The 72,089-nt window shown below is 31.0% G+C and overlaps 1 protein-coding gene across 1 annotated transcript; it reads left to right on the top strand.

Moving 5' to 3' along the window:
* Positions 1 to 17,005: 17,005 nt before the first annotated feature.
* On the top strand, positions 17,006 to 49,354 carry LOC139497625 (E3 ubiquitin-protein ligase TRIM71-like). Its single transcript, XM_071285856.1, has 3 exons — positions 17,006 to 17,801; positions 21,905 to 21,973; positions 49,105 to 49,354. The coding sequence occupies exons 1-3, from the start codon at positions 17,035 to 17,037 to the stop codon at positions 49,352 to 49,354; spliced, it is 1,086 nt and encodes a 361-aa protein (XP_071141957.1). The 5' UTR covers positions 17,006 to 17,034.
* The last annotated feature ends 22,735 nt before the right edge of the window (positions 49,355 to 72,089 follow it).

Below are 72,089 nucleotides of genomic sequence, written 5' to 3'. Positions count from 1 at the left end.
CACATTAAATCGAGCCATGATGTCAACAACCCTCATTCCGGCATCAACCGTTTCAAGACCTTTCTGACTGTCATTTTCGGGGTGGCCTGGTTGACGTCCCAAGCAAATTTTTCAACGGTGTTTGTGTTTTTCTTACCAATGGTGTGTTTCTGAACGTTAGTGAAAAAGAATTTTTTAATATCGTTTTAAAATAACAGGTACAGAAGGTAAAACATCATTGACACGTGCAAAGCTGAAATGGCGCGAAATCAATCAGCAGGAAAAAAGTACGACTGTTACAGGTAAAACTAAGGATTATATCAATGATGTTTAAATATTTTTTTTCCAAAATCAACAAAAAAAAAATTATAAAAAAAAAGTGTTGCTAAACCTTTTTGGCTCAGTATATATACGGAAAAACAAGGTGGATATTTAATCATCGGCTCTCGTGAAGTTTTCCTGTAGGTTAAAAGAAGGGGACAGTATACCTCTAAGTAATAAAACTTTAAGATTTGTATTCTTTAAATTGTATAACGTCTTAGTCTGGCTTTCTCTTCAATTTTTAGATTATATTCAGAATCACGTTTTTATGCCAGATCTTTTATCATTTGTTAAATCAAAGACATGTAGTAGATGTATTTTTTTTAGACCAAAAAAACGATCATACGGTATTCCACATGTACGGTGAATTAAATTATTGACAAGCATACCACATCTTCTTATATTCATTCGTTATTTGATGAAGATCTTCAACAAGCCTTAAAGGGATAATTCGCGATTTTTCACTTTAAATAAATGATTTTGAAAATGAACTTATTGATAACTATACACTTTTTAATTTTAACCTCGCCACATTATTTATGTATGCGCCTGTCCCAAGTCAGGAGCCTGCAATTCAGTAGTTGTCGTTTGTTTATGTTTTACATATTTATTTTTCATTCATTTTTTTTTTGTTATATAAATAAGGCGGTTCGTTTTCTTGTTTGAATTGTTTTTACATTGTCATATCAGGGCCTTTTATAGCTGACCATGCGGTATGGGCATTACTCATTGTTGAAGGCCGTACGGTGATCTATATTTGTTAATGTCTCTGTCATTTTGGTCTCTTGTGGACTGTTGTCTAATTGGAAATCATACCACATCTTCTTTTTTATATTCCTGTCCTTTTAAAATGCCCATTATAGACATATAATAATACATTAGGCTTAACATTTCAATTTATAAATATCAAATAGCGAAAAAATTATATATTTATTCAATAACGACAATGTTGCTGCAATAGATGCCAAAAACATCAACAATATTTTATTGAAAAGAAACGGCATTTTATTTCACTTGTTCTTAAATAAAAAGATGTTTCATTTCATTTGTTATATACGGACACTGTAAATTTTGAATGTAAATGAGTAAAAATTTGTTTATATTTATATATTGTGTCTTATACGCGTCTCATTTATCTTTTTAAAGATTGATGCACACAATGCAAATGTTTAAATGTTTTGTTTAGTATGTGATTCTCATTTTATGTTTGTATGTGGTGAGACTTTAAAAAATAATAATAATGATAAAATATTGAATCTAAAAATATTCAGAAACTATTAACTTTTCTTAAATTTATACTTGAGTCAGAAAATTAAAACCAGCAGTGTCAAACATGTTTAACACTCAGCGGGCATTCGATATCATTGCCTTACTATATAGCACTAATCGCAATATGTATACATGTACATATATTTTGGGCATCTTATCAGTAATCTCTCTATTGAAGATGTTGAAATACATGTATTATAATTATTCGCTTATTAGGCAAATTCATATTCTACAAAGATATTTTCAATCATTTTAGTTTTGATAAATACCATTACAAATAACTTATTTTGTCTAGTTTCCTGTGTGAGGATATTTGATTGATAAAATTCAATAAACAATTTAAGGTTGTCGGGTAAATGTGGATTACGGATTAAGATGTTAGATGTCAAACTTGAATTAACAAACTAAGGTGAATTTAACCCGAATATGTAGTTTCTCTTCAACAGTGTTTTAATTCCAATTTCCTTATTTTCATTTAAACTTAATTAATTAGAATGAAAGAAAGATTCGAAACTAAAGATAGTCACAATTAAAAATATGTTTTTTGAAAAAAAGACAAAAACCGCCAGATCATATATGATTTAAATCCAGGGTCCGTATATGCATCTTCTGACTTCAGACTCAGACTTCTCTTGAACTGAATCTTAATGTGAGTATTGTTATGCGTTTACTTTTCTACATTGGCTAGATGTATAGGGGGAGGTTGAGATCATAAACATGTTTGCGCCTGTTCCAAGTCAGGAGTCTCTGGCCTTTGTTAGTCTTGTATTATTTTAATTTTGGTTTCTTGTGTACAATTTGGAAATTAGTATGGCGTTCATTATTACTGGACTATATATATATATATATATATATAATATATATTTGTTAAGAAGCCAACTGAAGGACGCCTCCGGGTGCGGGAATTTCTCGCTACATTGAAGACCTGTTGGTGACCTTCTGCTCAGTGTTGGTTTTTTTCTTTGGTCGGGTTGTTGTCTCTTTGACACATTCCTCATTTTCCATTTTCAATTTTACAATGGTACGTAAATTAAGATTTTATTCGAAAAGACGGATTTTTCTACATGTTCTACATGTACCAAAAAAAATGTACAACTATTGAATATTGTAAATGTTTAATGATGATACATGTCCAGATCTAGATCGAACTGCTTTGCTTCGTCGAAAGTACGAATATAGAAAAATCACAGATTTATATTACAACTAGAAAGTCCTCGAACAGTTGAAGAAATCATCAGAATTTGTTTATTGTTAGTTATTTTGTACATGTATAACTATAATGCGAACCCGAAGTTGTGAAATCGCAACTAAGCGTACTTTGGAAAAGCGACGGTTCTATGAAAACCTATTGTCAAGTTCAAGTTCTGTTTCGTCATCATTGTAATATATGTCACTGAACGTTAAAATTCAATCCTTTATTTCGTCTTCGTCTTCGTCAAATAGTGCTGTTGGTTTCTTTTTATTATTATTACATACTAGTATACATGAATACACCACAAGTTATTCCTATGTAATCTCATTTAGATATTTAGTAGTTTAAACATATTTTATTGTTCTAAACAAATGGATTAGAAATTTAGTGCATGCAAAGTAAATTTTAAAGATGACAATGATTGCAGTATCTGTGTGAATCTACTTCTCAATCACGCTTCATAAAGATATTACAGAATATTCAAGATTTACAACTTTTCGTGAATATGATTGCCAATGGAATAAACCATGCAGCAGATTTCAAAATAACCATATTAATTTGTGTCCGAATTATAACAACTGAAACTGTAATTCTGCTGTAGTGCACCTTTAGAACTTGTATTTCAGATAATTTGACCACGTGACAAGAAATTATACAATAAACATTGGTCACGCACGATAGGTTCTGATGTAAGACACGTACCGTTACAATACCCAGTTTACACGCATCAGCGCACACAGGTTTCTCGACTGGGGCAGTTGATTGGAGGAAAGTTACCAAAAACCACGCCTACCTTTACCTATTATCCAATCAAACGCCTTTGACATAAACATAAATAATACATGAGTAATATTACAGAGATTTTGAAAAAAGTTGAGACTCTAAATTCTAACTTAAAATTATAAATTTATGCTCGTAATGCATTTTCGCAATTTACAATAAATGTTATACATACTTTCACCTATCTAGTGAGGGAAAAATAGAAATTAAAAAAAATTGCAATTTACAACTATTTCGAATTATAGTGCACAGCAAGGACGTATATTTGTTTTCCGTCCTTGTGCACAGTTTGTGATAAATGGGTGTCAAAATGTCTTAAACAGAAACCCAAAGACCAGTTTCAAGAAAAATTCTTTGCTTTTATGCAGAATCGCATAAAACATAATGCTGTCATATTTTCAAAAAGAATTATCAATTAGAAAACTCCTTTTTACATTTCTAAATTCATATATTACGCAGATATAGATGTGGTACATGTAGTTGCCGATTGAGTCCAGAAGGTTTCAGGATTTACACAGAGAAGACAGAATATGTCGTCTCTGTGACACAAACAACATTGATGATGAGTACCATTACATTATGAATTGTAGATCATATAAACTATAGAAAAAGAAGGAAATGTTTAAGGAACTACTGTTAGTCAAACCCTTATATCTTTAAAGCTGATCAACAGTTAAACTCATCAAATATTGTAATATTAGAAAAACTATGTAAAAGTTATAAATGTGAAAGTCAGTCCTCCAAGCTAATTTAATTGTATCGTTTACACATGCATGTACTAATTTTACCTTATAGTTATGTGTATGTATGTTCTTGATAACTAGTAATTGAAGTTTTATGAGAAATAAAGTATTCGTATTCCTTTAAACATGTAAACCATAAATTGCAGTACACGAAGACAGCCTACGGGTAAAGTACAAGTGAATATATCACAAAAAGATTATATTTAATCCTCATCCGTACGCGTCCTTGTAAATGCCGAAAACTCTGGATTTTCTTTGAAAATTACCTGAGAGGTTATAAAAGATCTAGAAAAGACCAAAAATGAATTGAAATAAAAGATTTTTGTGTAGACGAGTTACAACATTGCATAAGCATGATTAGGAAATTTGAACAAAAAAAGTTCGTGCTCATCTTTGTAGTGGCGAAAAACACGCATATCGAGTTACGTAGACGAAAAAGAATAATTACATTCATAATAATTATGATGTAAATTCACGAAATTAAAAGGTTATAATTAGAAAACAATCTAAAACACGATTCGTCATTCCCCATGTATAATTATAGATTAAAACAAAATTATAATTTTAATTCTGAAATTCAAAAGGCATGTTTCTGATACGTGACAGTTCAGCGAACACTATTACATAAAATGCACGATGATATTGACCGAAAACAAAGGTGAAAGATTCAAATTGTAAAATCATTCGCTGAACGGTAGAATTTCTATCAATCATTCAACGATATAAAAAGACTTTTGAGTGTAAAAGTATGATAGAAATACTTTTAATTTATTGAAATGCCTGTTATATTGTTTCAGTCATTGGTTACTAGTGCATGATTGTCAGTCCATTTCGATATTTCATAGCACTTTTACAAATTCTGAAAAAAAAAAGAAAAGAAAAAACTAATATTCCCATGGGAAAAATATATCTTCCCATGAGAAGAAAATTGTCCCGAAAAGTGTTCAACTCCCACAAAAGGGAATCTAACCAACTAAGAAATGCATAATCATCTGTAGATTGATTTTTATATATGAAACGATGTGTATTGATTTTACTTGGTTCAATGTTCAGTGGCAAGTATTTTATATATGCGCAGGTCCTGAGACAGATAATCAAATTATCAGATTGCGGGATGACGGACAGGAAGACTCAAAACGTAACAGTGTGAACTAGCTGTCAGAAACTTAAGAACTCTCAGATTCTTTCATCGTTGAAGACCCTCTAGCGACTATAAAGATGAACAGGAATAAAAACGCTGACCATTGATAATTTGTATTTTTGTTAAGCTCTGACTTTGTGTTCGATTAGGTCCCGTGTATGTTTACCCCATATTCCTTTATTTTCTATAAAGGCGTCTGTCTTGACAGTAAGTTGACACGACTTAATCATGTTAATACTAGTTAAACCGTTAAATGTAAGACACCAGATGGAAATACTCAAAAAGGAGAGCCAGTTTGGTTCTCTTTAATGTTAGAGTTCAAATCTTCATGAAGAAACGACTATATGTTTTCTGTATTCAGCATAGAATAATATCTTCTAAACTATATTTTTTCGCACAATGTCTGGATATTGGTGGACATGCATTATTGCGAAACCAGACATTTACAAATGAAAATTAACACTTAGACTATAGACATTTAGTAGGGAAGTAAATGAACAAAAGACAAGTAATTCAGAAACATAAAATTGAGAATGGAAATAGGGAATGCATGGATCACGCAAAATTAAGCAGGGGCGACATCTGAGTAATGGGAGTTTGCTTCTTGCAAGACATTCGCCGTGAAAACAATTTGATATGAAGACAAGCCTTTGTACTGTGACTTTGTTTTAAAATTTCAAACATGAGGCTGTTACGGCCCTGGTCAATGTTTTTAAGCAATACATAGTTTCCTTTCATTTTGTTGTTGGCTTTCTGAAATAAATGTTTACATATTATAGACTATCATGATCCTTTTTTTTCAATTTCAGTTAAACACTATGTCTGATTTGCTTTTTCAGAAACTTTAGCATGTTTAAATGTCTTTTTCTTTTTCTTCATCTTTTTGAAACCCTAGTTTTGTATTACCACTGACCAGTTCAGTAAAAAAACAGCTGCTTCATGTTTGTATAAATGTGTTTGTAACCTTTCTAACATGCTATTATTTTCCGTTATTGTTTATTCCGTGTCTATAGATAGTCTTGATCGGAGAGTCAAGATTTATTTTGTCTGTTGGTTGCTTGGCTAGCGTAAGCTAATCGATTTACCTCACATTTTGAAGTTGGATGGAAATTGTTTTTAAATAAATGCCGTACCTTTGTACTTTGGTTTCCTGTCGGTTTTTTCTCAATTTTAAATTGGGAAGTTTTATCATTTGTTTTGCATGATTATTAATTTTGACTTGCAAATGAACAATTAATAAATCTAGTCCCATGTGTGCTAGCGAAATGTCTTTAGTGTAATCTCGGAGTGTAATTTTTATTTCAACTTTTACGTTTGCTTCAGCACAACCTAAAACACGAAAACTTTCATTTTCTTGTAAGAATGAGATTCGTTACTTCAAACAAAAATCGCTTTTATCTTTTTTTTTTTTTTTTTTGCAGTAAAAGACCGGTTTCTTAAAAAAAACTTTCATACAATCGACTAAACGAAGTATAAGCTTCGGGAAGGTCAAGGATTATAACATATTTTTCGTAATTTTGCAAAAATCGAAAATTTACGGTAATTAATGGTCGAATTGAAGCTTAATACCTACCAAAAAATCTCAATGAGCGAAAAGACTTTCATTTTAGTCATCTCTGGTGTATTTATGATGGCTTGGTTTGAAGCGAGAACAGACGAACTATGCTTACTAGTGTTGCATAAAAAAACATGAGGATATGGTTTGTCCTTTATGAATCTATATTGCAAATTTGACTCATCATATAAGGATAATATTTGTCTCATAGAAAAATCGGTAGTTTTAACCGATAATTTATTTTTCGATTTTTATCGGATATAGTAGTTATTTGGAAAAATACAAACCGTATAATTAATTATTAAAGTTTCGTATGCATCATAAATCAACCGGCTCCGGCAACTTTTGACTTTTTCTAATATCAATAGTAATGATTTTCAGCGGAGAAAAAGATAGATATTTTGGTCGTGGTTGAAAGAATCGTAAAAGTGTTATTTTTCTAAATTCTGTTTGTTTAATCGGACAAAGTAGAGTCTTAATTTGATTTTTTTTGCCGAACTGGACTCTATATTGTGTATTGAATTGAAAGTTTGCAAACGTTCCGACCAATGAAATTCATTTTAATATGTAACGCGAACTTCAACGAGAGCACCTAGATGAAATATTTTATCTATACTACAATCAGTTTTAACTTAGAAATTTCCGCTCAAATATATAGGAAATAAAATTATATGAAAACAACAATGCAGAATGTTTCTTATCCATTTTTTTTTTGACAATGTTTATGTTCATTTCAATTTGGTAAGTAGACTTATATTTAATGCCCAAAACGTAAATATATGTTTTCTTTTAAAACATTAAAAAACGTGAGAGTATGCCGATAAATAGCCAGTCTAGGTCGTTAAACTTAAATCAACTTACCCATCGTTATCGCAGACTAAAATTTATCTCATATATATATGTTCATTTATGACAAGTACGTCAGGGTGCATGACAGCACAATAATCTTTTTACAGAATCGTAAGAACAATATTTTTGTTTGATATTTGCTTCTCTTCCACAATTAACGCCCGATTTGGCCAGTGACCGGTATTACAATTTAACACAGTTTTAAAAGTTCAGTGGGCTGCTACTTCATTTATAATTTTGGGTATGACTTTCTGTTTATCATATTCAACATACGTCAACATTGTCTTCATCAATTTTATTATTCAATTCATCAAAACCTTGTTTTTCATTACAAGCTTTTCCGTATATCAATATACGGCAAGAGAATGAATATTTGTTGCTTACCGGAAATATAAGATACATCGATTTAAATTATGTACACAATAAATAATTGCTGTGTAGTTTCCATGTCTACATTTGATTTACGAGTACAATATAGTAAACATAAAAAGAGAAAAGAGAAACGGTAAATATACAGGAATACATAAAGTTTCGTAAATAGTTGCAAAGGACCACATGTTACTTACATGCCATGAGGTTTCATAGCATTCAGTAATTTTTGAAACGCACATATATATGTGCGATAAAGATCTAGTGCATTTGAGCAAATTAAATTTATGTTATCCATCTAACTATTTTATTTTCAACAGATTCCCTAGTTTGACATTTTTAAACCACGCGTGCATATATATTTTAATGTTTTTATTTAAATGCCTTATATATGAAAATGTCACGTGTATTATACGTTCGTTTAATTAAATTGTGGAGCATGTGACTTAATAAGACTACGCATTTAAAGTTTGAAACAAAAAACGATAGATACATCGAGGTCGTTTTGCTTGGGTGATTTACCTGTAAAAAGCTCGGGTCTCATCCATGTTTAAATCGAATTAATGGATGTTTGAAATAGTTTAACGGGGGCGTGGCCTATTAGTTTAACGCAACTAACCAGCAACTTGATTTCAATTGATTCACCGCAGAGAAATCTATTTGACTGGCGTTAAAATGAATTGATATGAATTGATATGAATTAAATATAATTTTTAATTTTTGTCAATCTTTATCAATAAACGATCAATCTCATTTAAATAGCGTTAACACGTTTTTGTCCGTTCAAGTTAAATTCGGGTTACTAGTGAGGAAATCTGAGTGAAAAGATTTTGGAATCAGTAGTATATAAATGTGTTTGTTGATTTTCTAATCAACGATTGTTAAAGATAGAATCATGACCAAACAGGTCTAGGTAAAACAACATTCTATGTGAACTTTTCTTGATTGTGTTGAAAGCACAGGATTAAATACTAAGGATCTGTACAGATAAAATCAATAAGGTAAACCATGACAACCCGTTATTAAATGAATGAAAATGTAAGCAGGAAAACATTTTCAACAATTAGATGAATGTGAGTGGAAGAACTGCGTGAACCACAAAAATACATTACAATTCTGCACGCTGTCTCCTTTCATTTGAATGTCTTACGAATCTAGATTTGTTCGCTTTGTTGTCTTGTTATGACATAAGTTATAACATCTAACCGAAAAGATTTATTTATTTTAATTTAATTGTTTTCCAATCTTAATTTTCAAAAATGAAGATCCCATAAATTTTGTCGACCCTTTTCTTCATGTTAACTTTACATATTGCTCTCAAACCCTTCCTAACAGGTGTTAGACTCTCGAAAAGTAAAGTTCGACAGCAAATCAACAAATAAGTCAAGGTACAGGTATAAAAGCAAACGATAGCTGAACTGGTACAAACGTTTCTATATTAACTGATCAATTTACAATCTGGACTGTCTGAAAAAGACAGTCCTTTATACTTCTAAAAACGTGACTTAAATTTACAAGAATGTTGTTTGTTTCTACTTTCGACAGGATCTAACTTTTAGAAGGCCGAAAGCGATATTATATTAAAAAATTCGAAAAAGTGGACACTACTTTCTCCTCAATAGCTTAAGCCTTTTAATACTTCTACAAACGTGACTTAACTGACCACTAAACGATGACAAAAGTTATAAACGGTGGACATTACTTTTGCTTCAAATGCTTAAGTCTTTAAATTTTCTATAGATATGACTCAACTGACCAACCATAGCTAAGCATTGAAGTTCATTTAATACAAAGCAATAAATGTGAATTAACTGACCACCTGCCAAAAGTATAGGTTTTCTTAAAGCCAAAACATGTATGTACTAAGTCACGTTGTAACAATTATAAATCTTCAAGTTTAACTTTAATACACATAATACCTTACTGTCCATTTGTATATATGTCCTTTTGTATATAAAATTATATTGAATATTAAAGTTATTATATAAGCACTGCGTACTGTTACATTCCTCCCAATGTACAGGAAATATAGTTCTATATTTCACTAAATGTAGCTAAATATAACTTAAATAGTCAATACGGCTTCTCAATTAAAAGTAACATTTAAGGGTTCATCTTTCTACTTAGTTTCACACGGTATTGTTATGCGGAATTTAACTGAAGTGAACAGTTATTAAAATGTTCCAATTGTTTTATGTTGTCCAATAATTACAACAACTGTCGTCTACTATATAAAACTGACTCGACACATAAAAGTCTTGTCCTAAGATCAATGTCACGAAGAGTCCATGGTCATTTCATTGTACCATTAAAGAGTGGTAAAAATTGTCCACACACATTTGTAAATACACAGTTCATGATATAGATGATTAAACGTCCAATATGTATATATGGATTATATATCAAGGTCTCCTAAATCCCTTCTGGTCAGTACTATTCTGTAGTCTGCTTTCTTCCTTAAACGTTAGTATGGTTAGGCAGGCAGTGAAAGCAACTGAATAAACCCAGATTACTTTCATTAGTCGAAATTTGAATTTAACATAAACCAATGCAATGGGTAAGAATGATGTATGACAGGTTACTTTGTCGACTTTTACATTTCAACAGCAACATGTACAAATCTGATTTCAATAATTATACATTCTAGTATTAGCAAAAAGTATCTATATCCGTTTGAACCTATTTTGGGGTCATTTATGATATGACTGTGTCATTAATATGTCTGAATTAATATACTCGATGAAATATTGCAGTTTTACGTATATTGTAAAATAAAGGAAATATTATTGTATAAAAGGAAAACAAGAATACAAGAAAGCTGGTTGCATTATTATCTATTATATAACCTGGTTGATTGTTATGTGTAAATGATGCTACCTGAGTATTCAGAAAAGTCATATTAGTTTCCAAACTTACTATTCTCAAATCGAGGTCATCGGTTAACCGTTTAATAGCTGTATCTGAAATATTAAAATTGTTATTATTAACACGTGTAATGTGAACAAGAATTCCAATCGAAAGTATCTATAAGAATATATATAACTTATTTCTTGATAATGAAATGAATAACAAAAGGTATAATCCTAAAGCCGTTTAAAAATTTCACATTTGCACTAGTATTCATATAAATTATACATAAGGTTATAATACTTAAAAAAACATTGGACCTACAATGAAAGAAAAGTTGTTTTCGGCATTAAATTTTAAAAGACTGTTCATGCAAATATGTCATACTTGTGAATATCTACATGGATGCTAACCATTTTGTGTTTTCTTTCGGTATTCTTGTTCAACCGATGTGATTTGGACAACAGTTATGATATCCAATTTATTTTGGTTAGTTATTTTCGAGAGGGCAATAATATCCTGATGCGTCACCGTATTACTATATTCGAGTTGGTTTACTCTGTTTGTTGTTGCCTGTACTTGCTGTTTTAAATTTCCTATGTTACCAACTGATTGGTTTTGACTCAGGATTGCAACGTCTTGTGATAGTTTCTGCTTTTCATCCTTCAACAAAGTAGAATTCATTTCTAAATCTTTGAATTTGCTTTCTAAATCTCCCAAATTGTTTTGACATATACAGTATTGACTTTTAACTGCAAAGCCAAAATATCTGTTGTATGCTTCGAAATGTCCTTCTGTTCAAGAGATTGTACTTTCTGTTGTAAAGTACTCACTACCTGCTCTAACATATGAAGTGATTGCCTTTCCTCCATTAGCAAACCGATGACGGCACTATAATGTTGTCAGTTATAACGCTAAGATAGTTGTCGTCGTAGTGCTGTCAATCAATAATCCATTTATGAGATCAGAAAGTACGCATTGGGAGAGGACAAACAGAGTTTTTAGATTATGATTCATCTTCGTTATTAAAACCACAAATAATTGAACACAAAGATATGTGTACCGACGTGTATACGTGTACTATCTACTTGTCCTATCTGTCTTCAGGTTGGTTCTCTCTTTTCTATGTCAAATTAAACTGTACAAGTTTTAGTGTAGAGGACTTTTTAGATATATTCTGTCAGTGCATTATCACGGTTTTATTATATATACAATGGGACTTTGGTTGATAAAGTATAACGTTTTTTTCCATAATTTCTTTATGAACTTTCCTCTTTTTCATATACCTTCGAGTTCGGTATTACTGTTTATACTTTTTCACTTTATCTTTCAAAGTTAAATATATGTATGTTTCTCTTTGAATTGCAAAATATTGCAATATTCATTAGCACTAACAGCAGCTGTGAGTTCATTTTTTTATTTATGTTTTTTTGTTGTAATGATGGTGTGAATGAAAGTAAAAGCATAAAAGTCGTGAAATGAGAATATTTTTCAAATATATATATATTTAATAGTATAAAAAATATTGACACCTCATTTTTGTGGCATAACATCGTGGCCACAAGTTAATTGTTTTCTGTTTAGTGTTAAATTTATATTAAGATCCATTTTGTTACATCTTGTGATCATTTTTTTGGGGCAATCGCCAATGGCAGTCAGCAGGGTTAAAGAACATCAGTTGTTCGACCTGTGAGTCAAATGCGTTTTGTTTAAATATACTTTTTCACTTTTTTGGTCTTTTGGAAAATGTTGTTTGTGCTGTAGTTAGTCCCTTCTACAAGGAAATTTGTTTTACATGCACACGTATACAAATTGCGGTTTTTATCCAACGCAATCATAGGTTTGAACGTAGTTTTCAATTTAGACTCGTTTGTATATTTAATAGTTATACATCTGGGGTTTTTTTTAGGTTTTTTTTTATCCAGTTTCGTGTTTTATGATCCTAGCAAAGTAAGTATGAATACCAATTGAAAATGTAAGATAATTTAATGTTTTCAATTTGATGCGTATTGATTTTTAATTTAACATAGCATGTGAATTTTACACACGACATACTCCAGACACAGGTCACTTAATCATGTGATTCGCATGTCGACATCAATGTTTCGATTGTGTCATAATCGAATACAACCAATGACAAGATATTACTTTCATGATAATAGTATGCACATGGTTTGGCTTCTGTACCTCAAATCTTAATGTTTTATATAGTGGTTTGTGGACTGCCGTTTTGCAGTTTTGCCTGTTTGTCTTTTCTTTTAAGCGTTATATTGTCTAACTTTCCTTCGTATGGTGACACCTAGGGTATATTCATCTTTTTGCAACACTCAAAAGAACTGACATAGGAAGGAACACAGGCGGAGACGATTTTTTACTTATATTTCATTTTATTTCGAAACTTGTTGTCACTTCCAAACCGAAATGTATTGTACAAAGACGACTCTATTTTGATAAAGTAAATTTAAAGGTTATTAAAAAAAAAATACAAGATTGGAGCGATATGGTTTTATGGAAACTAAGTAAACAAGTTTAAAAAGCTAGATACATTGAATTTTATGTCTGTCATATCTATGTCTTGATTAAGTTTCATCTGATGCATCTGGGGAACTTTTGGAGCTGTGATATAGAAACACACCTTTTCAAGAATAAATATTTATTCAAGGTGAAAAACGTGATAAATTTAGATAATAAATAAAGACAGCATTGAAAAAAATAAACCGTAGGGCTTAGATGTAATACCACTAAATCATTGTACGTCACAGCTCGTTGTATACGATAATCGGTCGAAAAAAATGTTTCCTTGAATTGACAGTTGTAGGTAATTAATCCTACAATTTATTGCAGTGAAATAGTTCTGGGTCATAAACATATGTCTTGGGTATTTCAAAGCACTATTATTTTTATATTTGGGTTTTCTATAGAAAATTTTGGAAACTAAATCTTATACATAGGTTAAATAAGAGGGAAATTTGATTGGTTCACTTCCAGTGATGGTTATTGTCTTATAAGCAATGTAATGTTATTTGAATTGTGTTTCTTTAGTACTGGACAGGATAAAACTTTACTCATGCCAAGTACTTCTTTATTTGAAGCAAGGATAAATTCTGCACAAGTGTTTTAAAAGTGCAATTATATCAAAGACTAATAGAAGAAATTCAATGGTGTTATTACACCTAATTTAAGCTAATGTGATTGCTTCATAGTGACACACAAAAAAAGGCATTGAGAGGTCAACAATATTCAGCAATAGTTAAGTATAAATATAATGTGTCATAACTCTAAATCACTTAGAGTCCAGAAAAATTAGAAATTATTTGAATATAAGGCATGAAAGATTTGTACGTGTTTTAATTTTAATTTTTATTTTTATTTACATGATTTACAGGCAGAAATTAGAATTTGCCGCGGGGAATTGCGGCTTTGGTGTTTAATTTTTAATACACCGGTGATGTAAATCTTTTGTTCAAACTCTCCCTTATTTTTCAGTAATTCAGATTTTCTTGGCACAGTGGGAACGTGAATTACTTGTCTTTTCACGTATAAGTTCGAAGGCGTATGAATCTTTTGGGTAGGAAATTTATTGTGTTAAATGATGAGTGTATAATTATCATTTTAAGACTTGCTTTACTTTATTGAACGTCAATATTTTTCTTAGTGAAATGATGGATCCGGACATCGATAATGGCGTTGAGCGAACTGCGGAGATGAAATTAGAAAATCACAGAATGATTCATTGTCACAAATGATAGGAAGCTTTTCAAATAAACTACATACATTTTATCATCACAAAGAAGATCAGACTTACAATTGAACAGATAACAGAATCAGCTTAAGGTGAATGGTGACTAGAAGTTTGAAAGAAAGTCTTGAGTGGACCAATACAAATTCAACCGTAAACTTACCGTAGCTTTCAAAGAAGCTGACACTTGTTTGGAGCCTAGAGATTCACCTGCTGCTTTTGTCAAGCAGAAAATATCAGAAGGTTACATAACTTATGCACGTTGATAAGGATTTTAAATTATTTACTTTCTTTAAAAAAATAATAGGATTTGGAATATATAAATTCATTTGACGTATGCATAAGTTAAACGTAAAAGATGGGTGTCTTGATTATCATCGATCGTAAGTGGCTTTGAAGTTATTTCATGTTATATGGAGGAACAGGAGTTGTTTGCAACATAAGACCTTTCAATATAAATAATAGTTGATATGATATTATATGTATATTGGTATGTAAAAATTGACATTCCTTATCATAATACGAAGGAAGTTGTGTTTTGCACTGCTTTGTGCAACTTGAAGCCAATGTTGAAAACAACCCTTTGTTAAACAATGGTAAAATAACCAAAATACCAAATCTGTAGAAAATTCAAAACGTAGCGACTTTAACCAAAATGGCATAATCAAAAGCCCAAACTCATCAAACGAACTGTCGTTTTCCTTGTTGTAGGCATTGTTTATTTTGAAAATGGTGGACTTTTTGTATTTTCTGTCAATATTTATTTGTAACAATATTAAATGAGTTCTAAGAGTACTGTCGTTGAAGAGTTGCCACCGTCAATTTTGATTTGACGATCGCAAATCTCCGTTTTACTGTCTCCTCTAAACTGCATTTGCGACCGTCAAATCTACAATTGACGGTAGCAACTCTTCAACTACAGTACTGTAATCCTTAAATAGAACTCATTGAATATTGTTACAAATATATATATATATATATACTATTATTCCGATTCTAATGCATTATAAAAAGAAAAAATACGATGAAACTTGAAAAAATGTCTAAATTTGACAAATAGAAAAAAATCCGCGAAACTTCATGAATGATTTTGGCACAAAGACGTCATGGCTAAACGTGACGTCATACAAATGAAAACTTACAAACTCGAGGTTATTACGTTACCTGTACGCTTCAAATTCGGATAAAATTACATTAAAACGGCGAATTCGAGGTAGGTGTTGTTTTATTTTCGATTATATAGTAGTAAACGAACATTTGTTGATTCAATCAATTCAAAATGGCAGGTCCCTCCTTAGTTATGCCTGGTCAACTGTGGATTTGACGGCATCTTTTAGCCAATGAAAACAATTGTTACATCCAAATTGCATTAGAATCTTGCATATGACATTGGTTAAAAAAAACTGATATTGAAGGCCTGTGATTCCTATCGGGATTTCTGTGGTAGAGGATTTTAAGGTTCCACAAATTCTTTTGAAACAGCGGATGTTAATGGTGAATATACAATGTTAGGAAAATAGAAACTTTTGTGTATGAGGCTGAAAAATTGGAAAAAGGGCGAGGTTCTACGGAGCCCTTCCCCAGTTTTGCGCTGAGTAAAAAAAAAATATTCTGACATTTACATTATATTGTTTTTATGCTGCAATTTGAATTAATAAATTGATAACGTTTTAAATCGTACTACAAATGTCAAACTTATTTTTATTCCTTAATGGACCTCTGATTGTGGAGAAATGTGTTCCATGATGAAATTGACTTTATACAAAATATAGCTTTGTTATTATTTTTAGGAAATACACGTTACTTCAATATAGATGCAGTATAAAAACATTTTTGATTGATTTTAGATTGATTAACGCCCAGTGATAACTATTGCATGCCTATGCAAGACGATGATCTTAACAATCAGTTTGACATGTAGATTGGACGACAAGGATTAAGGATGTGATCTTTGGATTGCAACAAGACACAACGATATGACTCGAGATATTTCATTGCATACGGTTTACTTTTTTTTTATTAATCGTCACTAAAATGTCGTAGGAAGACGACACGCGAGCTTGGTATCCCATATTTTATTCCTACTCAATTTGATGGGTGTATTTACTTCGGGGTATACAAGTGTAAATTGTAAGTAACTCGTGTTACCTGTTGTGATAATGTATGTATTTGAACAAGTATTTGATAAGATAAAATTGTATGTCATGTGATAAATCACCTATCAGTCTTGTGATTTTATATCAGTACAACATGGCTCAGGCTGCGTCTAAAACATGTGAAATTTGTGTGAGTGCCCCTGGATCACAATACTGCTTAGAATGTGAACAATATTATTGTGAAAACTGTAAGTCGCTGCATAAAAGACAGAAGTTATCGACAAACCACCAGTTTCAACACGCCTCCGAACTTATTCCGGAAGGTAAATCTAGATGTAGCCAACACAAAGAAGAATCCAACCTAATGTGTAATACATGCAATGTACCGGTATGTACAAGTTGTGTGACAGGAAATCACAATGGTCATAAATTTTCTAAATTGGTCGATGTAATTGCTCAATTACGAGGGGATAACGAAAAGCAAATTCGGGACAAGACCAATGAAGCAAATCAAAATATAACAAAAATTGAGGTTAGCTTGAAATCGTTTGATAATGATGTAGAATCTGTCATAAAAGCTATCACCGATCAAAGCAACAATATTAAACGCATGGTTGATAAATCTGTTTCTAAGATGATTGCCTTAGTTAAAGAACAATCAACGAAGGAGAAAGATAAACTTATGAAGATTTTATCTGCTGCTAAATCCACACTTGTTGTTGGACAGAACTTAGATAGAAGAAGACTGGATCTAGATAAAGCCAGACCGGATGAAACTATGGTACAACAGATTAATAAGATGAAAGAAGAGATCAACAAACTACATATAGACTCTCTTCCCGAGTTTCCAAAGATATCCTTCGATAGTAAAGCAGTTACTGAGGATGACATCAGGCAACTAATCGGTTCATATACTTTAAGGTAAATATAAAAATTGATGTTATCTGCTTTTCGAAAACCCCGAATAACCGAAAAAAAAATCTTAATGTTTATTCATAGTGTCAAATTATTTAAAAAAATTATTTCAAGCTTTAAGTAAAAGACTGGAATGTCTTGGTTCTGAGATCTCCAATCAACAAGTCATTCTTAATATTGACAGTATGAACTATTTATCTAAAGGCAGTCACCTATAAAAATTATTACTATGAATACTTAACCGAAATATCTTTCTAAAACAAATCAACAAAGGATTATTTTTTCGATTTCAATTGTTTTCTTTATGACCTTTAATTGCCTTCTAAAATTATCAGGTGTTTTTACTTCGCATCGAAACGGACTCAAGCGTTATCAAGAGTAAAACTATTTTTGATGTCATGACAACTCTTCATTAAGGTCTTTCCTTTTACTAAAGGGAAAGACCTTACTGTATTTCTTCTGATTATTAAGGTCTTTCCTTTTACTAAAGGGAAAGACCTTACTGTATTTCTTCTGATTATTATTATTATTATTCTTTTTGTTCCGCCAAACTTTGACGAAGTTAGCCTCCGTAACCGTAAGACGTGTCGCTTTCATGTTCACACTTTGTATCGGTGTCATGAATACCTATCCGGAACTCACCCTGTGAGTCGAAATATTTTGTCGGTTCGGAGTAATCCCTCCGAAACCCAAAAACCTTGTTATCGTTCCAACACCGTAACCGTAATAGGTAGAAAAAAAACAAAGGGTGAAATTTGTTCAGGACCAGACCCTGGTTCTTCGTTACATTTGGATCGAAAAGATTCAACGACTCATTGGTAGGGTTATGCCCCTATGAAAATTAACCGGTGTCGGTTGACCACCAAAACTCAGAAACCGTAAGTCGTAGAGACCTAGGATCTTCACCAATCATCATCAATTTATGTATCTTTGAAAAATACCTCAAGGTCAAATTTGTATGTTGACCTTGACCTTTGACCTAACACCTTGTTATGGGATAATCTCAGAAACCATTATACTTACAGAAGTTTTAAATAGTGGAAAATGTTTGGGTCATTACGGCACAACTTTGTTACATTTTGACCGAAGAGATTTGACCTTTTTTTAAGGGGCATAACACCTGTTTTAGGTTTCTGGAAAGACAAAATCATCTTTTACTATATAACCAAAGGTCCTAGACCCATGGGGTCTTCGGCAATGACATTGGGGACAAATGACCTTGACAAAGGTCAAAAGGTCAAAGGTCAAGGTCATGTCCCATAAAGCGAATTTGGTGTTTTTAACCTTATTTAAAGGTTTTTCAGTGTGTTTTAAAGCTTTTCAATACATTCTACGTCTATTTGAACATGTATTTTACATTACAAAAGGAAAGACCTCTCAATTGTTCAAGAACAATTGACAGTTTAATTATTATTAAGGTCTTTCCTTTTACTAAAGGGAAAGACCTTACTGTATTTCTTCTGATTATTATTATTATTATTCTTCTTGTTCCGCCAAACTTTGACAAAATTTCCCTCCGTAACCGTAAGACGTGTCGCTTTCATGTTCACACTTTGTATCGGTGTCATGAATACCTATCCGGAACTCACCCTGTGAGTCGAAATATTTTGTCGGTTCGGAGTAATCCCTCCGAAACCCAAAAACCTTGTTATCGTTCCAACACCGTAACCGTAATAGGTAGAAAAAAAATGAAGGGTGAAATTTGTTCAGGACCAGAGCCCGGTTCTTCGTTACATTTGGATCGAAAAGATTCAACGACTCATTGGTAGGGTTATGCCCCTATGAAAATTAACCGGTGTCGGTTGGCCACCAAAACTCAGAAACCGTAAGTCGTAGACACATAGGATCTTCACCAATCATCATCATTTCATGTATCTTTAAAAAATACCTCAAGGTCAAATTTGTATGTTGACCTTGACCTTTGACCTAACACCTTGTTATGGGATAATCTCAGAAACCATTATACTTACAGAAGTTTTAAATGGTGGAAAATGTTTGGGTCATTATGGCGCAACTTTGTTACATTTTGACCAAAGAGATTTGACCTTTCTATAAGGGGCATAACCCCTGTTTTAGGTTTTTGAAAAGACAAAATCAGCTTTTACTATATAACCAAAGGTCCTAGACCCTTGGGGTCTTCAGTAATGGCATTGGGGACCAATGACCTTGACAAAGGTCAAAAGGTCAAAGGTCAAGGTCATGTCCCAGATAGCGAATTTAGTGTTTTTAACCTTATTTAAACGATTTTTAGTGTGTTTTCGAGCTTTTTAAGGTTGACCTTGACCTTTTCAATACATTCTACGTCTGTTGGAACATGTATTTTACATTAAAAAAGGAAAGACCTCTCAATTGTTCAAGAACAATTGACAGTTTAATTATTATTCTTTTTGTTCCGCCAAACTTTGACGAAGTTAGCCTCCGTAACCGTAAGACGTGTCGCTTTCATGTTCACACTTTGTATCGGTGTCATGAATACCTATCCGGAACTCACCCTGTGAGTCGAAATATTTTGTCGGTTCGGAGTAATCCCTCCGAAACCCAAAAACCTTGTTATCGTTCCAACACCGTAACCGTAATAGGTAGAAAAAAAACAAAGGGTGAAATTTGTTCAGGACCAGACCCTGGTTCTTCGTTACATTTGGATCGAAAAGATTCAACGACTCATTGGTAGGGTTATGCCCCTATGAAAATTAACCGGTGTCGGTTGACCACCAAAACTCAGAAACCGTAAGTCGTAGACACCTAGGATCTTCACCAATCATCATCAATTTATGTATCTTTGAAAAATATCTCAAGGTCAAATTTGTATGTTGACCTTGACCTTTGACCTAACACCTTGTTATGGGATAATCTCAGAAACCATTATACTTACAGAAGTTTTAAATAGTGGAAAATGTTTGGGTCATTACGGCACAACTTTGTTACATTTTGACCGAAGAGATTTGACCTTTTTTTAAGGGGCATAAAACCTGTTTTAGGTTTCTGGAAAGACAAAATCATCTTTTACTATATAACCAAAGGTCCTAGACCCATGGGGTCTTCGGCAATGACATTGGGGACTAATGACCTTGACAAAGGTCAAAAGGTCAAAGGTCAAGGTCATGTCCCATATAGCGAATTTGGTGTTTTTAACCTTATTTAAAGGTTTTTCAGTGTGTTTTAAAGCTTTTCAATACATTCTACGTCTATTTGAACATGTATTTTACATTACAAAAGGAAAGACCTCTCAATTGTTCAAGAACAATTGACAGTTTAATTTTTTTTATTTTTCGTCCTTATTTTCTGTAATATAGTCTTATTTCTTTCGTCAACATTTTTTTAAGCTGTATTTCACCATCAAAATATTAACCCTTCTTCAAAGCGTCATCTCAAAGAAATATCAGGCTTTATTTCGTCAGTTGCGCATTTCGTACGCACAAGTAACCGTGGTTTCAAAACTGTTGGAGATTGAAATCAATCAAGTATACTTGCTATTAAAAATGAAGGACAAATCTGTCCAAAGACATCTGTGAACAGAAGTAGAAAATCAAATATGTTTCTAATATGTGTAGATCTCAGTATAGACAAAAGTCTATAATAAAATTGAAGACAAAGTTTGACTTCTCGCAGGTCATTTCATTACCACAATAATTCATTATTGACTATAAAATGTGAAAAAATAAAATAATACACCTATTACTTATATATCCACTCATATATCATATCAACTCATAGTTTTGTAAAGTTTACATCAATATTCTACTTTCATTGATAATAAAAGTCATACATAAGTCCATATCTCTTTTTTTAATATTTAGATAAAGAATCAATTGTGAGGAAAAAAAAACCTGAACATATTACTATCATATCCAGCATCTATCATAATAATTATAGTTTTCTAATTTTTTCTTCATTATAATTTAATTGGTAAAAAAAATCATACATAAATCTGTATCTTTTTCTAAAATAAGCAGTTTGTCTATGTATTGAAAAGAATATAATTGTTAAAAGAAATATAATTAACATAGTTCATATAGTTCATATACATTCAAACAGAACATCACAAAATGAAGTTTTTAAAGGCATTTATAGTCATTTTGAAAATGGTGAAACAATCTTTTTCATTTTAGTAGATGTTCACCAGTCAAAGACAAAGAATATCAACAACTAGGATGGCTATTTAGATGTTCAAGCTGTGGGTAAGTTCTGAAAGAAAATTTACTTTGTCAATAACTTTGTATACGGTCCAAACACTTTATATACATAAAGTCTTAACAAATTAAGCAATACTTGAATGAAACTGATATCAAACACAATAGACAGGAAATATCTTGTAAGATATATATAACTGTAGTCAATTACATCATAATGTCTTGCATTAATGTACAGGAATCTGTTTTTGATATAATGTGTTTATTTATTGAGTGACTGTTTGCAAATACATGTAGTTTAAACAAATTAATGTCGGTGCATTTTTTAAAGCCGTTTCATTTTATGTCGTGGCAAACTTGTAGACTTTGTAATGTTATTGAAGAGACGATTCTGAATTGCATGTACTCGCCTTGTTTTTGTCCCACAGAAAATTAATTGCTTTTTTAATTGTGTTGGTTTACAGTATTAGCTATATTCTCAATATAAGCGATTGATCAGACATTTGTGTCGCTTAAGTTGGATAGCGTGTTTTAATTTAAATCCATAGAGTTTAATAATTTGTCAAAATGTATTTTTTATCTTTTTTTCTCAAAAAAATATATATATTTAAAACTGTTTTGCACGCTACAGGTTGAGCAAAGTTTTGTATAGGTGTAATACCACCCAATAATTGTATGTCACATCCGGTTGTATACGAAAGTAGGTCGAAAAAAATATTCCCTTGAATTTGACAGTTGTAAGTTATAAATCCTACATTTTCATGATTTTATTGCAGTAAAAACATTTCTGTGTCATAAACATATGTCTTGGGTATTTCAAAACACCATTATATTTTATTTGGGAATTCTATAGAAAATTTTGCAATTATGAGGTTACATGGTGACTAAACCTTGTACACAAATGAACTAAGGGGAGAAATTTGATTGGTTAACTTCCAATGATGGTTATTTTCTTATATGCAATGAAATGTTATGTGAAATATTTTCTATAGTACTGGACAGGATAAAACTTTACTCATGCCAAGTATTTCTTTATTTGAAACAAAGATACATTCTGCACATTTTTTTGAAAATAGCATATTTAACAAAGACTAATAAGGGAAAATCAATGGTGGTATTACACCTAATATGAGAAGCTGTACATGCAACTTTGACCTTGCAAGTATATCATGTGTTAAAATTTCTTGCTATTTAAGTGAAATATTACAAAAATGAAATATTTGAGTGGATTGAGTCTCCAAACCACATTTTATGAGAAAATTGTCTTTAAATAGGACTCTACCCTGAATATTCAGTTGACAGAACAAGCCATACTATTTTTTTCAATTTTTTTTTTTTTTGGGGGGGGGGAGATTTTTCTCCTTATTTCTTATATTCTGCTATGGTAGAATATTATCCTATGAAATACTTAAATAAATATAAAGTTATAAGTACATGAAATTATTTTTAATGCTGTTGCGAAAAATTATTCACTAAAAGAGAAGCCTTTTATTTTCCTCTCTGGAACGCGGTGTCAATTTAATTTTTACGTAAGGACTTATTGAAACCTCCTTAGAGACAGTAAACTTTTGCATGGATTGTTCAGTCTGCTAAAATGCTTCAATTACTCATTTCTAATAACATTTCTACCATAAATGAGTGAAAGTTACCCTATTATTTTTATTTATTGGCCTGAAAAGTTGAAATTTTGAGGAAATGAGAGGTAAAAATAGACCGAAAGAAAGCTTATAAAGAAGACAAAGAGGTCCATTAGTGGTATTTATCTTCCTAAATTCATCTTGTGTATCATATTCAACTGTTTGTAAACAGATAAGGCAGATATTTGATCATTTATTGGTCCACACTCTATTCTATCTTGATGCGGCTTGGTTTGGATTCGTCGACGAAATTTTGCTCGAATAGCTGTAGATGTCGTCTTTCAATATACAATGATAATTTATACTAAATTTTTTACAAACTATTGCACTGATTATGACAAAACTTGACAGAAATGCTTGAAATAACCAGTATTACAAAGGAAAAAAGTCACATTCAGTTTATTGACCAATAATGTCTTCTTTAGGTGTAATACCACAAAAGCATAGTACGTCTCATCCGGTTGTATCCGAAAGTAGGTTGAAAAATATATTCCATTGAATTTGACAGTTGTAGGTTATAAATCCTACATTTTATTGCAGTAAAAACATTTCTGTGTCATAAACATATGTCGTGGGTATTTCAAAACACCATAATTTTTTATTTGTGATTTCTATATAAAATTTTGTAATCTTGAGGTTACATGGTGACTAAACCTTGTACACAGATGAAATAAGGAGAGAAATTTGATTGGTAAACTTCCAATGATGGTTATTTTCTTATATGCAATGAAATGTTATGTGAAATATTTTCTATAGTACTGGACAGGATAAAACTTTACTCATGCCAAGTATTTCTTTATTTGAAACAAAGATAAATTCTGCAGATATTTTTGAAAAAAGCAAATTTAACAAAGACTAATGGGGGAAAATTAATGGTAGTATTACAACTATAGATTATACACGGAAACTCTAATCTTTTGTGATAAAAAGAAAACTTACATTATAAAATTTAAAGATAAAATGCGAGAATATAGGTCTTATAGAATGCTTTTAGATTAAAAAAAATGGATCACCGGACTTGTTTTCTTCCTTCAATTTTCAATAGTAAATTCATATTGCTATATTTATAAATTAACTGTTTATAAAAATCACTTCATTTGAGTTATCTGCCTTCATGTAGAAATAAATAAGAATCAAGCAAAAGGATTGCGTTTTTTTTTTTTAAGAAAATGCATCCGGAAAAATGATAAAGCCCATAATTTTCTATATGAACAATAAGAAAAGTCCAACACATGAATTACATACTACTCTCAAAATTTGCAAATTTTATTCGATGCACGTTTTTTGTATTTATTTAGTTGTTAGCGGTTTTGAGCTGGCTGTCATTAACAGCGAGTACTCTCAGATCCTTACTTATTGTCTTTTTGTTGTTGGGATATACAAGTACCCGGTCACTTATGAGATTATTTACAACCACTGGGTCGATGTCACTGCTAGTGGAGATTTATTTCCCCGAGGGTATCACAAGCCCAGTAGTCAGCACAAAAAGTGCTGACATGAATTATCATTGATATTGCTATATTTATAAATTAACTGTTTCCAAAAAAATTTTTAAAATACTAAGGCTTTTCTACCTCAGAAATAGATTACCTTAGGTGTATTTGGCGTCACTTTTAGGAATTTTGGATCTCAATGCTCTTCAACTTTGTACTTTATTTGGCTTTTTTTTTTAATTTTTTTATTCGAGCGTCACTGATGAGTGTTTTGTAGACAAAACGCGCGTCTGGCGTATATATAAAATTAAATCCTGGTATCTATGATGAGTTTATTTACAACCACTGGGTCGATGCCACTGCTGTTGGAGATTTATTTCCCCGAGGGTATCACAAGCCCAGTAGTCATCACTTTTTGTGCTGACATGAATTATCATTGATATTGTTATATTTATAAATTAATTGTTTACCAAATTTTGAATTTTTTGAAATACTAAGGCTTTTCTACCTCAGGCATAGATTACCTTAGGTGTATTTTGCGTCACTTTTAGGAATTTTGATTTTCAATGCTCTAAAACTTCGTACTTTATTTGGCTTTTTTTTTTTTTTTACTTTTTTTATTCGAGCGTCACTGATGAGTCTTTTGTAGACGAAAAGCGCGTCTGGCGTATATATATAATTTACTCCTGGTATCTATGATGAGTTTATTTACAACCACTTGGTCGATGCCACTGCTGGTGGAGATTTATTTCCCCGAGGGTATCACAAGCCCAGTAGTCAGCACTTTTTGTGCTGACATGAATTATCATTGATATTGTTATATTTATAAATTAACTGTTTACAAAATTTTGAATTTTTTTAAATACTTATGCTTTTCTTCCTCAGGCATATATTACCTTAGGTGTGTTTGGCGTCACTTTTAGGAATTTTGGATCTCAATGCTCTTCAACTTCGTACTTTATTTGGCTTTTTTTTCTTACTTTGTTGGATTGGAGCGTCCCTGATGAGTCTTTTGTAGACGGAACGCGCGTCTGGCGTATATATAAAATTTAGTCCTGGTATCTATGATGAGTTTATTCACGTCACTCTATGTTTTTGTTAGATGTATTTCTATTTGTATCCATCTGATGAGGTAAGCCTTTTTCAACTGATTTTTTATGGTTTGATCATGTGTTGTACTGTAACACTACTGTCCCAGGTCTGGTATTTAACCAAAGAATTCAGTGTTTGTTATTGTCCGGATTTTCAAGAGCGGCTAAGAAATCATCTGAGTTTTTAAACAAATGGTCCGGGTTTTTTTACACAAAAATTTGAATAAAAAAAAGGTATTCTAGACTTACAATAAATCATCAAAACCATATTACAAAATGAAGCTTTATCAATTTAATGCAAATTTTCTGTTCTACAACTACTTTCTAGTGTTCATTTAGAAATTACTTGATCCTTTAAAAAAACAGTGTTTAGAACATAGTGCAGAGAACTCATGTTCATTTTAACTTCATTTCATGCTACTTTTGATTTTGAAAATATAATTTAAATAAAATTGCATATATAATCAATATAGAAATGAATATTTCATTAGCCTATACACTAGTAGCACGATTTCAGTCTGAAACGGTCCTTTTGGTCTGATCATATCTTAATTGACTGGATTTACCGCTAGAGGAAAACGTCAAGACTTGTAAGATCGTTAAGTCTCCGTTCTGATCGATAGTCTCATTAGGTAAATTAGTCCGTTAAGGCATGTCAAGATAAACCAGACTGAATCTTCTAGCGAGCTGTTTAGATCCGTTACGACCGTGTCAGACCAAAACAGACCATGGATAGAAAATTACGTCAAGATGTTGTCAGACCGTGTCCAGTCGTGTTCAGCTTTTGATAACTTGGACACAAAACGAGTGAAACTTTACCATTGTTTATCAGGGGTTGCTCCCCTTTTAAGAATAAAATAAAAACTAGAAAGAAGACGGTTTATGTTAACTGAAAGTCTACCACTTCCCCGTAATCATGTTAATTAAATTTAAAAAAAATATTCAATTTGAATTCTTACTTCTTCCTATTTAATTATTTAACATTTTTTTTATATATTTTAAAAAGTAGCTCAAAGTCATACTGCTGCACAAACCGCCGCCAATTGACTAAAAAAATTCAACAGATTGCCGAAAAAACATTTATATATTGAATATAAGCACCTGAACCTTTATATTTAATGGTTAACAAGTGATTGCAATACATGTTTATGCAATTACAGACTGTCGTACGTGGTGAAAAATTTGTCATTTTGACACAACAGATAATTTTTACACCCTTATTAAATAATTACGGATGTCGGCCGTGAACGCTTGAAAACATGATCTTAATATGTTTAATTAAATTTAAGATGTAACATTTTTAAATATTGTAAATGAATGCATTCTCATTTAACTTTTTATGTTACCTATATAAATTGCATTTTAGTAAATTTGAGGCAGGGAAAAATATATATATAACTATGTCTTTTATCGTGTTCCGTTTATTGTCATGACATTGTCCGTTCATTTTTGCCAGACTCATGCGTTTAACTTTCCATCTTTATTTTTTAATGTGTCTTTAATTCGAGAGCCTTTTTAAAAAAATATTACATACCAGAAGACTTTGTTAAAAAATGAAGTTTGAATATTATAGCAGAAAAAAGGCTTATGAATTCATTCAACATATTTGAAATAGGTTTGATAAATTATCCGGCAAGATAATGTTTATACGTCAGTGTACCTGAAGTACATTTAAAGACAAGGTTATATATATTACATGAATACAGCATAATTTAGCTGGTTTAATTTAAATTACTATCCATTAGGGACTTTTCCCGACGATAATTAATCAAATCTGACAAGTTTTATTAAAAACAGAAAATAATTCTACGCCCGAAAACGATTTAACGTTACCGTACCCTCTTTACTTTTGTTGCATTCATGTCGCATGTCGGCAGTGTCAGCGCTTCAAATGGCAAACTTATGTTAAACAAAATCGTTGACATGGTAGAAGGAAACTACAGTACAATATAAGCTGAGCTGGAAATTACAATTGGTGAGTAGAAATGAATAATATTTTAAAACATGCCTATCAGACATGACAAGAATCATTGATCCGGCCAAGAGTTTGAAGGAAAAATGTTTACATTTGTTACATTTGTGCATACAGATATGAATCGACCTTCTAATACACCACACTCTTGCACAGTAACCTGTTCAAAGGCAAAGTAAGAATTTGGGCTTTTTTTTTAAAATTGTTCCTGTGATTTGAACCCCCTTTTTTTTGGAAGATCAATGCATGATTTGAAAAGGTACATATAAACTATGGTTTAAATCCCCCTTTTAAAAAGGGCTGGATCCACACCTGTTTATTGCCTAACATGTGGGGTATTCACAATGGTTTGGTTGTCGGGGATGGCCTATTACAAGACCTCGAGTAACCCTACATATTCATATGTATTGTATGTTAATGTATTGATAACTGTCACGTCCTAAATTTGCATGAAATATTTGTCACTGGATTTTTTATAACCAATAACCAACCAATATTCACATGTTACGATGATGATGTACCTATTTATATAGCCACTGGTGGGTGATGTACAATAATTATAATTTATCACATATTTGTTATGAATACCTTCAAGGCTTGGGTTTGCATATGCAATAACCTGAAAATTGCCTGGGGCAAAAAAAAAGAGTATTTGAGATATTGTGCCCTGATATTTTATAGTAATAAGGCATTGAAAATGAATATTAATTAGATGGTTCGTTTCATCGTGTAGTTACTAAGTAAGGATTCATATTGAACAAGTGTTGTGGAGGTTGCATCTTTTCCTAAAATGAATAAAATATCTATAAATATTATATCATGTTATAGTGGAGGAACGACACACTGCACATGGCACGCAGATGTTATTTATATTATCAATCCAAAGAACTATTAATCAAATTAATGTGGCCTAAACAATTTATTTTCATGTGAACTCTGTCAGTTTTTATATAATTTTTGCCCTTTGAGCATGATTAGTCAAAATTCATTTATGCCTTTTTCTTGCTTTTGGTCTTGGGCTGCTGTCTCTCTATTTTATTTGTATTTATTTTTATATACACCTGTTTAATATTCAGTATGTTGGGGAAACAAATACAAAAAATCTTTCGGTAAGGCAGGCGTATAATATCTTTTTATGATTCTTTTATGTAAATCTGGTCTAAACTTGAGTATTTTATGAATTTCAAAAGATATTGTATTACAGAATACAGGTTAGTTGTCACAAAATGGACTTAGTTAACTAAATTTTGTCTCAGAATTTGGTTTAAAAAAATGTATAAACCAACTTCAAAATGAAAAGATATTTTAAACTGAACCTGAATTCATGACCATGTAAATGTGATATTATATGACATGTTATAGCTATAGGTAATAATCAGGATGTTTAACACTGAAATGGTAATTATCAGGACTTCTTAAATACATGCTATACGTGTAATAAAGAGCTCAAGACACAACAGTTTATTGCCTTGAGGAGTGAATTTTAAAATGTTGTGGGTATTGAAGATGATTGTATATGTTCACAATTTTTAAATGTCCTCTTCAAATTTTGGATAAATCAATAATTTAATTTCATTAAAAATTACGAAAAATATGAAATACCAGGATATAATTTTATTCTAGAATTTTGGTTACATATATATTAAAAATACAGGTTTTTAAAGTTATGTGTAATTTAGATTTATCAACATGAAAATGGGTAAATACTTTATATAGAATAAAGAAAAAGTGTAGTCAGGGGTCAAGGTTTAGTATACTACTTAATATATATCCAGTTTCTTAAAATTCTAACGGTTTAAATCAGTTTATTCATTTACGATACAAAATTCTTTCATATATATATGCACTTTACAAAAGGAAAGTCTACAGGGTATTCATAGCAACAGTGAATTTCATTTTTTTTTTCTTTTTTTTCTTCATTTTTCAATCTCATCTTTCTTACAGTAATTTATTTCCTATTAAAATGACCAAAAGAAATTACCAGTAGTTGTGTTTAAGGGAGAAAAACACCGTCTGAATTTAAAAATTGATCACAACAAGTATAATGCTATAGCCTCTATTAGACAGTAACCTTTTAATGAAGTATACACCTAAGAAAACATTAATGTAGAAAGAGAGAACATTTCGTTTTAGAAATAGAACCTCAAAAAAGGGTTTTATTCTTCTTCTCATAAAGGGACTTATAAATTAAATTGTTTAAGTCATAAATTCATTTCTTTACATCATTGAATCTTGTCCCATGCACGAAAGGTTGCCGTAATTTTTGTTAAATAGTCCCAAAAAAAGAAATTCCAGAGCAATCCCCATGTCGAAAGTAAATAATTCTTATACTAGTATTTTGTACAAAGATCACACTTTCGCCTCATGCAATAATTAGGAATTTTTAAAATAAATTCTTATTATTCGAGTTGAATAGCAATGTCCGACATTTTGTCCCCTTCAAACCAAATTAAACGCAGGGTTACGTGTTCTGTTTTTTCATGATGATTATTTAATACAGTGTCATTCGCTACATAAAAAAAAATATAATGGATAAAAGTACAAAAAATTATCTTTATTTTGATATTAAATTCCCATAAATTAAATCTAATATACGAGATATCAGATAAAACTAAAATGTCCGATACAATGTCCCCACATACGATTTTGACGTTATTTAATAAAATATACTTCTAACGTTCCGTCTAATTGTCATTATTGCGGTTTTCACAGACGATTTAGAATACGGCTATTTTATTTTGTTGCTTAATAAGAAAACTTTAAAATTAATGTTTTATGTTGTACTCTACCGATTCATAGAGAAGGGGTTGGGAGAGATATTCTCGCGAAACTGAAGTGTTTTCCGGACTATAATAGTCGGATCCGCTATAATACAAATTGTTAGAAAAAAACAGCAATAATAATTGTTCCCGCTAATTCCCTTGCATATATTTGTGCAGAACTGACATACTAGATATACCGTAGTCCTTTCGCCTTGACATTCTGGAGTGCAAAGATGAGTGCATTTGCAGTGCATAGTTTATCCATAAAAAAAGTAATCGATTGCCTTTATAATTAAAATGTATATAAAACAAAAGGTTTCAGTTCAAGTTACTTTTTTATATTTAATTTGTTAATAAAACTAAAGCTTAACATCTTTTATCTAAAAAAAAACAATTAATCCTTTCTTATGAAAAAAAATCAATCCTTTAAAATTTATTGTAAAAAAGCCATGTGAACAACATGCATTCCAACGTTTTTATTTTGGCTTACGTCTTTGAGTGTGTAACGTTAGGTGACACCAGTATCGTGCGACGTTTCACTATAAGTCTTTTATCTGGCAAGAATACATATACCCCTATTTAGCGGACAAGCAGTCAAGTTATTGAAAGGTTACTGTCTAATAGAGGCTATAGCACTATACTTGTTGTGATCAATTTTTAAATTCATATAGAGTGTTGTTCTCCTTTAAACACAACTGGTAATTTCTTTTGGTCATTTTAATAGGAAATAAATTACTGTAAGAAAGATGAGATTAAAAAATGAAGAAAAAAAATTTAAAAAAATGAAATTCACTGTTGCTATGAATACCCTGTAGACTTTCCTTTTGTAAAGTGCATATATATATGAACGAATTTTGTATCATCAATGAATAAACTGAATTAAACCGTTAAAATTTTAAGAAACTGGATATATATTAAATAGTATACTAAACCTTGACCCCAGACTACACTTTTTCTTTATTCTATATAAAGTATTTACCCATTTTTATGTTGATCAATCTAAATTACACATAACTTTAAAAACCTGTATTTTTAATATATATGTAACCAAAATTTTCAGGTTATTGCATATGCAAACCCAAGCCTTGAAGGTATTCATAACAAATATGTGATAAATTATAATTATTGTACATCACCCACCAGTGGCTATATAAATAGGTACATCATCATCGTAACATGTGAATATTGGTTGGTTATTGGTTATAAAAAATCCAGTGACAAATATTTCATGCAAATTTAGGACGTGACAGTTATCAATACATTAACATACAATACATATGAATATGTAGGGTTACTCGAGGTCTTGTAATAGGCCATCCCCGACAACCAAACCATTGTGAAAACCCCACATTTTAGGCAATAAACAGGTGTGGATCCAGCCCTTTGTAAAAGGGGGGATTTAAACCATAGTTTATATGTACCTTTTCAAATCATGCATTGGTGATCTTCCAAAAAAAAGGGGGGTTCCAATTTTTAAAAAGCCCAAATTCTTACTTTGCCTTTGAACAGGTTACTGTGCAAGAGTGTGGTGTATTAGAAGGTCGATTCATATCTGTATGCACAAATGTAACAAATGTAAACATTTTTCCTTCAAACTCTTGGCCGGATCAATGATTTTTGTCATGTCTGATAGGCATTTTTAAAATATTATTCATTTCTACTCACCAATTGTAATTTCCAGCTCAGCTTATATTGTACTGTAGTTTCCTTCTACCATGTCAACGATTTTGTTTAAAATAAGTTTGCCATTTGAAGCGCTGACACTGCCGACATGCGACATGAATGCAACAAAAGTAAAGAGGGTACGGTAACGTTAAATCGTTTTCGGGCGTAGAATTATTTTCCGTTTTTAATAAAACTTGTCAGATTTGATTAATTATCGACGGAAAATGTCCCTAATGAATAGTAATTTAAATTAAACCAGCTTTATTTTGCTGTATTCATGTAATATATATAACCTGGTCTTTAAATGTACTTCAGGTACACTGACGCATAAACATTACTTGCCGGATAATTTATCAAACCTATTTCAAATATGTTGAATGAATTCATAAGCCTTTTTTCTGCTATAATATTCAAACTTCATTTTTTAACAAAGTCTTCTGGTATGTAATATTTTTTTTAAAAGGCTCTCGAATTATAGACACATTAAAAAATAAAGATGGAAAGTCAAACGCATGAGTCTGGCAAAAATAAACGGACAATGTCATGACAATAAACGGAAAACGATAAAAGACATAGTTATATATATATTTTACCCTACCTCAAGTTTACTAAAATGCAATTTATATAGGTAACATAAAAAGTTAAATGAGAATGCATTCATTTACAATATTAAAAAATGTTACATCTTAAATTTAACTAAATATATTAAGATCACGTTTACATCCGTAATTATTTAATAAGGGTGTAAAAATGATCTGTTGCGTCAAAATGACAAATTTTTCAACACGTACGACAGTCTGTAATTGCATAAACATGTATTGCAATCACTTGTAAACCATGATTAAGGGGAAGTGGTAGACTTTCAGTTAACATAAACCGTCTTCTTTCTAGTTTTTATTTTATTTTTAAAAGGGGAGCAACCCCTTATAAACAATGGGAAAGTTTCACTCGTTTTGTGTCCAAATTATCAAAAGCTGAACACGACTGGACACGGTCTGACAAAATCTTGACCTTATTTTGTATCCATGGTCTGTTTTGGTCTGACACGGTCGTAACGGATCTAAACAGCTCGCTAGAAGATTCAGTCTGGTTTATCTTGACACGCCTTAACGGACTAATTTACCTAATGAGACTATCGATCAGAACGGAGACTTAACGATCTTACAAGTCTTGACGTTTTCCTCTAGCGGTAAATCCAGTCAATTAAGATATGATCAGACCAAAATGACCGTTTCAGACTGAAATCGTGCTATATGATCCTTTAGAAATGATAGAAAATATAAAATGACTATATTATATGCTATCACCAGCTAGATTGTCCAGTGCTTCGAACAACATTGTAATCATGTCTTGATAGATATCCATATTTTCCATTTTTTAGGCACTTTCTTTTATTGAAATGAAGTTCTCATATTGTTTAGTTGATGTATGACCAATAAATACATATGCATAACTAGACTCCTCCTCACAGTAGAAGCATTTAAACATTTTCAATTCCATTTCTTAAACAATAAAATAAATACTACAAGATACAAGTAAAAAGTTTATGAAATATTGGGGATGTATACTCTTTTAAAAACAAACATATATCTCACCTCACACAATACATGTATGTACGTCTCATTCTGAATTGTCTATGCTTACATAAGATTGTTAACACCACGAATATTAACTGTACATGCAATTTATAAAATGTGAGAAAACGAATATATACAAATGAACGATACTTGTTTATAAAATGTGTCACCGTATGACTTAAAAGTACTTAATTTGAACCTTTCTTTTATAGTTTTTAAACGGAAATACACCAACACATAACATTTGTAGATATATGAAATGAGTATTATCACTCGATAAAACAAGGACGCAGTCGAAAAAGCCCGAACTGCTCTCGAAAAAGCCCGGATATGATAATCAGAAATTAGTGTCAAAATGTCGTTTTCAATGTAATACAAATATTTTTGGTAAAATGTATGTATACCTAAGGATATATAGATTCCATGTATGCATTTCCGTCGACTTTTACATTGGTAAAAATGGCAATATTCTAATATTTGGAATGCATTGTAAGGCTAAGTTTAACTTTTATGTCAGAATGATAACATCTTTTCATCTCATATACTAAGACACCTTGTATAACCTTGTTTATTAAACTCAAGCTTCACTATCATGTCGTATTAGAAATGAAGTCTGTTTGTTAACATTTTTCATCATATTCACTCGAAAAAGTGGTCACACTCGAAAAATACGGATCAAATCACTCGAAAAACCACGATCCTAGCCAGACACTATACCTACCGTGCAGTGCGATAAAGTTAAATCTCAATTAGATATGTTTTTGAATAATAAGCAGTGTCCAATGAAAAATCAAAGGTATGTTTCATAGAATATAATATTTGAAACAAAAAAGACGTTAAACTTTATATTTCATATGTATACAAGGTGAATTGTGATTGTTATTCAATAATTAAGTAGTCTATAAACAGGTTTCGAAAATTATGAAGTTTGAATTTGTTCCATTTTAAGAACATGAATATTGTATTTTTCTAATTTCATGCACAGTTCGTTAAAACTTGGGTTTAATTGTTGGTTCTCGAGGGAACCATAAGATACACATGCTGCATCAGTCAGTTTTTTTGTATTTACAATTGTCAAACATAGGGGTACAGCAATAAACATCGTGTTATTAGCTTATTCACTATAAAAGCAAACAAATATATAAACGAAAAATTACCATGACATAATAATACAATGACAGGATGCGTAAGTACAGAGCCACGTCATATGCAACAAAGAAACAAAAAAGGTATATAAACAAAGTATTAGCTCGTCGGGAATGCCCTTTATAAAATGTTATATATGTTTTGCTTTGCAACCAATAGTTCTCTATTGATAGTTTCTGTAATGTGCTTTATTTCTTTTTTGCCACTTGGTTCAAAATTAGTTTAAAGCAATGAAATATCACATAATACATTATTAATGAAGACAAGAGTTAAGCAAATGCACCAACAACCCAAGGATTATAAATACAGAGGGATAAACTATTTTACCTTATCACAAGTGATATATATTTTGAATATCAGTTATTTCAAATTAAATATATTTATTATTGTTTAAGGAAAGAACGTATCGAACCTTCCAGATTTTCGTAAGTATATTATTAATATGTCTACAACATGTACAAGCAGACACGATTAGGTCTCTAAGAGTGAATGCTAGTTTTACTCAAAAGTGTTAACCAACTGTGTCTTCGTTTTAAAAACTGCAATTACATCTGTGCATTTTAATATTTAACGCGTTTGTTGCCGCAACAATATTTATGTTGTTATTTGTTTACGTTATTATCAATGTACTTCCTGCTTGGGACCTGTTGAAAATGTACATTAATATGATAAGCATACTGTATTATGTGTCAACTTTGTGTAAAAATAAAGAAACACTTGTGGTTTACCAGTGTTAATATTTCCAAAATACACTTAGAACATCCAAAACTTTAACTAAATTTAGTGATCCAAATAAAATAGGGATGTCAACAAGTACTCGAATATTAGATTATTGGTAGATTGTACAGAGTATCGATTACCAAAAACCATACTCGACTAATCGGTTTCCTGTTACAATATTGCTGTCTTCTTCGTATTAAATCGATCATTCTAAAAAACTCTTACATAAAATTAAATAAGCATCATTGATTATTTATACTAGTAAAATTAATAATTTTTTCCCTAGTACTTTATACTTTATTGTCCGTACATACGTAGAATATATATACCGGGGTGAACACTTTACACTAAACATGGCTAAGGTGGGGGTCACAAGTTCACGATTGTTAGAGACGTCCTTAACAGCACCATTTCCGATCAAGATCAAGATCCTGTAAGTATGTGAATTGTGGTTGGAAATTCAAACTTTCATAATATTTTGTAACAACAATTATTTAAGCACGTTAACAGTCAGATATTTTTAACGATTCTACCTAATTCAGCAGTTTCCAGCCGAAATTGTGCACTGACTCTGAGGAAAAATATCCGTTAGAAAATGGTCGCATTATGGTTCATTGCAAATTGCTTTGGCTGGACTCAATCGTATCGTGTTCTGTAATTGTTAGGACTCTGACGTGGATATCATTGCCGTAATTGTATTTATAACTAGACTGTTCCGGAATGGTTTCGGCAAAGACGGTTTGCATTCGACCTCACTTAACCTTTCCTGATCCGTAGGAATCTGTTACGCATGTATACGACTTTGTTAAGGATTATAAGACATTTCAGATCCTTCAGAATAAAAATCCTACTGTTTAGCTTTTAGTGTTTTTGAGCCGTCTGATATTAAACGGGAGCCATAATCGGCACTGTGTGACTGTCGTTTTAGCCATTCAGTCACTTCGGTACCGTCAGACCAAATAGTTTCGTCTGCAAGTCTCTAATTTACAAAGTTGCAAAACCGACTGTCTCTTATAATGATTGACGTCTAATCATTACGCCTTTGATGATATGAAACATGTTGAATGTGTTTTCATAACGATTACCAAATGATTTTTTTGTTATAAATTTCAAATATTTTTTTTTAATTCATATTGCTTTCATTATTGTTTTTTTAATGAGTGCTGAAAGGTTATGAGCATTTTGTTATTTTTGGTTTGATATTCCTATTTTCAGATACCTATATAGGTGGTTTGTCGTCCGTTGAAAAACAAACCACAAAATTTTAAGTACATAGTTTTGAAATCCCAATCGAGTACTCGAGTATAGCGTGATAAGACCAACGAGTTATTAATAGTTATCCGAATTGACATCCCTAACCAAAAAGCATATACAGATATTTAAATTCATTTATCTGCTTGAACTATGGTTTGACATGCATACAGACCTTTTAAGGTATTACAACGTCTTAATGTTTGTGTGTTAACAATTTTGTATATAGATATTGACTAAAGTTTATTAAAGACATTTTTGAATCCTACATAAACACCAACATAACTAATCTTAATTTAAAGATAGTAGATTAATTCTTAATAAACTGTTATATATAGCTTAAATTCTTAAAATTGGATACCTGTTTAGCAATTTGATGACAAAGCAATACAGAAAAGTACAAATTCACCAATGATTGTAAAAAATAAACTAATGCTATAATTCCTTCTTTTTCAGTCGGTAAGTAGCAAGTTCAAGTTTAATCAGAGAAGTATATATACTTTTACTGTAATGCAACAAGAACCTGTATTTCCGCTTAAGTAAAAAATAGTTCCCTATTCGATTTAATAATAAACCATCGGATGTTAACCACGACCAAATTAAACAAAAAAAAATACACCATATTTAAAGTATAACAACCGTCTTGCCAAGCATACAGAGGAGCAAAAACTACGCATTCCTCCACCAATAAAAACTGACCACCCCGAATTAGTACATTACTGCTCTAAGTATTGTTCAATACAAATCAAGCAATCAATGCATGCCATATATGTTACTGGCTTAGCTGACAAGACTTCACCACTTCTTTGAACAATTATTTTGTTACCATTCCACATCGAAAAAAAAATTATTTTAATTTTTTTTTTTAAATAAATCTTGTAAGCGCACATATAAATGTACACCTAAAAATTATGAATGAATCAATAAGTGCAATGCTGGTGAATAATTACTGAAGCTGAAGTTTTGATAATCAATACATAATTTCATATGTTAGCAAAATATAGTATTATAAAATTCAACATAGACAGTAAACACGATGTTTTTGCAGTCGGTTAGTCTTCTTTTATGTTATCATAAGATCTTGCATTCTGATATCTGGTACATATATATTTATGCAGCTTCTCTTAAAATCCCAATAATAAAACTCGCATATGTTTTAATTTTTCCCCAAATTGCAATAATAAATACAACAACATTTTTGTAAAGCAAAAATAACTATACACTGTAAGGTGACTAAAGTCTGACAATTTCGATGTGTTCATGGTACCATACATAGTGTCCTGTCTGCACTCGAGTTTCTACTGTGTTTTTAAAAACATGTTTTCCAGACACAAGAGTTTGTTTATTAAAAAAAATCAACAACTTCTTTCAGCAGCTTACAAATTGAATTTGCGCCTCAAAAAATAAATTGATGGTTGCTTCTGACGAATAACTTTACAAACACATTAATGTTGACAGTTTCATAATCACCTGGATACTAGTACGTCATATCAATAAAGTTAAAATTAAACGGAGTTGTTTTATTGCTTATGGAATTATAAGTCTCAAGATCGATTAATCTGTATTACTTATAATGTAATAAGATACATCGATGTAAGGGTAGATCAACAAGATACTTCCCTTGCTAAATAAATCCTTTAATTCACTCATCGGTACATTAACTTTGAGTGAGACGAACATAAATTTGGCATGTAATCAGGGAGTATAGAACCTGTGGTGTCACACCTTTAGAAAATACAAACCTATAATTTCTAAGGTCTAGGGTTATACTTCATCATAACTCTCTACACGATATATACACTGTTTTTTCGTATTATTGCACATAGAAATAGACTGAAGACCATTAAAGACATTCCGGAATCTTACTTATGCACTAAATTGCTAATAAAAAAAATTGATTCAATTTTACAAAACTGTTATACATAGCTCTAAAACTAAAAATTGGAAATCTTTCTAACGACTCGATGACAAGGAAATTTAGAAAATGTACAAATGCATCAATAGTTTAAAAAAAAAAACTAATCACTTTTCCTTTTTTCAGTCCGTAAGTACCAAGTTCAAGTATCAATTAGAGAAGTATATATATTATTTTAACTGCAATGCAACACTAGTAGCTGTATTTTCGGTAAGGTAATTTTTCTGCCAGATTCGATATAATATTTAACCATCGGACGTAAGTCACGAACAAAATAGACAAAAAAAGACAAAGAGTAACACTTGTCTTGTTAAGCATATATGAGAGCACAAACTATGATGGCTAAAGACTTTAAAAGAAAAAGGGTTTTTTTTTCATACAAGATACATTGGGTACGCCGTGGCTTAGTGTTCTAAGTATGCAAACCAGTTTATCAACAGCATGTCAATACTGGTGTTTTGAGTTCAAATTTCAACTGTTGTTAGTGTCGATAAACACAACTCAATCAATCAATACACGACACAGATATTGCAGACTAGGCCAAAAAGACATCAATACATCTGTGGTATCAACAAATATATTTTTCATTGCACAAAGAAAGAACTTTTTTAAAATAAATCTTAGAAGCGCACATATAAATGTACAACCAAATTTTGAATAAAACAATAATCCAGTTCTGGTGAACATTTCAATACAACGGAAGTTTTGATAATTAGATATTGTGCCTGCAATTTAATATGTGAGCAAAATACAGTATTATAAAATTCAACATCTGCAGTAAAATATGATGCTTTTGCAGTCCGTAAGTGCCCGTTCATGTTATCATAAGCACTTGTAATCTGATATTTTTTTTTATTAATATTGCTTTTATTATTGTTTTTTTTTTAATGAGTGCTGAAAGGTTATGAGGATTTTGTAATTTTTGGTTTGATATTCCTTTTTCAGATACTTATATAGGTGGTATGTCGCCCGTTGAAAAACAAACCACAAAATTTTAAGTACATAGTTTTGAAATCCCAATCGAGTACTCGGGTATCGCGTAATAAGACCAACGAGTTATTAATAGTTATCCGAATTGACATCCCTAACCTAACAGCATATACAGATATTTAAGTTCATTTATCTGCTTGCACTGTGGTTTGACATGCATACAGACCTTTCAAGGTATTACAACGTCTTTTGTTTTGTGTGTTACAATTTGTATATAGTTATAGACTGAAGTTTATTAAAGACATTTTGAAATCCTACATAAACACCAACATAACTAATCTTAATTTAAAGATAGTAGATTAATTCTTAATAAACTGTAGCTTAAATACTTAAAATTGGATACCTGTTTAGCGATTTGATGACAAAGCAATACAGATAAAGTACAAATTCACCAATGATTTTTAAAAATAAACTTATGCTATAATTCCTTCTTTTTAGTAGCAAGTTCAAGTTTAATTAGAGAAGTATATATACTTTTATTGCAATGCAAAAACAACCTGTATTTCCGTTTAAGTAAAAAATAGTTCCCTATTCGATTTAATAATAAACCATCGGATGTTAACCACGACCAAAATAATCACCTGGATACTAGTACGTCATATCAATAAAGTTAAAATGAGTTGTTTTATTGCTTATGGAATTATAAGTCTCAAGATCGATAAATCTGTATTACTTATAATGTAATAAGATACATCGATGTAAGGGTAGATCAACAAGATACTTCCCTTGCTAAATAAATCCTTTAATTCACTCATCGGTACGTTAACTTTGAGTGAGACGAACATACATTTGGCACGTAATCAGGGAGTATAGAACTAGTGGTGTCACACCTTTCGAAAATACTAACCTATAATTTCTAAGGTCTAGGGTTATACTTCATCATAACTCTCTACATGATATATACACTGCTTTTTCGTATTATTGCACATAGAAATAGACTGAAGGCCATTAAAGACATTCCGGAATCTTACTTATGCACTAAATTGCTAATAAAAAAAATTGATTCAATTTTACAAAACTGTTATACATAGCTCTAAAACTAAAAGTGGGATATCTTTCTAACGACTCGATGACAAAGCAATATAGAAAATATACAAATGCATCAATAGTTTCAAAAAAAAACTAATCACATTTCCTTTTTCAGTATGTAAGTACCAAGTTCAAGTATCAGTAAGAGAAGTATATATATTATTTTAACTGCAATGCAACACTAGTAGCTGTATTTCCGGTTAGGTAAAACTTTTTGCCAGATTTGATATAATATTTAACGATCGGACGTAAGTCACGAACAAAATAGACAAAAAAGACAAAGAGTAACACTTGTCTTGTCAAGCATATATAAAAGCACAAACTATGATGGCTAAAGATTTTAAAAGAAAATGTTTTTCCTATACAAGATACATTGGGTACGCCATGGCTTGGTGTTCTAAGTATGCAAACCAGTTTATCATAGCATGTCAATACTGATGTTTTGAGTTCAAATTTCAACTGTTGTTAGTGTCGATAAACACAAATCAATCAATCAATACACGACACATATATTGCATGCCAGGCCAAAAAGACATCCATTCATCTGTCGAATCAACAAATATATTTTTCATTGCACAAAGAAAGAACTTTTTATTTTTTTAAATAAATCTTAGAAGCGCACATATAAATGTACAACCAAATTATGAATAAAACAATAATTCAGTTCTGGTGAACATTTCAATACAGCTGAAGTTTTGATAATTAGATATTGTTTCTGCAATTTAATATGTGATCAAAAAACAGTATTATAAAATTCAACATAGACAGTAAAATATGATGCTTTTGCAGTCCGTAAGTTCCCGTTCATGTTATCATAAGCACTTATATTCTGATATTTTTTTTTAATTTACATTGCTTTTATTATTGTTTTTTTAATGAGTGCTGAAAGGTTATGAGCATTTTGTTATTTTTGGTTTGATATTCCCCTTTTCAGATACTTATATAGGTGGTTTGTCGTCCGTTGAACAGCAAACCACAAAATTTTAAGTACATAGTTTTGAAATCCCAATCGAGAACTCGAGTATCGCGTGATAAGACCAACGAGTTATTGATAGTTATCCGAATTGACATCCCTAACCAAAAAGCATATACAGATATTTAAATTCATTTATCTGCTTGCACTGTGGTTTGACATGCATACAGACCTTTCAAGGTATTACAACGTCTTTTGTTTTGTGTGTTACAATTTGTATATAGTTATAGACTGAAGTTTATTAAAGACATTTTGAAATCCTACATAAACACCAACATAACTGATCTTAATATAAAGATAGTAGATTAATTCTTAATAAACTGTTATATATAGCTTAAATTCTCAAAATTGGATACCTATTTCGCGATTTGATGACAAAGCAATACAGAAAAGTTACAATTTCACCAATGATTGTAAAAAATAAACTTATGCTATAATTCCTTCTTTTTCAGTTTGTAAGTATCAAGTTGAAGTTTAATCAGAGAAGTATATATACTTTTACTGCAATGCAAATAGAACCTGTATTTCCGCTTAAGAAAAAATTGTTCCCTATTCGATTTAATAATAAACCATCGGATGTTAACCGCGACCAAAACAAACAAAAAAATACACCATAATTAAAGCATAACAACCGTCTTGCCAAGCGTACAGAGGAGCAAAAACTACATATTCCTCCGCCAATAAAAACTTACCATCCCGAATTAGTACATTACTGATGTAAGTATTGTTAAATACAAATCAATCAATGCATGACACATATGTTTCTGGCCAAGCTGAAAAGACTTCACCACTTCTTTCAACAATTATTTTGTTACCATTCCACATCGAAAAAACTTTTTTATAATTTTTTTGTTTAAATAAATCTTGTAAGCGCACATATAAATGTACACCTGAAAATTATGAATGAATCAATAAGTGCAATTCTGGTGAACAATTACTGAAGCTGAAGTTTTGATAATCAATACATGTTCTGTAATTTCATATGTTAGCAAAATATAGTTTTATAAAATTTAACATAGACAGTAAACACGATGTTTTTGCAGTCAGTTAGTCTTCTTTTATCTTGCATTCTGATATCTGGTACATATACATTGATGCAGCTTCTCTTAAAATCCCAATAATAAAACTCGCATATGTTTCAATTTTCCCGCAAATTGCAATAATAAATACAACAAATAATTTTTTTAAAGCAAAAATAACTATACACTGTAAGGTGACTAAAGTCTGACAATTTCGATATGTTCATGTTACCATACATAGTGTCCTGTCTGCACTCGAGTTTCTTCTGTGTTTTTAAAAACATGTTTTCCATACATAAGAGTTTGTTTATTAAATAAAATCAACAACTTCTTTCAGCAGCTTACAAATTGAATTTGCGCCTCAAAAAATAAATTGTTGGTTGCTTCTGGCGAATAACTTTACAAACACATTAATGTTGACAGTATCATCACTGTGTCTAAACCACACCGGCAGAATTTGATCGGACTCGATGGTATCTAACATCCGGCACAATGACGGAACATCAATAGACAGAAGAAAGATAGGTTTCTCCTTATTTTCTTATTTTTTTTAATGATATCGAAGAATATATATACAAATACAACTATTTTCTATTGTGAGATGCAATATTTTCTACAACCGTTCTATATTAACGAAGAAATAAATCAAAATGCATGTCAAAATGACGAATTGAGTGAACCTTGCCTCGAAATTGTTTAATTTCTCTTTAAATTGTTCACAATGTACGGAAAGAAAGGTACGGGAAGATAGATACTGACACAGAGATTGCAAAACTAGTCATTATGAGCATCTCAATACTTGAATTTATGTGTATGGAACGAAAGAAATGGGTCATGTCAAATAAAAATACACCGGTTTCGTCATTGTTGTTTACTACACAACACCCGGTTTCGTCTATATATATCACCCGGTTTTTTTTATATTTTTTTAAAACCAACAATTTATGAAAAGCAACGTTAACACGGATCTGAACATTGTCTTTCGAAAGAATTTAAATATATATGTATTATAAGTAAACTTGGCGTGTTTACATTTAATACATAGGTAATTATAGTACTACACATTTTCCTAATGAAAGTCGTATCCGTTATTTCACTGATCTTCAAACTGATTTTAAATAGAATATAAATACCCAATAGCAAACACTGATATCTAATTATTTTTTTTAACATTAACATTATGATATTTTTTTATATAGGCTTTGATATACATCGCAGTATGTGACCCCCCCCTTTTTTTTTTATAAAGAAAACCTAATTAACGCTTAAAAAACTAAATTTAAAACATCACCTTAAAGTATGTAGAAGTTAAGATTTATATTACTAAGAAGTGTGTAAAGTTTGATGCAATAATGATAAATCATTTTGAGATATGGCACGACATTTTAAAAAAAAACCACACTCCTGTTTTACTTATAAAGTTCTGTAACTCAAAAAGATTTAATTTGATTTTTCACTAAAAGATTTACAAATCGTTTGACCATTTCAAGAAATAACTTTGTAAAGTTTCATGAAAACTAGATAAGCTGCTCTCAAGTTACCGGCGGTGCGACATGTTTACGCTGGACAGAAAGATAGACGGATAGCTAGACGGACGGACGGACGGACGGACGGACGGACCGAATGACTGATAGATGGAGTAACGGACGGATGGAAGGACGGACGGATGGAAGGACGGACGGACAGACGGGTGTATACAATAATACGTCCTGTCAGAATTGGGACGGGCGTGTAAAAACGCAAAGAAATTAAAAAAAAATCGTAATTAAAGGTCAACAAGTTTTATTATGATATCGGCCAAGTCGATTTATTTGTATATTTGTCTGTCTTATCATTTTCCTATATAACTTTTATATATATTTGAGAAAAATGTATACAAATCGATAAAAAAAAATTTGATATTCGGCATTTATTATAATAAACATAATCCAACTCACATAATCCGATTTCCCGGGTGTCCCTGTTTTCTCATTTCTTACAATATTTTAATTCGGTATACACTTTATAAGATAAGTGGCGAATCTAGATGACGTATAGGTTGCACGCCCCGACCCCACCTCCGATTGCCAAAACTATATTGATTCCTGTATTTAACGATTTTGTAAAGCAAAAAATAATCAAAATATTGTTCGACTTGCTACGCTCGGCGGTATGTAAAAGTTGTTCGAAATACGCCCACTTTGAAATAATCCGTCTGTCCGTATATATTGTCAAAATATATTGACCAACGTCAGTGTACGATCATCATAACACAATGGCGACAGTAAAGACTCGGTTTTTTGAATAATGTTAACAAAATAATTATTATTGAATTTTATCGATGACCTGAGACTATTATACTAATTTGTACAAAGCAGTATAGTTACAATTAGTGATAAATAAATTTTATTTTAATGCATGGTAGTTGTCATCTTTCATTCATTTTCTATGTCGATTATGCATGCATATACATTTGTCTTATTATCAACGTTTATCCTTAAGAAGATTTATTTTTAACGATCATAGAAAAGATTACATACAAGGAATGATTAGATTACTTATAAAGGTGTCCATTCTTTTGTGCGAGAAAATCACATATCAATTGTGTGTTTCGATTTTTAAGACAGTAAACTTTAATTTCAAGTTTAAACATGTTCAACATATTTTCCCATAACTCATATAGAAAACGCATATTTAGAGAGCTTTAATCTCAATATGCTGTTAAAAAAGTTCGGAATGCAAAGTAAAATTAAAATATTTGTGTTCTATAAGAGTAGGAATTTGCTTATTATTTATTTGAATCTGAGACTCATATTAATAATAAGCCGCTGTCCGGTGAACGAACTTGTTTTCGAACGACCCACAAAACTCCTTTTGAACGCTGAAGTTAAATAATCAATTATAATGTAATGCGATTATGAATTTTTTTATTTGACCAAACCGGGTTATGCATTTTGAAATCTATGACGAAACCGGGTTGTATACATTGACGAAACCGGCCAGTTCCATTTTGACATGACCCACTTCTTTCGTTCCATACACAGAGTTACAATTATTGAGATGCTCATAATAACTAAATTTGCAATCTCCGTGTCAATATCTATCTTCCCGTACCTTTCTTTCCGTACAATGTGAACAATTTAACGAGAAATTAAACAATTTCGAGGCAAGGTTCACTCAATTCGTCATTTTGACGTGCATTTTTACTTATTTCTCCATTAATATAGAACGGTTGTAGAAAATATTGCATCTCACAATAGAAAATAGTTGTATTTGTATATATATTCTTCGATATCATTAAAAAAAAATAAGAAAATAAGGAGAAACCTATCTTTCTTCTGTCTATTGATGTTCCGTCATTGTGCCGGATGTTAGATACCATCGAGTCCGATCAAATTCTGCCGGTGTGGTTTAGACACAGTGATCATTATCACCTGGATACTAGTACGTCATATCAATAAAGTTAAAATTAAACTGAGTTGTTTTATTGCTTATGGAATTATAAGTCTCAAGATCGATTAATCTGTATTACTTATAATGTAATAAGATACATCGATGTAAGGGTAGATCAACAAGATACTTCCCTTGCTAAATAAATCCTTTAATTCACTCATCGGTACGTTAACTTTGAGTGAGACGAACATACATTTGGCACGTAATCAGGGAGTATAGAACCTGTGGTGTCACACCTTTCGAAAGGACAAACCTATAATTTCTAAGGTCTAGGGTCATACTTCATCATAACTCTCTACACGATATATACACTGCCTTTTCGTATTATTGCACATAGAAATAGACTGAAGACCATTAAAGACATTCCGGAATCTTACTTATGCACTAAATTGCTAATAAAAAAAATTGATTCAATTTTACAAAACTGTTATACATAGCTCTAAAACTAAAAATGGGATATCTTTCTAACGACTCGATGACAAAGCAATTTAGAAAATGTACAAATGCATCAATAGTTTAAAAAAAAACTAATCACATTTCCTTTTTTCAGTATGTAAGTACAAAGTTCAAGTATCAGTAAGAGAAGTATATATATTATTTTAACTGCAATGCAACACTAGTAGCTGTATTTCCGGTAAGGTACATTTTTTTGCCAGATTTGATATAATATTTAACCATCGGACGTAAGTCATGAACAAATTAGACAAAAAAAGACAAAGAGTAACACTTGTCTTGTCAAGCATATATAAGAGCACAAACTATGATGGCTAAAGATTTTAAAAGAAAATGTTTTTTTTCTATACAAGATACATTGGGAACGCCGTGGCTTAGTGTTCTAAGTATGCAAACCAGTTTATCAACAGCATGTCAATACTGGTGTTTTGAGTTCAAATTTCAACTGTTGTTAGTGTCGATAAACACAAATCAATCAATCAATACACGACACATATATTGCAGGCTAGGCCAAAAAGACATCAATACATCTGTCGTATCAACAAATATATTTTTCATTGCACAAAGAAAGAACTTTTTTTCATAAATAAATCTTAGAAGCGCACATATAAATGTACAACCAAATTATGAATAAAACAATAATTCAGTTCTGGTGAACATTTCAATACAGCTGAAGTGTTGATAATTAGATATTGTTTCTGCAATTTAATATGTGAGCAAAATACAGTATTATAAAACTCAACATCTGCAGTAAAATATGATGCTTTTGCAGTCCGTAAGTGCCCGTTCATGTTATCATAAGCACTTGTATTCTGATATCTGAAACTATACCTGTATGCAGGATTTCCTAGTAATATATTTTCCCACAAATTGCAATAATAAATACACCCCATAATTTCTGAATTTACAGTATCTAACATTGTATGGTCAAGTTTGTTAATTTTGACATGTTCACAGCATCATACATAGTGATATTATAATTGACCTGTCTGCACTCCCATCCAGGTTACACTCTGTTTCTATTTTTTAAAATCTGTTTTAACTATGAATAAGGCTGTTTGTTTCACTTTGGTAGAGTGTATGGTATAGGGGAGGACTGCAATTTCGCAAAAAAATATTAGCCCCGCCACTTTTATTCTAGCCTGATCCAAGTAAGAAATCGATAGCCTTTGTTAGTCTTGTGGGGTTTTTTTTCTGATTGTGGTTCATTTGTATGTTGTGGAGTTTAACGCATCAATTTTCCTGAACTCAAATTGAGAAGAGAAATCGGAAATGTGTAAAACAAATCTAAAAGCACAAAAATACTGAGTTCCGATAACTGACAACAACCCAACCAAAGGGCAGAAAACAGCCGAAGGGCAATAATGTGTCTTCAACACAGCAATATAATTTTGCATCTGGAGGTGGTTTTCAGCTGATCCATTAAATAAATGTACACTAGTGGAAATGGACATCATATAGTATATATTCTGTAAAATGGTCAACTGAAGCCCGCCAACGATTGGGGTTTTTGTTATATTGTCGAAGACGTATTGTGATCTTGGTCTTATGCTCTTTGGTCGAGTTATTGCCTCTCTGACAGGTTTTCCGTTTTCATTGTCTATTCTATTTCATTTTGCGAATACAGAATATTTGTTTGATTTAGTTATGAAAATGATAGAGACGAAAAGCTGTAAGTGTACTCGGAGGTTTCATCTACAGTAAAATTAATAACTACAGTCCGTATATCATTGTTCATTTTTGATTTGATATCGGCAATAATGCAAGTAGTTATTGAGACTATCATATCAGCAATTGTATTGGTGGGTTGTGATAAACAAATTTGAATTACTTCGATAATATGTATGCACTTTAATATGATGCATTGATGTCGGTCAGATAAAAGCAAACGTCTTATGTATTATTGCATATTATCCTCCTTGGGAACATATGTGACTAAAAAGCCTGCACATTTCTGCTGTATAACTCATTAAAACAACATTGCTCATAATGATAAATGTAAAACTATACAACAAATTAAACAGTTTATAACATTTGAATTACTTTAATACCAAAATTTATGACAAACGCGATGATTTAAATTTTCCTATAGTCAACTTTCCATTTCTGTGTAGCAACATCCCAGCGGCACCAGCATATGGAGTATATGTGTCTCAAATAAGACATTGCTCTAGAGTTAGCTCAATGTACGTTGATTTTGTTGAACGAGGAATACTGCTTTCTCAAAAGTTGCTCAGACAGGGCTATGAATCAATCAAATTAAGGTCATCACTCAAGAAAGTTTACGGTCGCCATCATGAGCTGATTGGCCATCATGACAAAAGTGAGACAGAAATCATATCTGATATTCTTCCTCAGTCATAATAACCTTCCGTCAATACCAAACCGAACAAAGAAATAACACGACGGGTGCCGTATACAGTGCAAGAAATGCTTACCCTTCCGGAGCACTTGATTTCACTCCCGGTTTTTAGTGGAGTTCGTGTTGTTTCTTAATTATTATTTATAACTGTTGATGTAAATGTCCTTAGGTTTTGTAGCATATTTACATTGTTTCTCCTTTCTCGTTTTTCCTGTTTGAATGGTTTAACACAAGTCTTTTTGTAGCCTTTAATAGCTTGATGCTCAGTGTTAGCCAAGACTCTGTGTTGTAGGCCGTACTTTAGCCTAAAATGGTTTACTTTTACAAACTGTGACTTGGATGTAGAGTTGTCTCATTGGCACTCATACCACATCTTCTTATACATTGTATCTACATGTATGTTGAAACATTACTGTATTAACTGTCATGGTTATAATGAATGTATTATACCCTGTTGAATAATACTTATATGCTATGACTTTTATCATGAACGGATTAAGGTGGTATGGGAGTCTAAAATAAAAATGATAGAATTTGTTTATACTTTGCCAAAACGTAGTATCTATTGATATATGTTGAAATATATAATGAAAATAATAGGGCACCGCGCATTTTCTCCAGCTACAGGACGCGACAAAATGACACATTTTGTAAGGATTATACAGGAAAAAACACCATTTTGTGGTTAGAAACTAAACAAAATGATAGAATTGTTAAATACTTAAGGAAAAGATAGCTTTCAGACAATGCTTTGAGAATTTCCAAAAAAAAAAGATAGGGTCACCGTGAGTTTTTTCCGGCTTAAATACAAAATAGGAAAATTCCATGTAGAATCCTACAGAAAATGCACTATTTTAGAGTTACCTCCCCTTAAAATGGCAATTTAAAAAAAAAAAAAAAACACAAACAAAAAAAATCAACATTTGCAAAAATATTAATATTTATAATTTATATTCTTATAAATTGGTTCTTTTAAATCAAAATTCATATTAAATATCTGCATTCCTGCATCAAATTTTGCTAACTTGATAGAACATCTGGACCTTTGGTTCACTGTTTTTTACAATCCAAGATGGAAGAAGACACCCATACCACCTTAAGGATACACAATGACACAGTTTTGTCGATTAATATATTCAACGTGCTGGATAAGCCGGTATATACATGTTTATATAAAAACCACAAATATTTTACATTACTTTGTTTTATTGACATATTGTGTTTTAATCATTGCAAATGTGATAGCACTAACCTTGAAATAATTGAAATGTGTTTGTATACAGTTATTTTGCAATAGAATAAATTATTTTAATGTTTATTGTGCCTATTCATTTGTAGTTGGTGTAACTGCACAAGACAGCGTTTGTAAGTGCTCTTAATATAAATAAGAAATACTCGTTCGAAATGAAAAGCAAACAAAGCAAAGTAATATATATTGTTTTTGACAATTCACTGTAACGAGGTGAAGTGAATCTTCAAAGAACAAGACTAAGTTTAAAACTTGATAAAGCTGAACTAGTATTTGTTTAAACCAAGACGTACAAAAAATATACATGTCGAATTTAGTGAAAGCTAAATATAGCTCTATTCTTAGAATTAAAAGATATACAAAAATACAATGGATTAATATATATAGCAGAGCTGTTACGAAAAGAGAAGTATACATGGAAGCATAAATAAATCATTAGATGTTGTCATGTTTAACAATTGCAAGTAACGAAAGCATAAACATCGTTTATGTTTCTATTTAGTTACTAATAAGTACATCCTGTCAAAACTTATTTTTTTGCATTGCATATGTTTTCTCCGATCTCTTTTTACGTCTCTATACTCAAAATTTATTACATATGCACTGATTCATTCTAGAAATGACAAATTTTGTTTTGAAGAATTCTAATTGGCTTATAACTAGCTTTCTTAAAGGGCTGACCAAATTAAATATGGTATTGGTTTTGATTGATCAAAATACTTTATCTGTGCTGTTGCATTAGATAACCAATATGGTTGATACTCATTAGTTTATTTGTTTTAATATAAAAACATCAGTAAGAACCAGAATCTAAAATGCATATACGGCATTTGTGAGAAAACAAATGGTTTGAACGCGTTGAATTTTTTTATGATAATCTCAATCTATGAAAGGGTTATTGATAATTAATTTGATAGTTCTGACACGCCTTTGTGCATTGTTGTGCATGACTGTTGAAATATAAATGCTGTTCCGTTTCGACTACTGTTCTGGTTAATACATAAAGCCGGCTTTCAACTTTCATATTTGATGTTTAAAATAGTATGTTGAACGTCAATTCATATTGCAACATTGTTAAACATAAAATTTTGCAAAACGTTTGTAAACAGGAAGTACTGCAATCAGCATGCTGAAAACCTTGTAAAGTTTTGTTGTATCAATTTTGCATATACTATGAATAAAAATATTTTCAGCATAAACTTTTATTTAGACTAATATCTATTTTTCTTGCAGTCGGATGGAATTCATCAAAAAAGTTTAAAAGAACCAACACAGCAAAACCTGTATATTTTTCCCAATATGTTATCAACAGTTGTACAGTAGTGTGTTGTCTAAAAAGTAAAATCACAAAAATACTGAACTTCGAGGAAAATCAATTCGGAAAGTCCATAATCACATGGCAAAATCAAATAACAAAACGCATCAAAAACGAATGGACAAGAACTGTCATATTCCTGACTTGGTACATGCATTTTCAAATGTAGAAAATGGTGGATTAAACCTGGTTCTATAGCGCTAACCCTCTCACTTTAATGACAGTCTAAATGTGTTAACTAGAAATTTCGAAATTTCAATTATTAGAAACTTTCAGTTTTTAAATGTATGATTAATATGACAGTTGTTTTCCGTTAGTTTTGTTTGTTGAGAACAATAATTTTGTCGATTTTAGATGACTTTGACTATTTGAATTTAATTTTGGAGTTCGTTTTTTTTTTTATAACTTTTATGTTTACGTCTCGAACTCAAAACACTGACTTTAGTATTTTATAGAAGTTTTTTTTAAAATACCATGTGTTAGCACTACGAATTTACAATAAAGTGTGCGTTGTCGAAAGCAGTACGAGTATCTTTTTCATGAGCATTTCGTATACACACATAGTAGCCTCGGATCAGAACAAACGGATGATTAAATCAATCAATCACATCTGTGTAAACATTGGCACATAGAATTCAAAAATGAGTAAGCTGATCTGACTAAAGCCATCTATAACAAGAAGTTAAAAAGCTTTGTTTCCAATAATTTTAGAGATCAGTATAGATCCTTACAAATCAATGTTGAAAAAGATAAAATTGAGAATGGAAATGGAAATGGGGAGTGTGTCAAAGAGACAACAACCCGGCCAAGAGCACATTAGTTTACTACGAAATTAAAGATGTAGATTGACGTCATGTTAGTTACTTCAATACCAAAATAATTAATAGGTTTTTTCAATATTCTACCTGAACATGCTGAATGGATAAAGAAAAAAAATTAGAGCAGAAACAGCTCTATGACACTAATTGATCTTCAACAAGGCTAGACAAATCTGAACCCGGAAGCGATCTTCAACTGGTTCCTTAAATCATATCAAAATAAAAAGATGTAGGATGACCGCCAAAGATACAACATAACCACAAGTGACTTAAATGACAAAGACCATCGTCTGGCCTTTGTGACACAAGTAAAAATAATTCAAACGAGAAAATTTACGGCCTGATATAGATCAAAATAACCAACGAAAAACAAATATTATATGCAGTACCAACCTACAATCACTGAATTGCATGTTCCTGATTAGAACGTGGCGGGATTTAACTTGTTTGAAGGTACTTACCCTCCCCTTACCTTGAAAGGTGGTGAATCATTAAAGCATAATGAAAACCTATAGCTAGAGGCTTTTAAAGCTGGTGTCGTTCACTTAGATATATGTGTAAATCAAGCAAATGACACCTTCAAACAGTGTAGATTCATGACATTTAATCTCTAATTTGTTTTTGATTTGTTTTGTTTTTATTTTGTTTGTTATCTTGTATTACTGATCTTTAAGTCTGTTTATGTTTCTTTGTATCTTCTTTAGTTATGTTTTAAACACAAAACAGGGTAAAATATCGTCATTTAAGGGCAATCACTCCTATGAAGAGTGACATTCTACTTACTATATCGGCAACCATTGACTTTTTAATAGATCTTGCCTTGCTGATCATGTTTGTGATTTAAAGTGTTTATTTATCTATCATAATATCATATAAGGCATAACTGGATAAAAATGTTTCTCTCTAAATATTATAGTTTTCATGATACATTTTAATCATTTTTTGTTAATAGCCAAAAATGAAATAAAATGGTAAAATTTGTCATTTATGGGCAATACAATGTAGCTCCTAAAAGAATTAGTCTTACTGATTTTACGTGTACAGACAACTGTAAGAGCTAATAAATCTGATTTTTTTTTGTTCCTTTCTGATTTTCTCTATTTATACATGTTATAACGGTTCAAAAAATAAAATCAGTAGACAAATCTTGCATTCAACCCCTATGTTTTATATGCAACCATGTCAACCATTTTGATTGAAACGCGGTGTCATCAGACATATTTTCAAAACTATATACCCAAATGATGATTGTGGCCAAGTTTGGTTAAATTTGTCTTTGTAGTTTCAGAGGAGAAGATTTATGTATAAGATTTCAAATATTAACAAACCACTGTTAAGAATTTACCATAAAGGACAATAACTCATTAAGGCGTCAGTTGACCATTTTTAAGTTAAGTTATTTGTGGCTCTTACTTTGCTGAACATTATTGCTGTTTAAAGTTTATCTCTGTTTATAATAATATGCAAGACAATAGTCAAAAATGTAAAATTTAAAACTACCAATTCAGGGCTAGTAATCTAACAACAGGTTTTCTTGTGCGTCTGAAAATACCAGGGCAGATAAATATTGCTGTTTTATTTTCAGAGATATAAGCCAAAAACTTCATTTTACCCCATGTTCTTTTTTATAACCATTTTGGTTGGTGGGTGGAATCCTCAGATATTTTTAAACTAGAATGATTTAATTCTTAAAAGAATGATAAAGGCAAGTTTGGTTTCACTTAAGATTAGTAGCACAATGCAAAGGTTTTTTTCACTCCCAATCAGACAACTTTAAACTGATGTAATTCATTTCATCCTTCTTTATATTTTATAAATGAGGTACCAAAAGAAAAAAGAAAGATTAATCTTTCAAATTGTGATAATTTCATTTTGACATAATTATTACATAATCAATTGTTATGTAATTAGTAATTGCATTATTGTGATGTCCATACTTGAATGAATTTAGCGTCTTTGTTCTTTTTTTCAACTTTTGATCTTCAGTGCTGTACAACTTTGTACTTTTTTTCGCTTTCGATCTTTTATATCTGGGCGTCACTGGTGAGTCTTGTGTGGACGAGGCGCGTTTTTTGCGTATTAAATTTTAAACCTCATGCTTTTTGTTATTCATTAATCATGTGTTTCTTTGTCTAATACGTTTTCCTATTTATTTGTATTGTAGTCCTGTAATATTATGTTGTTATTTCTATGTTATATTTAACATTGCCATTAAAGTGCGAGGTTTGGCATGCCACAAAACCAGGTTCAACCCACCATTTTTTCCTTTAAAAATGTCCTGTACCAAGTCAGGAATATGGCCATTGTTATATTATAGTTCGTTTCTGTGTGTGTTACAATTTAACGTTGCGTCGTTTGTTTTCTCTTATTTTTGAGTGTAAATTGACATTGCGATAAGACGTGTCACGGTACTTGTCTATCCCAAATTCATGTATTTGGTTTTGATGTTATATTTGTTATTCTCGTGGGATTTTGTCTGATGCTTGGTCCGTTTCTGTGTGTGTTAGTTACATTGTAGTGTTGTGTCGTTGTTCTCCTCTTATATTTATGCGTTTCCGTCAGTTTTAGTTTGTTACCCCGATTTTGTTTTTTGTCCATGGATTTATGAGTTTGAACAGCGATATACTACTGTTGCCTTTATTCTTCATAGCATCCCAAAATATTTTATAGATTCTTGTACAACACAGCTTGACCTCCAAAACAGTGTCTCAGATTTAAAAAAACATCAATAGAAACATATTTTATACCCAATTTAATTCAGTGATCTCTTATGAATTGATGTTGCAAACTTCATTGAAAATTTATGAGAGTATGCAATACAATAGGAAAAATCTGAGACATAGTTTGGGAGGTCAAACTGTGTCGTGCAGGAATCTTTAAAATATTTTAGGATGCTATGAATAACAAAGAAGCTAAATGCATTGAAGTATGGACATCACAATATAGCAACTAATTACATAACAATTAATTATGTAACAATTATGTCATAAAGAAATCATCACAATTTGAAAGATTAATCATTCTTCTTTTTGGTACCTCATTTATAAAATTTAAGGAGGGATGAGTGGAATTACATCAGTTTAAAGATGTCTGATTGGGGATGAAAAATCTTTGTATTGTGCTACCTTAAGTAGTTTCAGATGTGAAGATTTTTGTAAAAGTTAACGGACCACGACGGACGACAAGTATATTGACCCTAAGTTGTCTTTCAGGTATTCTTGTCTTTGGGTATTCGTCTCATTATCTGTGGTTATCACATGTACAGAACGAATCTTTATCTAAAACTATATAAGATCACAATATCGATGCCAAGTAGCGACGTCAAATATACTGTTGCGTAAGTACCGCAGTAGACGACGGTAAGACGTTCACCAATTATAAGAAAATGTCTATTCCAAGAAAGTAATATTCAACACAAATAAACACACTCATAAAGCATAAGTAAACCGATCAAAATGTATGTATCCAAACAGTCGGTAGTGGTCACTTCTCAGAAAAGATGACTAAAATATGTATATTTTCGTTAATTGTATTTAATTTTTTGCATTGGTTTTGGAATGTTAAAACTTCGACAACAAATAGTCAAACATATATGATGTAACCCAATTATTTTTTTTAAATATTTTTAAATAATGACAATAGGAACTGAAACGAGATTCTAAATCACTGTTACTGTTACAGCTATGTTTTAACAACTGTAAAACAAAACGTTTTGAAAAAATAAATTCAACTATACTTTTGTCTTGTACCATTTGGTTGAGAGAAATAGTGACGAACTTTGTTTTTTCCTATTATCGGTTCCATTTCTTTTGAGTTTCCAAATTCGAATCCTTGTATCCACCATTCACAACTTACATAACCTATTGCGATTGAGACTTATATTGCCCCTAAGTTGTCTTTTATGTATCCTTGTCTTTGGGTTTTCGTCTCATTATCTGTGGTTATCACATATGTTTTAATATTTTTAAATAATGAGAATAGGAATTGAAACAATATTTCAAATCACTATTACTGAGCTATTTTTTAACAAGTGTACAAGCAAAATTTTTGAAAAAATAAATACAACAGTGACGAATTTTGTTTATGCCTACTATCGGTTCCATTTCTTTTTTGTTTCCAAATTTGTTCCTTATATCCACCATGCATAACTTACATGAGCCCATTGTGATCCAACACGTCAAATTAAATATTCCAAAATAAAAGTACAGTATTTTTATTGTGTATACCTCGTCAGAGTGTTGAACAGGTTGTTTTTACTAATGAATATTTACTAACATCCTATTACAACCAATAATGTTACGTAGGATCCATTCCTGATTACCATTTAACACAATTATTTTGGTTATCATATGCATTTACAACCGAAATTTGTCTTATGTGCATAATGCTTTGCAAACCGTGGATTTTGATAACATGTTCAGTAGATTTTGATCTGTTTTTCCTGTTGCATCTGCAGTACGTTACTTTAGATAGCTGCGTTCGCAGATTCCGTTATTCCTGTGCCACTGATAGCCGTGAGGTAGATGCTCTCACGTGTTATGATATAATCGAGCAGGATGTTAACCTTATCACATGTGGCCATATATCAAAGTAAGTTTTCAATCGAAAGTCAAGTCCGGAAACCACAATTAACAGTAACTTCGTAGTGCGGGATAACAGTCACTTGAAATATCTTTATTTTACTTCCGTCGCTGCGACGTTGTGTCAATTACGAACGACTAAAGTTGTAACGCAAATTGTCAGTTTTGTTCCGGAACTGCAGGTCTTTGTAGATAGTATATACAAAATTATCACTAGGGACAATCCGAAAACGATAACACGCTATGCAATGTGCTCATTGATATTGAATAAAAAAATTATGTTATATATTGTCTTGTGTGTGTGATTTTGTTGCGTTGATTCATTCATATGACCCACAGTTAATACTTTTGTAGTTTATTGTAATTTTTTGTCGTAAATTAATGGAAGTTTGTCCGTTGTTATGTTGTGGTTTACATGTTGTGTAGTATTATATTATTCATTTATGTATTTTTCTGAAATTAATATTTTTGCATTCATGTGTACTGTATTTCTGTCACGTACATGTAATGGTGTCATTTTAGCGGTATGTTTAACATTGACATATAAGCGAGAGGTTTTGCTAGCCACAAAACCAGGTTCATCTCACCATTATTTAGCAGTTGAAATCAAATATCCTGTTTCTATGTTTGTTGACGTTTGGTTTTGTAGTAGTTCTGTGTTTCTGTTGTTTCGTTGTTTTCCTCTTATAGTTGATGTGTTTCACTCGGATTGGTTTGTGACCCGGATTTGTTTTTTTTTCGCAGAATCGATTCATGACTAGAGTGATTAGTCAATACTATTGTTGCTTTTTTAATGGGCACTTATAATTATTAAGTATATACCATTTCCATTCTTTTGAACAAAGGTGTAAAAATCTGAAGTGTATATTCATTACAAATTGCCATTTTTTAATCGATCCAATTCCGGCCAAATATCGAAAGTCCTTTGGTGAGTTAGTTCTAAGATAAGCAGCAGTTTCACTACAAACTCCTCAGAGTCTGTAAAATCGAGCACACATTTTACTCGACTAGTCTCGACATTGTCTCGACTGTGCTTAACTGTACTTAAGTGTACTCGACTAGGTCTCGACTTTACTTAATTAGTCTGATTCAGTACTTGATGATCTTTGTGTAGTCTGAAATGGTCTTGACCAAGGCTCGACCTGTCTCGACCTGTCTTGACTAGTCTCGACCTGTCTCGACTAGTCTCGACTCAGTCTCAACCAGTCTCGACCTGTCTCGACTAGTCTTGACCTTCAAATTTAGTTTTGACTGGTGTAAATCAGCCCACCTAACTAAATTAAATATTGATCTTACAAAATTCAAGCTTATTAGGTAGTTTGATTTATTGCTGTGAAATGAAAGAATTTAATTTTACAATATGTAAAAAAAAATTATTATATAAAAATTCAGATAGGCATCTTTAATTTTTTTTATAACTTTTTCAAATCAACTTGGATTGTCATCAAACTATGCAGATATCTTACATATATATCAAGCTTACTGAATCCCATTTCATTTAGTTTTTTGTTGTATTGCTGTAAAATTTAAGAATTTAAGTAATCTTGGTAAAAAAAAGCTAGGATTTGCAATTCGGACAAAATAGAGATAGTACACTTTAATTTTTTTTATAACTTTTTCAAATCAACTAGGATTTTCATCAAACTATGCAGCTATCTCAGATATATGTCAAGCTTATTGAATCCCATTTCATTTAGTTTTTTGTTGTATTGCTGTAAAATTTAAGAATTAAAGTAATCTTGGTAAAAAAAAGCTAGGATTTGCAATTCGGACAAAATAGAGATAGTATACACTTTAATTTTTTTAATAACTTTTCCAAATCAACTTGGATTTTAATCAAACTATGCAGCTATCTTAAATGTATACTAAGCTTACTAAATCCCAGGTCATTTTGTTTTTTGTTGTATTGCTGTCAAATTCAAGAATTAAATTAATCTAGGTCAAAAAAGCTAGAATTTGCAGTTCGAACAAAATAGAGATAGTACACTTTAATTTTTTTTATAACTTTTTAAATTCAACTTGGATTTTATTGAAACTATATAGCTACCTTGGTGATGTATTCATCTTACTGAATCCCAGGTTGTTATAAAGTTTGTTGTATTGCTGTCAAATTTAAGAATTAATTTAATCTAGGTAAAAAAAGCTAGGATTTGCAGTTTTGACAAAATAGAGATGGTACACTTTAATTTTTTTCATAACTTTTTCGAATCAACTTAGATTTTCATCAAACTCTACAAATATCTTTGCAATATATTGATCTTACTGAATCATAGGTTGTTATTTTGTTTAATGTATTTCTGTTAAATTTAAGAATTTAATTAACCTAGGCTAAAAAGCTACGATATTGGAAATATATCTTTTCTCATAATTTGGGAAAAAGTATATATAAAATAGTTATATAATTCCTTTAATGTTTTATTCCTTTTGATATACACTATATAAATATATCAAAAAGGGATGAAACATTAGAAATTATTAAAATAGTTCTTCTGATTTGCGGTGATTTATAAAGCAATACCTTCTGCTTGGGGCAAACTTATTAAAAAGATCACATTTACCAGAGAGTTTTAAATTCTAAATAACATTTATTCAAAGTTGCAACATCCTGTTAAATCTAAATCGCAGGGCTTTTAATTCACTAGATAAGTAATACACGAGTTTAAGAAAAGTAGGGCTTTCTTTTTACCTGTAAAACTCACGTGTACTGATGTAATTAAATCATGTATAGTGCCATGTCATTAAATTTGACAAAAAAATATTTCAAAACTTAATAACAACCTGGGATTTAGTAAGATCACCAAGGTAGCTATATAGTTTTAATAAAATCCAAGTTGATTTGAAAAAGTCATTAAAAAACTTAAAGTGTACTATCTCTATTTTGTTCGAACTGCAAATTCTATCTTTTTTGACCTAGATTAATTTAATTCTTAAATTTTACAGCAATACAACAAAAAACTAAATGAAATGGGATTCAGTAAGCTTGATATATATCTAAGATAGCTGCATAGATTGATGAAAATCCAAGTTGATTTGAAAAAGTAATAAAAAAAATTAAAGTGTACTATCTCTATTTTGTCCGAAATGCAAATCCTAGCTTTTTTTACCAAGATTACTTTAATTCTTAAATTTTACAGCAATACAACAAAAAACTAAATGAAATGGGATTCAGTAAGCTTGATATATATGTAAGATAGCTGCATAGTTTGATGCAAATCCAAGTTGATTTGAAAAAGTTATTAAAAAAATTAAAGTGTACTATCTCTATTTTGTCCGAATTGCAAATCCTAGCTTTTTATACCAAGATTACTTTAATTCTTAAATTTTACAGCAATACAACAAAAAACTAAATGAAATGGGATTCAGTAAGCTTGATATATATGTAAGATAGCTGCATAGTTTGATGCAAATCCAAGTTGATTTGAAAAAGTTATCAAAAAAATTAAAGTGTACTATCTCTATTTTGTCCAAATTGCAAATCCTAGCTTTTTATACCAAGATTACTTTAATTCTTAAATTTTACAGCAATACAACAAAAAACTAAATGAAATGGGATTCAGTAAGTTTGATATATATGTAAGATAGCTGCATAGTTTGATGCAAATCCAAGTTGATTTGAAAAAGTTATTAAAAAAATTAAAGTGTACTATCTCTATTTTTTGTCCGAATTGCAAATCCTAGCTTTTTATACCAAGATTACTTTAATTCTTTAATTTTACAGCAATACAACAAAAAACTAAATGAAATGGGATTCAGTAAGCTTGATATATATGTAAGATAGCTGCATAGTTTGATGCAAATCCAAGTTAATTTGAAAAAGTTATTAAAAAAATTAAAGTGTACTATCTCTATTTTTTGTCCGAATTGCAAATCCTAGCTTTTTATACCAAGATTACTTTAATTCTTCAATTTTACAGCAATACAACAAAAAACTAAATGAAATGGGATTCAGTAAGCTTGATATATATCTAAGATATCTGCATAGTTTGATGACAATCCAAGTTGATTTGAAAAAGTTATAAAAAAAATTAAAGATTCCTATCTGAATTTTTATATAATAATTTCTTTTTACATATTGTAAAATTAAATTCTTTCATTTCACAGCAATAAATCAAACTATCTAATAAGCTTGAATTTTGTAAGATCAATATTTAATTTAGTTAGATGGGCTGATTTACTACAGTCAAAACTAAATTTGAAGGTCAAGCCTAGTCGAGACAGGTCGAGACTGGTTGAGACTGAGTCGAGACTAGTCGAGACAGGTCGAGACTAGTCAAGACAGGTCGAGACAGGTCGAGCCTTGGTCAAGACCATTTCAGACTACACAAAGATCATCAAGTACTGAATCAGACTAATTAAGTAAAGTCGAGACCTAGTCGAGTACACTTAAGTACAGTTAAGCACAGTCGAGACAATGTCGAGACTAGTCGAGTAAAATGTGTGCTCGATTTTACTGGTCGAGCACAAAAACTGGTCAATTCAGACTCTGAGGAGTTTGTAGTGTTTTGGATCAAACGGTCATTATAAAAAAGAAAGAAATTAAAGTCCTTTTGTATTCCAATATAAAATTAATACCTGGTAATGCTCATTGCACCGCCGGACTATGGACACAATTCACACTTTGGTTTGACACCTACGTCACAGGTTTAACAATTATATTGATAATATAAACAGATAAAAATAAATGAACTTCAAGGTTTTCTCTTTCCCTATTATATATGTTCTTTACAATGTCACAAAAAGTAGATTTCGTCGTCAATTATACTTAGCATAAACAGTGAGAGTATAAATCTGTTAATGTCAGTTCCAAGGTTGTGTACGCCAGAGCCGTTTTAGCTTTACCAGATCGGTCAGATTTCATAGATATTTAATCATCATGCATTGTACCTACATTTTCCCCATCTTTAAATCTTCACAGATACTATTCATTGGGAAGCAATGATTATGTCAAATATGATCTTCTTTGTCTTTTTCTGAAATGCGATCATGAAACTGACAGATTTAAAACGGTACCCAAGGGGATATCATGATAAGCATTTTGAGGCACTTGGCAGTATTTAAAGTTCCGGAATTGACTTGCTGTGGATAAATTATGCGATTAAGAATGTTCAGACATAACAACAAATGCTGGTTTCAAGAACTTAGATATGTTCTCAAATCAAAACTGATCCATCAAAGTTATGAATTAGAACGACTGAACTTAACGGTGGCTATCATCAAATGGTTGATTAACAGTGTTTCTGATACAATAAGTAGATGTAGTTTGAATTCTGATAAGACAAATACCAAACAGAGGTCACACGACGTGCATGTTAACAAATATACGACTTTCGACATGTTTAAAACAAATAACATAAAGCATGTTGTAAAGTGAGCTATACAAAAAAGAAATAGGAAGATATAGTATGATTGACAATGAGAAAACTCTCCATCAGAGAATCAACCAATAACTATTTAAAATTCAATACCTCTGTCCATCAACATTACTCTGAAAGTTTTTTTAACGGGTATGGATAGCGTATTTCAACTCTCCATAATGACAAACACCATGCTTTTGTAAAGATAGATACGGTGATACATTACACAATTCAGAAATCAAATAATAATTGTGCCGTTTCAGAGTCTAATGCTTTCTGAGATATATTTTTACACCAAAACGTTGTGATTGGTTAGAAACGTCCTACACAATAGAAATTCAGCCAATGACGTGACTATATTTATATTTTGGGGTACGAGCAATGACATAACCTATCATCCTTTAGATTCTTAAACGATCAATTCCTAAAAAGTTTCTAATAGATGATAAGCAATAAGAGGTAGCGTTACGTTTTAAGTCCTTTCCTGATTCCTTAACTTGATGACATAGATTTTTAGCATTCTGTATCTATTTAATTACATCATTCCTATATTTTAAAAGTATAACAACACTACCGAACCCGCACTAGAGAGTATATCAGTACATGAATAAAAAATGTGTGGCATACGATTATTGAGCAACCCCACGACATGAATATTCAAAAACATCAAGAGGTCAATATTTAGTAGGACTCTGTATTATGTCAATGTACAACAACACTGACTGAAAGGATTGCTTACTGCATAATGATAACTGGGTCCTTTGAGAGATTTTCACATAGACATTAAAGCGTAATATTAGAGAAATCGTTCTACATTGTTTTAGAAAAATTAATTAATTTTGAAAATTGAACACTTGACGAGAAATAAAGACCTATAGATGTATAGATACAGTTGGTATATTTCAAATATATCTTGACAATAAATAGCAGATAAAATCGCAGAACAAATGGATATGTTGAAATGTGCATAAGAATGAAACATGGCATTATATAAAGATAAGTAAATCCGTTAGGTAAATTAAATTTTGATAATTGATAATTTTGACCAACCCATTTCAACATGAAGTGTTTCGCGTGAACCAACACTGACTGTATAGCCCCTTTGTAGCTCAATCGACCCCACACTTGTTCCACTCTGGTATTTTTTGCCATATTTCCCTTGAATGTATACCCGAGATAGAGGAATATTATTTTTATAAATTTCAAAAGCTGTATCGATCGTATCAGAGTTGACTGTCACCGCAATAATGTTAAGCCTATCTACTACCACTGTAAAAGTTCCAGTTGAATTAATGACCGACAGGTTACTTATTCCGGTCGATGTCTTAACTTTGTTAAACTTGATTACCTTGTCAGAGGTAACTTTCCCACTTTCGTTTCAGGCAGTGAAGGCAACCGAAAATTAATGCATATAATTCTTTTTAAATGAGTCAAATTTTCATTTTAACATAAGGCAATTGGAAAGAATGATAAAAGATATGAATTTTGATCTGTTTCTACATTTCAACAGCAACATATAATCGTCTGAGTTCAATTGTAATACATTCAAACTTGCAAAAACAAAAAGTAAAATCACAAAAATACTGAACTCAGAGGAAAATCAAATATGAAATTCCCAAATCATGACAAAATCAAATGACAAAACACATAAAAAAAGAATGGACAACAACTTTCATATTTCTGACTTGATACAGGCATTTTCAAATGTAGAAAATGGAGAATAAAACCTGGTTTTATAGCGCTAAACCTCTCACTTTGTATGACTGTCCTATCAAGTTTCGTTATATTTACAATGATGCGTGAACTAAACAGAACATTGCAGACAAATAAATAAAATAGTCAAAATACGGGTACAGCATTCATCATCGTGTGACAATTTTAAAAGAAACAATTAAACAGAACACAAAAGCATCTACCAAATTAAAAACACATTCACTGCTGTGTCTGACGTCAGAAAATGTATATGTCATATATTTTTGTCGTTAAATGTTTATACAAACAATTTTAAAATTTCACATGGGCAATGTTAGCATACAGGGTTAAAACATCAAAATATGTAAGAATTAATTTTAGAAATAGTCCGAGATTTAAATTGGTCCAAAAGTTCTATGAATTTATAAGAATCCACGAATAGTTCATTCCACTGCGTGATTAAATAATTTTGACGTTTGTGGTTCAACGTATTTTCTAATTCACAATAGAAATATAACATAATGACATTTAATAGAACAATAACATACTGACATATTATAGAACAATAACATACTGACAGGATCTTTAAAAGTACAGAGTCACGTTATAAGAACAAAAGAAACACAAAAAGTCGCATTTACAAAAAAAAAAAACCAAATGAAAGATAATACAAACACATTGATTAGTTTCCAAACTTGCTATTTTCAAATCGAAGGCTCCAGTTAACCGTTTAATAGCTGTATCTGAAATAAGTATTATAAAATAATTCCTGAATTACGTAGAATGCCAACAAGAATCATTATCGAAAATAGATTAAAATATTTACTTCGTATCGTGATAATGATATAAAAAAAACACCAAAAAACATAATAATAAAGCAAATAAAGCCATTTAAAAAGTTCTAATTTTCACAAATATTCTAGTAAAATACAAATATTATAATAGATGGCAAATGCAGCATTTAATCTCAAAAGACAAAAACAAATAATTCACACTGTTGAATATATATGCTTACCATTTTGGGTTTGATCCCGGGATATTCGTTCAACGGATGTGAATGGCTGAGTAAGATTTTTGCCAATAGCAGGCACATCCAATTTATTTTGGTGAGTTATTTTCGAAAGAACAATAATATCTTGATTTCTAACCGTATAATATATTCGAGTTGGTTTACTCTGTTTGTTGTTGCCTGTACTTGCTGTTTTAAATTTTCAATTTTACCAACTGATTGGGGTTGACTCAGGATTGCAACGTCTTATGATAGTTTCTGGTTTTCATCCTTCAACATTATATAATTCATTTCTAAATCTTTGAATTTGTTTTTCAAATCTCCCAAATTGTTTTGACTTAAACTGCATGCAGCATTTATAGTATTGACTTTCAACTGCAAAGCCGAAATATCTTGTGCATGATTCGAAACATCCTTCCGTTCAAGAGATTGTACTTTCTGTTGTAAAGTAGTCACTACCTGCTCTAACATATGACGTGATTGTCTTTCCTCCATCAGCAAACCGATGACGGCAATATAATGATTGTCAGTTATAACGCTAGGATAGTTGATCGTCGTTGTGCTGTCAATCAAAATTCCATTTATGAGGTCAGAAAGTACGCATCGGAAGAGGACGAAAAGAATCTTTAGATTATGAAGCATCTCCGTTATTTAAACCACAGACAATTGAACACGACAATACGTGTAATGACCGTAATATGTGTACTATCTGTACTATCTGTACTATCTACTTGTCTTATCTATCTACAGGTTGGTTTGCCCCAATTTAGCATGACTTATAATACAGAACTATATATACTTTTTTTCTTAACACAATCATCATGATCTCTCTTTTCTATGTCAAATCAAATTGTTCAAATGTAACGGTGTAGAGGATTTTCAAGTTAAATTCCGTCCGTGCATTATCGCAGTTTTATTCTATTTTTAATGGAACTTTGATTGACATAGTAAAACGTTGGGTTTTATCAATTTTGATGGTGTGATTGCCACTCACAACGTAACAAAGCAGAACAGTCATGAAATGAGAAAATACATTTTTTAAATATTAAATAGTTATATCTCATTTTTTTTTTAGTTTTTGTTATTATCTAGTATCGTGTTTTATTACCCTATCAAATTAGTAATAAATAACAATTGAAATTTTAAGTTAATTACAAGTTTTCCATTGATGCGCATCGATTGGTATTTTTACACAAAAAGTCGTTATGAAATATCTCAGATTCAGATCAATCGTACTTTGGTGTGATTCGCTTCTCGAAACGAAGGTTTTAATTGTGTTATCATCGAACGCGACTTGTCTCAGAATGTTAATTTCATAAGAAGTAACCTTCTGGTGTGCATGATCAGCCGGACAGCAAATCCCATAATGGCGTCGATTTTATTATTATAGTCACGTGATTTTGGATTCAAAAAATTGCTTTTTTTTTAAACGGCAATGACGCCACGAAAACGTCAGCGTAAATACATTTTAAGTTTCTCCCAAAATTAACTACATATATCATTTGATACGGAAGGTTTCAGACTTTCACTGTGTTCATATTTAAAGAGTTAAAACTCAAGACTTTCTTGCAAATTTGATGGTTGAAGTTGAAAAAAAGTTCCGCGGAAGTGACACTTGAAATTAAATAAAAGTAAATTGTAATACCAAACGGAATGGTAACGGGATTTCCTTTATATGAATGATACCTCCTGATTTTATGAACAGAAAATGCCTATTGATAGAAAAACTCGCCAGGTAAAACGGCATTGTGTCAATTCAACAAGCCCCGAAATTGAACGATCAAAGGGGAATAACTCGATCTAAACAACATGCCAAACATAAACAAAGAATGGGCGGCGACAAGAAATGACAAGGACATTATTTTTGCCTGCGAATCACGACTCTTCACATAAATTTCAAAAGATAATATCATAAATCTTTATAAGAAGTTGAAAGTTCCTAAGTAACATGGAAATAGCGATAATATAAAAAAAAGAAGATGTGGTATGATTGCCAATGAGACAACTATCTATAAGTTTAGTTTAGGGCATGTTTGATCTGAACATTGACGATACAGCATACAGTTTGTTTTCGATTGAAACACGTGTGGAGTAATATCTTTTATTCCCAAATAATTTGCCTTCTGTTAAATAATTTATTATGTTTTCCATATTTTTTATAAATTCAGTGGCAGATCCGGAACTTTTCATAAGGGGTACCCCCTGACTGAAATAAAACTGGAAGGCACTCAAAAAAAAAGTCGTCATGCTGTAGTGATTCCCTATATAATCAACCAATGTTTACCCACAGGCACCCCCTCCCCTAGATCTTACTATGAAATGTGGTCCTTCTGGAATTTCAAAAATAATAACATAACAAATATGTCTTTAATGTTAATTTTTCTAGTAACACATACTTTGAATCACTCATTTCTTGCTTACCTACATTGTATATGCATTGAACTAGGAAAATTATTCCATCTATATATTTTTTTCCTAAAAATATTACTGCCCATAAGCATGAGGATGAATTTTTAGTTGGATTGGCTTGTACAGAAGGTATTTACAAGCCCTGGGCAGTTGGACTTTGTGGTTACTGAACAAAGTGATAGCTTTAATTTGATTTTAACACGTCCACCGGTTTTATTGGTGGATACACTCATGACATTTCTAATGCTTATGTTAAATACATTTCTGGTTTACAGATACAATTCACATCACAAAAAAAAAAAATAATAATAATTATGAGAAAAAGAATTGTTTTGAATTATTTGATTTCTGTGTTATAATTAGATGTTTCCATGAAAGAAAAATCTTTCTTAACTGTTTTTATAAAGTACCTGAAGATCAGAAATGTATTTCATTTGAGCATAATTACAATGTCAAGAGGCCCTCTAGCAATCCAGTTCAAATGACAGAAACACATTTAACTTTAATAAAGATGCAATTTTTCAATGATTTCTTTTGAAAACTAAATATATATATATAAGGACACAAACATGTTTCTATTTTTTTTCTTCTATTTTTTTAATAAAAAATGCAAGTGTCCTTTAAACTGAATCATGAGCAGAACTCGTGTTACTGAACCGCCAAAAACACACCCTTTGTAATTAATTCATACATTTAACATTTATTTTTAAATTTTACTGTAGTGCACTAAATTAATTTTGTTTATTAAAATTGAGCTTTGTGTTTGTGTAAAATAATACTTTTTTATAAATACATTTCACTTATGTAGATTTAAAAAGAACATTTTTTTTATAAATAATTTATTTCATTTCATATTTCTTTTTCTTTACTGACTTGAATTGTGTTTTTAAAAAAGCCAAATAATCTTAAAAACTATAGATACATGCTAATCATATTTTTGTATGCAAATTGAAAGCTTTTTATCTTAAATGTTGCCTTTCCAAATTTTTAATTTGTACTTTTTAAATATTTTTGTTGATGGTAATAATGTAAGACTAGTAGACATTTATAATTCTTTAAATAATATGCCGGTTAAAATTAAGCCAGAAACATTTGAAGTAATTTGTTTTCCTAAATTCTTTATTAAACCAATTTAACTCTGAACCAGCATTAATTAAAATGAAACCCAACAGAATACCTGTCTGATAATTTTGATGAACTTAGCTATATGACTTATGATTAACATTTTAAAGAATCAAGCTAATTTAGAAAATTTTGCATATATAAAATTAAAATCCCTTTTCCAGTAACACGATTTAATATTTAAAAGGTACACAGAGTTCTACTCCTGGCTTTAACAAATAAAAGATAATTACCAGCAAAGCCAGAAAGGGGTTATCAAACAAACAACTTAACAACTTAACAAATTAACTCCTTATAATACTGACATATTTACACTTTTACTTTTTTTTCTCAAGCCAACTTACTAATAAAACCAGTTAGATATATTCCAAAGAAATATTTAATTACTGTCATCTCAACAATTTGTACAGCAATAATATGTTAGTGGGCTTTATCAATGAAAGTGGTCTTGCTAATTTCCATAGACCTCAATAATTTTTTGTTTGTTGTGGAATTAAGTTATTTTTAAAACATTCAAAATTGCATTGTTCATGGTTATATGTTGAAAACTGTCTTAAAAATTTCTAATTTTAATAATTAAAGATAGTTATTGTATAAAAAAAGTTGGCATGAAATACATTGAAAAATTAAACCAATACCTAATGTTGAGATTATACAACATTATCAAGAAGCATCTGAAATAACAAACACAGCATTAGTATCACCTCCACCGGCTATCAAATCAATTTAATAACCTTCAAGACATTCAAAAGAGGTAAACTTACTAATATATAGGTTCCCTGAAAACAATCATTAATTATGAATGTTAATGAATATTGATTCTTAAAATTGTTTTTGACCCAGAATTTTTTATGAATCAATAGAACAGAAGTTAAATAATATTTGAAACTAAATAAAAATAACATAATAAACAAAATAAAACAATTAAACATAATCAAAAGTAATTAATTTGTATAAATGCCACCAAGAAGAAGAAATAACCTATTCGGCTTCAATAATCTCGCCCAGGGAACATGGCATTGGAAATAGGCAAGCCAATTTACCACACATACAAGAATAAACTAAAAATGAAATATTCCATTCCAATGATATGGGAAATGTGCTGAACCATTACAGGCTGTAATATGGTATACAGAAATTTTATCAAGCACATATTAATTGGTGAATTTCAACAAGGAGAAGTAAAAAAAAATGTATGTTTTTCACTACCACACATTGCCTAAATGGTGAAGGTCTTTATACATGTAGCATCCTTATTTTTTTTACACATCTTTTGTTCTTAATTGTAAAATGGTAACACATATGTACATCTACACAGTTTCCACCCTTTTCACATCTGAGTTTCATAGAAATTTTTTTTGCTCAAGAAATCATGTTCTAAATTTTTAGTTACTATCATCTAATACTTAACATGCTTAAGCATAACAGGAAAATCCAAAATAGTTAAAATCATTATAACCTGAATTCTGTTTGGTTTTAATGAATGGCTAAAGATTGTTCACTACATTTTCAAGGAGTAAAATTCAAATAACTGTGGAACAAATATACAATCATTGATACTGAACACTTGCATGTCACAGTCAGTGACTAACATTTAATGCCTGAGTATGTGTGGTAGAACCAAGAACGAGATCAATTGTTACTGCTATACACAATTTTATACATGTAATAGGTACAATATGTATCACAGTCTTGTCAAGAATTGCTTCTCAAAAAAAACCTGTGTCAACATGAATTACATTTGGAACAGAAGTTTATTCATTATTCATAAATATTCAAATGAACCTGTCTATGAAGCAGTTAGTGTACAAAAGTCTGGCCAAGAAGTGATCACTTTAGAAATTGAAATCACCACAGCTGACACACATTCAAATGTACAACATATCATGATGTCATTGTGGTTTTAACTTATATTAAAAGTAAACATAAAAATCTAAGAAATTTTTACTAACTCCAATTTGACATCCTAAACAGTAACACGACCAACCCTATGGACAACTTATCAGGATGTCATGAAGGACACTTTAAACTGGTGTGAACAATTTTGTGGTACTCTAAATGGCCCGACTCATGTTCAACTGCATTTCATATCAGACCTATCAAATAAACATGAAAACATCTACTACTTTGTCAAATACATATACATATATATAAACATTGGTATTACATTTGTTTTGAAACAAGACTATAGTTAAACTGATCAATAGTTGTTACAATAACCCTGAATGGCAAGTTTGGTCAGGGGGGGGGTGTATGTCAGTACATTAAGGTATTAAAAGGTAGCTAATATATCTAACAACTAGCTTTGCACCCACATCCAACTTTATGTCAACTAAATGAACTATGTTTTCCATGTTTGCTAACCTATAATAGTTATATTAACTTAAAGAAATGAACATATAAATGGTTTAAAATAATGTGAAAACCTAAATTGTTTTTTTTTTATCTTAGAAAAACTGGAAGCATTCAAATGGACAAAATTTACTTATACAAGTGCCCCATATTGTGATGTTCGGTTGATATCTCAATAACATATACCACTTATCTTATATAAATTTGTTTGTCCCCTCGGTTTGACGATTTCATGAGGGGTACCGTTGATGTATATTGACATTTTGTTCATTGTAGCTTATTCATACCATGTTTGGTATAACGATTATAACTTTTATCCTTCATGTCATGCATTGTCATGTTTGAGCCAAATTGAGGTAAATATAATGAATATTGAAACCGGGTATAATTACACATTTTCAGCACCTGAATTCTACCATTTTATTGTTCATTCTGATAAATCTACCTTTCTATGTGTGAATTCATTAACAGGAGATGTGGGGTAAAAAGATATGAGACAGCAAACCAAAGACAAAACTATATCTAGAGTCTGTGCATACAGATAGCTTTCCAGGAAAGACATGTATTATATACAGTATGTCAAGCTATTTCTTTACATGTATAATTATAATTCTGACAAGCTTTTTGGATTATCTAAAGTAAAGTAAGAGCTGTAGGGTGATTACTTACAAAACAAATGCTTACCCTTCACTGAAAACTGGGGATGTTAAGGTGGGGTTTACAATTATATGAATTTCAATAGTTTTGTGATGCAAATTGAAGTACTTGGTTGATATATGGCAATGACCTGAATGCTGGAAAAATTGCAAACATTAATATTTTAACATGACCAAAGCA

The sequence above is a fragment of the Mytilus edulis genome, chromosome 12, assembly GCF_963676685.1.
Source record: "Mytilus edulis chromosome 12, xbMytEdul2.2, whole genome shotgun sequence".
In the NCBI taxonomy this organism is placed as follows: domain Eukaryota; kingdom Metazoa; phylum Mollusca; class Bivalvia; order Mytilida; family Mytilidae; genus Mytilus; species Mytilus edulis.
The sequence above is the reverse complement of the archived record's forward strand: the minus strand, read 5'-3'. Positions and strand labels throughout refer to the sequence as shown.

Excerpts from the sequence above, each read along its gene's own strand:
- LOC139497625 (XM_071285856.1), top strand. The coding sequence starts at position 17,035 with ATGGCTCAGGCTGCGTCTAAAACATGTGAAATTTGTGTGAGTGCCCCT. Across the intron at positions 17,802-21,904 it reads ATCGGTTCATATACTTTAAG|TAGATGTTCACCAGTCAAAG; the intron begins GTAAATATAAAA and ends TTTTCATTTTAG. Across the intron at positions 21,974-49,104 it reads TTTAGATGTTCAAGCTGTGG|CAACATCCCAGCGGCACCAG; the intron begins GTAAGTTCTGAA and ends ATTTCTGTGTAG.